Source organism: Parus major, chromosome 5 (genome assembly GCF_001522545.3).
Source record: "Parus major isolate Abel chromosome 5, Parus_major1.1, whole genome shotgun sequence".
Taxonomy (NCBI): Eukaryota; Metazoa; Chordata; class Aves; order Passeriformes; family Paridae; genus Parus; species Parus major.
The window spans coordinates 38,695,748-38,767,836 of record NC_031774.1 but is presented as its reverse complement, the minus strand read 5'-3'; the positions used below and the strand labels follow the sequence as shown (position 1 = coordinate 38,767,836).

At 43.2% G+C, this 72,089-nt stretch overlaps 2 protein-coding genes and 1 long non-coding RNA gene across 7 annotated transcripts in view; 1 reads left to right on the top strand and 2 right to left on the bottom strand.

Moving 5' to 3' along the window:
* Positions 1-4,709, bottom strand: part of VSX2 (visual system homeobox 2) — a 24,366-nt gene extending 19,657 nt beyond the window's left edge. Inside the window, exons 1-3 of the mRNA XM_015629636.1 lie at positions 4,271-4,709; positions 3,004-3,088; positions 78-201 (exon numbers count right to left, since the gene is read on the bottom strand). Coding sequence (XP_015485122.1) covers positions 78-201; positions 3,004-3,088; positions 4,271-4,709 — 648 coding nt within the window. The remainder of the gene's footprint in view (positions 1-77; positions 202-3,003; positions 3,089-4,270) is intronic.
* Positions 4,710-13,846: 9,137 nt separating this feature from the next.
* On the top strand, positions 13,847-19,580 carry LOC117244597. Its single transcript, XR_004498003.1, has 2 exons — positions 13,847-13,928; positions 16,170-19,580. It is a non-coding gene; the product is annotated as an uncharacterized LOC117244597 (long non-coding RNA).
* A 30,518-nt stretch (positions 19,581-50,098) lies between these two features.
* LIN52 (lin-52 DREAM MuvB core complex component) overlaps positions 50,099-72,089 on the bottom strand; it is a 40,457-nt gene continuing 18,466 nt past the window's right edge. For 3 of the 5 annotated variants that reach the window (XR_001522258.2, XR_001522260.3, XM_015631493.2), the window contains 2 exons: positions 52,323-52,414; positions 50,099-52,221 (listed from right to left, as the gene is read on the bottom strand). Coding sequence is in view for 2 of the 5 variants with exons in the window: in XM_015631493.2 (XP_015486979.1) it covers positions 52,359-52,414 (56 nt within the window). In the remaining 3 variants the exon portion in view is untranslated. Of the gene's footprint in view, positions 52,415-71,497 lie in introns of those variants that run through there. The other 2 variants (XM_015631492.2, XM_019007062.2) reach the window with 2 other exon arrangements.

Here is a 72,089-nt window from a genome sequence, read left to right as displayed (position 1 = left end):
TGCCACTACTTTTTCTTCACAGAGGGATGAACATGGCTGAGAGCAGCACAATAAGGGGGTCCAAGAGATATGGTTACCTGTATCCTGTCTTCTGGCAATTCTGTTTTCATGGCCAACATCTCTCTAGCATATACGTCAGGATAGTGGGCCTCATTGAAGGCCTTTTCCAGCTCCTCCAGTTGATAGGATGTGAAGATTGTCCTGAGGGGAGTAAAACTCTTTGATCAAAACACAAGAAGCAGCAAAGATGATGAAGAGTCAGAGAAATGGACACTGAAAACAGTGAAACCTGGATAACCGGCTAATACATAGCTTTTCCCCACCTCCTGTGTTTCCGTGCATAAAAGGTCAAGTGCCAGGGTGAAAGGAGAACCAGAAAATGCCAGAAGACAGCATTTTTAACAGTTACAAATCACCTTCCCTTTCAGGGACTTGCCTCTGGAGATAGTGCCTCCCCAGCAGCATGCACCCGCAGTGATGGCAGCTGATCTTGGACTCTGCTGCCCCTTGTGAGGATCATCACACTCAGATGAAGCAGATTCTCCTCAGCACCCCATCTGGAGAGGTGCTGAGCCCCTTCCCAGCTGCTAGTCCTTAGCCTTTTCAATCTCCATGATCAAATAATCCTTCACCTTGAGTCTCAGTCTTTGGATGAACTGTCCAAATGTTTTCTCCACCCTAACCCACCACTTTTCACCAGTTTTCATCTTCCCCATGAGAGTCAGGACCCGCTCCCTTCCTCTGCCTTTGCCCTGGCTGCTTCCACTCCCAATATCCCACTAGCTACTTCCTGCCAGTCTGCATTACCCCATCATCCTTTAGAAATCCTCCTGGACCACCCTGGGCAGGCAGCAGCCCAACCCACCTCCACACAGCCAGTTCTCAGTTTGGGACAACCAAATTGAAAAATCAGCAGCTGGAAAGCCGAGACAGATGAAAACCCTTCTCTAGCAGATGGATGAGAAGTCCCGGACCACTTCCACTCCCTGAGGGTTAAAACTCCCACCCCTCAACTCCTCCAGTACAGAAAGCACAATTTTTGATAAAAGCTAGCAATACTGCAGTGGCAAAAAAAAAAAAAAAAAACAAAAAAAGAAATCCCAACAAACAAACAAAATACCCCAAACAAACAAAAACCAAAACAAAAAAGCAAAAGCAAACAAAAAACCTCAACCAAAAAAATGAACCAAAATAAAACAACCCTCAACCCAACAACAAATTTCAGCCCTTGTGCAAAGTAAATGTATAAATTTACCATCAATCTAAGAAACACTTATTTCCCAGAGGGAAAGAGGAAATAGAGTCTTTTTCTAAAATACATCCAGCCCTTCTGTTCCAGAGAGCATAAACGGAAAATATCAGAAATATCCTCTGGTATACAGAATGAAAAGGATTCCATCAGATCAATAATATTACTAACAAAAGCTGCATGCAAATGCAAGGGACCTGCCTGCAATCAGACCCTTCTTTAAATTCACTCTTAAATCCATTCTCTTTTCAAACAGTTTTTCTTCAACTCTGACAAATGTGTGAACTCCAGGGACAGCAGAGGCACACTGAATCACATATTTTCTCTCTGGGACCACAGGAAAAATTACTCCAGTTTTGATCCAGTTTAGATTTCAAGCAGTCCCCTCCATCTTCCTCCGACAGGAGCACAGAAGCCTGTCCAGCCTCACCAGCGGGAGGGTTCTGCTGACATTCAGCTGAAGTTTTCCCTTTTTAGCTCATGCACGAGTAGTCCCTTTTGCAATTCACAATCCACTGCCCCTTTTGGTGCTTCTATCATTCAGCTATTTGCAGGCTACTGGCCAGTCATCTTCCAGCCCTTCCTTGGTACAATTAGAGGTCTTAACTGTTTAGTACAGAATATACAACTACAGCCAAATGCTGCAGGTCTGTTTCTGTCTAGAACTGAAAACAAAACAAATCTGAATTTCATTTCCTATCTTTCATCCAGATCAGGACCTGTACACCAGTCCCAGTTGTATTATCATCCAGCCCTGTCTGGGATGTAAAGAAAATTAGCTCGTACTTACTCCAGAGCACCCAAACTGGGAACATTTGCCTGGGAGGGGGCCCGGGTTTGAAAACGAGCTCTTCTCACCGAGCCTCCTGTTGCACACATAGCAGGATGTCTCCTGGGATAGTCGGTCTCCTTCCACCCGGCATCCTGCTAAGCTTTCACTGGAGCGTCTTTTAATCCACCTTTCCTGCATCGTGGCAGGATTGATTTAATTATTCCTAAATCACCCTCAGTGGATGGTGTTTGGCCTCCCTTTGTCCTGGCGCTCTGGACACAGCAATGCCAGAGCCCAGCACGGGATTTTTTCGTTTCTGTTTTTAATGCACAAACAAACCAACTCCATTTTAACTGTGGGAGAAGTCAGGTAAAGTCTATTATCCTGACCGTGCTTATAGGAAACCAAATCCCAAAGTGGATCTTCGTTTCCTTAAACAGTTTCCCAGCCTTCTTCAGCTTCTTTGCAGGCTGTCTCTGATTCCCAACTATTTAATCTATTGGCAAAATATTTATTTTTATGTAACAAAATATTTAAATTATTTATAGGAATTTTGTCTTGCCGACAGCAAGTATTAAGATTGCTGTATGTGGAGCTGGAAACGGCTTTTATTCTTTCTGACAATTGATAATTTTCCCTTCCAAACACTGATCCGCATTCCACCGCAGCTCATGGGCTGCTCAGGATTGCGACTCGGGATACCTAGATCCGCAGCCACAAAAAATTAAATAAAATTACATCAGTGGTCGAATTCCCCATTCCCTATAGGTACGTCCTCATATCCGATTTATTTTGGACGGGGAGAAAGAATAAAGGGAAGGACCCACTGGAGAAGCCGCATGGGCGCCGGGGCGCTCCGGAGACCGGTGCCGGGAAGAATATTTTGCTCCAGGCCGGAGCAGGTCGTCCCCGCCGGGGCTCGCCGGTGGCCGGTTCCCTGGGGACTGGGGCGAAGGGGCCGGGGTGGCCGCCGCAGTCTTACCTGTGCCGCCTCTTCTTTCGTTTCTTGCTCTGATTTAGGGAGGATTTGGACATTTTTCGGTCGCTGGAGGAGACATCCTCGGAATCTGCGGAAAGACAGGCAGCGGCTGTGGGCCGGGGCTCGCTCCCCGCCAGAGTCCTCCCGGGTAGGGCCCGAGCCGCCGGCTCCGCTCCCTCCGCAGCCTCCGGCCGAAGATTTCGTTGCGATCGCGCCGCGGACGGGGCCCGACGCCGGCCGCTCCCTCCAGCGCGGCCCCAGCGCCGCTCCCGATCCGGTGCGGGCAGCTCGGGGCGATACGCCCCAGCCAAGGAAGGCTCCGGGCCGGGACCGGGCTCTAGCTCTCGCCTCTCTCCACCGGAGTCGTTTGCTGAGGCTGTTGTTGACCCGCTGCTAAAACGCAGAGCCCGGCGAGCTCAACCGAACCGTAGGAAAACGGGAAAGCTGGAGCCCCCACTCCGCGGCCGGGGAACCGCCACCGCCTGCCCCAGCCCGGGGATCCCGGACTGCGCCGCAGAAACACCGGAGCGGGGAGGGAGAAATTGAGGTTTATGGAGCTACCAGCAAAAACATACCCCGGGAGGAGCTGGTGCCCATCCGCGGCCCCCGGCTGCCCAGGGATGCCACGGCCCGCTGGTGTTAAGGGCAGGACGCCGGCGCCTTTGCCCCGAAGGAGCAAGTGGGGGACGGAGCAGGGACCCTGTATTTCGATGCGAGCTCCGGTCCCACTTCTGCCCGCGGCGCCCCGCCACCTGCTCGGGCCCGGCCCCGTGCTGCTTGCCGGCCGTGCTGCGGGCGGGGGCCACGGGCACGGCCCGGGACGGGCGCCGCTGCCGGAGGGAGGCCGGGGATTGTCCCCGGAGCCAGGGTCCGGCGCTCTACTGCCTGCCGCTCTGGGGGACCCGAAGCGGCCGCGGAGCGGGGCCTGCAGGCAGAGTTGTTGGAGGCTGCTGCCGTCTAGGAAAAGGATGCCAAAGACCCCTAATTCTCCGGCAACGACACGGGGTCACGGGGGCCCCTCCGACGGGGCTCTGCGCATCCCTAGGCCGGGCGCCCAGGGCCACACAATCAGACCGCGGCCGCAGCCCCGGACGGGTGGAAAATATGGTCCCGCCCGCCCTTCTCCTCATTCTCGGGATCGAAACGAAATCTCCCTTCCGCCGCCGAGCAGGTGGCCTCCCGCCGGGACAGCGGCTGCGGGCGGCTGCTGGGTGCGGGCGGCGGCGCTGGTGGGGCGCGGCGGGTCCCCGGGGGCCGGGGACGTGCCTACCTGAGCTGGCCGTCTGGCTGCTGTCCAGCTGCCCGGGGGCCCGGGCCAGGGGCTGCAGGTGGACGCTCTGGGGGTCGGAAAGCACCTCTAGGAAGGTGGGCTGGGTGTAAAAGCCGGGGATGCCGCTGGCCCCCAGCAGCCCCATGCCCACGCCGCCCACCCCGGCGGGACTGAGTACGGAGCGGGCCGCCAGCAGGTGCCCGGCGGGCAGAGAGTCCAGGGCGGCCCGAGGGTGCGACGGCGGCTCCTTGTTCAAGCCCAGGATCTCCTGGATGCCGAAGCCGGTGCAGCGGGGAGGGGTGGGCCCGGAGTTGGACTTGACCCCAGCCGCGGGGGGCGGCGGAGGCAGTGGCGGGGCGGCGGGGGCGGCGGCCGCGCCGTCGGGCTTGGGCTTGCCGGGCAGGCTGGGGGCCAGCGCCGCGCCCGCTTTGCCCGTCATGCTGCGGCCAGCGGTCCCTGGTGCCCGCTCCGGGAATGCCTGGGAGCCCCCGGCTCAGGCCCCTTTTATCCGCCCAGCCGGGAGCCCGAGCGGGGTCAGAGCCGCGCAGCCAATCACAGGGGCCAGCCGCGATTAGGGATGCCAAAAAGCCGGCACCGGCGGCGGCGGGGCCGCTGCTCGGCGGGCTGGGGCCGGTGCCCGCCAGCGGACTGGGGCTGCCGCCCACCCCTGCGCAAAGAAGGGCAGGCCCGGCCCCGCAGGCCCCGGCCCCGCTTCGCCTCCAGCCGTGCTGGGGAGGTGGGGTTAGGAAGGGAGGGAGGGAGGGAGGGAGGGATGGAGGCATCCCTGCTTTCATAAACACGCACGGCGTGGGGCACCGGCCCTGGAGGAGAGATGCGCAAGGCTTACGTGTAGGGAAACCACGGGCTCTCTGGCTTTCTTGCTCATCTTGTATTCTGAGATAAATAAGAGGTCAGAAGATAAATTAGGGAACTTGGATGTAAGCTAAGAATTAAAACTGAGCAGCCTTCTTTAAAATACAGAGCTGGAAGCTTTGCACGTTGGAGAAGCATTCTGCTTTATGCCATCAGAGGAGGTGAAACGGTTGCTTGGACTCTTCAGACACCCATGCCCATAAGCACGGTTTCTGAACCACACAGTTGCTTGTTAACTTGCCTTTTATCATCTGTGGGCGAGATACCACACACTTCAACCCTGCCAGCATTATCCCAGCCAAAGACATTAAACTAAGAGAAAGCCTAAGACTTCCCCTGTTTCACTCAACCTGGGGCAAGAGCTCCACCAGAGCACGAACTGCGACAGCAGTCAGCAGTCCTCAGCGTGGCTCCTGCAGTCTGCTCATGGGGCCAGTTAATCAGCAAAACACCAAACTGGAGCTGGGACTGTAGTTCCAGATCAGTGAAAAGTCCATCCTCTGTCTCAGCTTTGAGGAGAAGCAGCTCCCTATTCCTCCTCTTGGTTTTACAGGCCTATGGGGAGGTTCATCAGGCTAAATGGCTCCAGTCTTCCCTTGAAGGAGAACCTGTCCCCAGGGGAAACCTATCCTCCTGGTCTCTGGAAAAGGCTCTCCAGTGCCAGGTGCATGGTGAAACAAGGGCAGGGGAATGCCTCTGAAATCTGTGGTATCTGTCCAGGATGGCCACAAATGTTTTGGACTGCCCTTTGTCCTGCATACTTTGGAAATCCTGGTTTAAGAGTCTTGGCCAGCTAAAGAATTGGGGCTGCTGCAGGTGCTGAAAATGATGCCTTCCCTGAGTAAACCAAGGGCACCTCCACAGTGATGGCAGGATTGCTGAGGCTGTCTCATGTTAGAGCAGCAAGGTAGTCAATATTCCCAGCCATTATTTTACAGAAACCCATGTCTCCACGGAGACCATTTCCATTCCAGAGATGGAAATGGTACCAAGAGGAGAAGGAAGACTGCCAGGGCACTGGGGTGGCCAGCTGCTTTCTGACAGACAGGACACTGGGAGACAATTGTGTTGAGAGTCACTGGAGCAGGCTTCCCCCAGCCCTGGCCCCATCTCACTGTACTTGAGCATAGCAAGCAGTGCAGTTGTGGGACGTAGCCAGACTCAGCCTTGAGTCCAGATCACCAGATCTGGTGATGGGGATGAGGCAGCTCCAAGTTCTGGCCACGAAGTCAAGTCCTCGAGTGGGGGTCCAAATCAGTAGGTGCATGGCCAAGTACAGGCATGTAGCTCAGACAGGAGCCAGGAATGAGACCCTCAGTTTAAAAGCAGCTGCCAAGCAGAGGAGGGAGGAGCCCCTGCTGAGGGTCCCTGCAGGTCTTTCCTAACAATTGCCTGTATCAGTGAGCTGACCTTGAGCAGCCAGCTTTGATCCTAGAGGGTGGGGAGGTTGCACTGTACACCTCGTCAGAGACTTATCAGACAATCCTACCACCTCAAACTTTGGTTGTGTATTGTCTGCATTAGCCAATTCTTGGTTTGACCTCTCTCCCACCCCACTGGGGCTCCCCAGGTATGGTGTGCGATTTCCTTCCCCAGCATTCAACCTGGAGTTACATAAGCTGTGCCTGGGTCTGTTAGGGTAAAAATTCAAGCTATCATCTTGCCAATAAATTATTCAGAACTTTATCATGTTTTCTCTAATTCTCAAGTTCTCTGTAAACTGATTCAGATTTCTCCAGAAACGGTTCCTCCCCAAACATCTCTGAGGCAGAATGACAATTTGTGGGCTATGTGCAAAGTCCCAAGCTGCAGTCTGCTGTAGAACTAAACCCACCAGGTCTAAAGCCCTCTGAAATGTTGTAACTACCTCTGTTGGTACCAGCATCAGTGTGAAGAGGTGCACATCATTGATCTGCCTAAAGAACTGCCCAGAGCTCACACAGGGTGTGGATATGCACAGGGGCTGCTTCTCAACTTGAGCCCATGTTTTGACAGCTTTTTGTGCACCGCAATTTCTTCCTTTTTCCTTCAGACCCAGCTCTGCATCTCTGCCCAAGGACAGGTACAGGGGTGAGGGTTATTTGGATGTTCTAGCTCAAGCTAGACAGAGCCCAATTTGACAAGCCTGTCAGAGTTAATCAGCATGAGATCTACTCTACAACATTTGTCACCTTTATCACTTTTAGCCTCCCTGACTGGGTGATAGAAGTAGTTCATACGAAGTTAATGCTCTGACCACTGTCAGGTTAGAAAGGTATAGACATAGGGGCTTTGCTGATAATACAGGAGTTTCTTATATATCAGTCCTTACTTGTATTTCAACCCCTCTCTAACTAATTCCTAGCAATATTTTCACCCTGTCTTGACCAAAAGAAATTCTGGCTTTATTTGAGCTTTCCTCAGCTACATGACTTGGTTTCCTGGGGAGAGAAACATTAGAAACCTTGACTTCTCATCCTTTTTCTTCTTCCACAGTTCATCTGCCTTGTCCTTGGGGCTGAACTTTACCACCTCTCCCATATGTTTGCAAATCTGTCCTTCATGTATTGGGCTGACTTGGTTCTTTCTTCAGTCTTAGCTTTACTTCAGCCTTCTCCTGTGTCCATGGAAAACTTGAATCCCAGTAGAAGCAATGTTTGTTGTTAACCCCTTAGTCTCTACAGAAGTGTTACTTACAGAACTGCTCTTTGTTGTCTCTGTCAGCACTGGGTTCAAAGCTGTCTTTGTCTAGACAGGCCTCAGTGGATAAAAGTGCCCCACAAAAAGATGGAGGGCAACTTTTTACATGGGTAGACAGGGAGAGGACAAGGGAAAATGGTTTTAAATTGAATGAGGAGAGATTTAGCTAGGAAGAAATTCTTTACTCAGGGGTTAGTGAGGCACTGAACAGGCCATACAGAGAAGTTGTGGATGTCCCATCCCTGGAAGTATCCATGGCCAGGCTGGATGGGGCTTGAAGTAACCTTATCTAGTGGGTGACATCCCTGCTCATGGCAGGGGGGTCGGAACTAAATGATCTTTAAGGTCCCTTTTGACCCAAAACATTCTATGATTCTCTGATGATTCAAACAGATAGGACAGACCTGACATCCCCGTGCTCTTCCATCTCCTCTACAGTGGCTTTTGGGTTCTTCCAGCACTGCATCAGTTATTTTGGTCTCCTCTGCAGTGGAAGTGCATGCAGCTCCTGCCTGTCTCCTTTCAAAACTTATATATGGAAAAATACTTTAAGTATCTCTTAGTATGCTCTTATTTTAGCTGTGTTCTTAAGCTTTGGAGAGCACTGGTGATCCACTGAAGTCACAGTCATTGGACATTTTTACATTATCCTTCCACCACATGTTGCACTGTAGATGGATATAAGACATGATAATATTAATATGACAAGAAAAGACACTTGCAGTATTAATCAAAACTGCTGAGGCAGGAAGACTGGCCAGAGCTACCTGCCTACACATGTTATAAATTCTGTCTATCATATAAAGTCTTCAAATCAAGGCTGAAAGTTTTTAAGAGGTGATCTATAAGTCGTCCAGAAGATACTGGTCTGATGCAGAAACTATTTGGTTTTGTAGCCTATTTTATCTCAAAATTCAGGCTAGAAGGTTGTAATGTTCCCTTCAGGCCCTAAAATCTTGAAGTCCATGGAGCTCATGGTGTCTGATAGGGATGTTCTATCTATATAAAAGCCTTCCTATATAAGAAGCTTCTGATGTCAAGTGTCCTATTGAACATATCTTTTTCTTTACACATCAGTCTATTGATCTCTAAATAATCAAAGATACAAAGGACATGATGACAGGAGATTTTGCACCTGTCATGCCCAGGGCCAAATGCTCCCAGCCAGCAGCTGCTGGCTGAGTTACTGCAGCCCTGAGCAGACCTCTCTGTTTCCACCTGCTCTGAATCATCCTGCTAGTTTTAAGCTGGACATCTTAACCCCTGGATAAAATCTTCATCCTACTGAAGACAGCAGGACCTTGGTCACTGACATTTAACAGACCTAAGACTTCACTTTTCTTAGCACTTCTGACATTTTCCTTTTTTTTCCATTATACCTCTCTTTCTCTCCTGACACAGATGCATCCATATGTCTCATATTTTCTCTCTGGCTGAGCACCTCCATTCATGCCACATCTAGCTGCTAGGACTCAACCATGCTGCACGGGCATTTCTTCCGTCCTGCAGTTTCCTGGGGCAAGGTCAGAGAAACTCAGGATACCTTTCCTCGGGCACCTCTCAACTTGAGGTGTTGGGTGGCTCTGCTCTGCTTAGGACAAGGCGTGAAACAAAACCTTTTGTGCATGGGGCTGCTGAGCAGTTAATGGCTCATCATTATCAAAGCTTTCTGTTAGCTGAATATATTAGTAACTTCTAGTTGCCTGGAAATCAAAGGAGAAAAATTTAACCCTTTGTGCCAGCCTGGAGTGGGTGCTGCATGTCAGTGTCCCATCACATCTGGTTCACTTTCTCTCCCTGGGCAGTGCTGGATGGGGCAACACCAGAGGTTTATTGCCACTCTTTTTCAACTCCTAAAACAGAAGAGAATATTATTCAGTAGATAAATGTTTATATCTCCTTTTTAAAGAAGCTTACTATAAATTATTTTTATAGCAAGCTAGACGCATATGTAGACATGCTTTTAACTCTCCTGGAGCAACTGAACTTATTTTTGTTCAACCAGTTTCAAGTGTTGATTCATTAGAAAGTAACAGAGCAGCAAGACATGGGCTTTACCATGTGGACTAAAGTCTGTTCAGCAGATATGATTTTAAAGTCAGCTAAAGTATGGCATAGGAAAGTAATGATATTTGACCTGGACATCTTAAAGGAAGCTGCCATAAATGTATACAAATATTTGCTTGATTCACCATGAATGTTGACCACTTTGTTAGCCATTTAATTATAATATTTAATTATAATATCATTTTTTTGCTGAGGATGTCCTGCTCACTTCTAAATACTGCTTTGGCACATGACTACTTCAGGTAAATTACACATTATATCAAAGGGTTTTGTCTGATTCACTTTCATTTAACTAAACTAGGTGTTCCCTTTTCTTGGTTTGTGAGAAAGAGGAAATTTGGGAATAAACTTGATGTTCTTTCCATCATCATATAATAAAATACGCTGCCTTTTTTTAAGAAAACTATGTGTTTGTGTCAGGTGGGAAATTCCAGGGAGATCTAGTTTTATTACAAGGCATGGAGTCTTGAAGGAAAATAAATATACAGGATAATATTAGTAGATTTGGCTTCTGCCCATAGGTGGGTACCTGTCCTGGGGACAATACAGAAGATAAAGTATCTAAAGTAGCTTTCTAGCCAGTCCATGGCCCAGGTTGCATTCTGCTCTGCCTGTTCTGTATCCTGAGCTTCAGGACAGATCTGGGCTGATTGGTGAGAGAGTGCAGAAAATAATGAGATATCTAGAAAGTATACATTTATTTGGTCTACAGAGAAGATGGCTGAAGTGAGATGCCAACAAGGCTTCAAATACATTTTTAAAAATGCAGCAGTGGTGGTCTTCCAAAATTGTCCACTGTATCTACTGGGCATAGCAGATAGACCAGAAACATTATGGCAGATGGCTTTGTCTGTAGCAAGGCAGTAAGGAAAAACTCTTTAACAGTCAGGGAAGTGTTAGGAGAGGATGCTGATCCTCTTGAGGGCAGGCCTTAGGATAGGATGCCTATCCTTCACTGGGTAGGTTTAAGGACAGCTTACACACATTCAACATGATTTGTCTGTGTATGGTGGATCCTACTTACAGCTGAGTCTAGAGGGCCTGCCAAGGTCCTTGTGAGCTGAAATTGCTGTCTGTACAAATGAGAAGCCAAGATGCCAAGAACATCACTGATTCCACTGCCATTCAGAGGACAGAAGTCTTCTACTAAAGGCAAAATCTAACAGTCAAATTTGGGAAGACAAGTAGCTTTTTCCCCAAAGGAAGCAATCTTGTTTTCCAGATCCTAATCATTAAGTAAGGAAAACATTATTTTGCCTATAAAATTGCACCAATAGTCTCAAAACTGCAAAGTTAACCAAAAATGATGCTAGGGAATCTAAGCAGCCCAAAGCTCTGATGCTATAAAGAACTGCTTTTACTCATGCCGCATATTGCTAGTGAGGACATTTCCAGTTTCATTGTTTCACTTTCTCTCTTTGGAACCATGTTTGCATTTCATGCTTGGAAGGAGAAGTCTGAGCAGGTAAAGGTGTGTTCCACTGATTTACCAGATGTCTTTCATGAAGCTGGCTGTGAGAGAACTCAGTGTCTTCCCAGTTTTGGCAAACGTGCTTGCCTATCACCCATTGCAATAGCACCTTGCCTGTCAGTGAGGCCTGGGCTGTATTTTGGAAGACGCATTCCATTGGGATTTTTCCTCCAGTGCGCCCACAGATTGGTTTGTGTTTCCAAAACTGGGACACACAGACAACCTCAAAGTGATTCAACCAGGTAGTGGAACCAGCTACGACCTTCTTCACTTCATCTGTGCCCACGGGGATGTGTGAGGAGGCAGGATGCTGCAGCAGCCCCCAGAACCCATCAGCAGCTGTGGTGCTGTCCATGCCATGGGGGCCTGACCCTCCTGCAGGTCCAGAACACAAGTTGTGCCTGGAAACTGCTTCCCATCTGCAGGAAGCTGTGGGAAGGCGCACTGTGGCTGGGGTGCTGGGTCTGTCCAGGCACAGGGCTTGTGAAGGGAGCAGTGCCAACAGGTTTTCTCTCTGCCTTGCCCCTCTCTCTCTGCTTTTAAGCTGCTCAGGTGGCAGGAAAGGAAACTCACAGCTCCCAGACTTCTGCACGAGGTCCTGTGCTCAAACACCACTCAGGTGCAGCTCCTCCTGGTGTGTAAGCAAGCTCATTTTATAGGTCCCAGAGGTGATTTTGCCCTAGCTGGGTGAGCTCCCTGGGGACTTTCATCCTCAGCAGAGTCTTCCCATGGACAGACATCACCCAGGTCCCAGGCTGGGCACCCTGTCCTGCCCAGCATGAACTTGGAGCCACTGGGAGCTGCCACAACGTGTTACAAACCCTGGAGCACAGGGAAATCCACAGAGACATCCTGGGATATGACATCAGCTGGAGAAGGAATGCTGGGGCCAGAAGCCATCGTTTGGAGGCTGTGGACTGGTGTAAGTTCTGCTACGTGCGGGTTTGGGGCCACTGCAGGATATGGTAAAAGCTACCTCAGAGAGATTGGGTCAGGAACAGAACTTCTTCCCCACAGATACTCAGCACCACATCCTGCCTTCCCCCGTGTCCTGAGAGGCTGCATCAACCCGTGCATTTCAAGAAGGGCCAAGACCATCCAGTGGCCTCCTTACTCAGAACCCTTTTAGGAGTGATTTTAATTCGTGTAAATGAGTATTTTTAATTTGTTATACTGGCCTTTATCTCTATTACCATCTCATTTGCTTTTAAACCTAGTTTTGCCATCCTGACTGAATTCCATTTGATGCATTAGGAGTAATTCTCTTCCCAAAGGGTTAGACATTTTCTCTCCACATAAAAGTCGCTTATTTTGGATAAAGAGACGATTAGATTTATCTTTAATATTTTAATGGCAGCCAGGATTATTGGGTGGGCAGCCCCGGTTTCAGTTGTTGTTGGGGGATTAGACTCTAATAAACTCTTCAGATTGGGATTTTTTTTCTGTTTTTCACAAAGTACTTGTATTTATTTAAAAAATTTGCTTCTTTTTGAGTCATAAATTCCATTTGCTGTTTCCTATTAGTATTAAATCAAGTTGATTAAATTCATAGTGACTATTTGCACATATATCTTTTTAATTTTAACATCCACAACATAAAATCTTTAATGGTGCAATTTGAAATACCTGCAATATACATTGCTGTTGCTGTTTAAACAGATGGAAATGAGGATCCAGAGGGAAGGGAGAGGGAGAGAAGAAGGGATGGAGAGATGGACAGACGGATGTTGAAAAGGGGTTGAGCTGACCATCCCCATGACATGTAATATGAAAGATGTGGGGTGTCGATAAGAATACAGAATTTGGAGAAAGCTCCCTCTCCCCAAAATCACCTGCATCCTCTTGGTGAGCAAAAAGAGAGCACAGCCTGCCTAGGGTAGCAAACTCAGTTCACCTCACAACCCTTCTAGCGCCAGGAGCCGGGCAGCCCCTCCCTGGAAGGTGGCATTTGCTCAGAGCAGACGCTTGCGGGGCTGGTGGGGTGCAAACCCAAGAAGAAGTGAGTGCCCTTCACCCCTCGGGGCTCCGCACCCTGCCTTGGCTGTCACGGATCCTAGTTTAGGCTAATCGTAAACTTGGTAATAGAATAAAATGTCAGCAAAGTAGAAATCAATAAGTGTTAATGCTCCAGGACTTTCACTGCTGGGCTCCCCTCTCGGGCTCCCCCCTCCCGCACCATCCTGTCCCTTTGATTTCAGTCCCTTCTCTAATCCCCACCTCATCAGCTCCGGGAAGGGCTGATCTGCAGCAGAAAATCCCTCATTCGGGGCAAAATCAGCTTAATTTGCAGCAATTTGTAGCAGGTCTTTGCTGGGATTTGAGTCTCAAAATTATTCCGCGGGTGGGGGCCGGAGCCCCTTGCAATATGGGCAGAGATTTCCCCGCTCCTCTGTTTGCAGAGATTTGTCTGGGCAGTAATTACAGGCGGGGGCGCAGCCCGGCCCCCGCCCGCCGCGGCGCTGCGCCCCTCCGCCCGCGGGGCCTGGCACCGGGCGAGCGGCCGAACACGCAGCCGCCCGGATTAGCAGCATTAGCAGCCAGCGCCGAGCAACAATTAATCATTTGCTGGTAAATACAAGCGGGAGCCTCCCCCGGCTGGCGGGGAGGGAAGGGGAGAAGGGGCTGGCCACCCTGGCCTGCAATAGAGCATTGAGGAAAGGAAAGGGAAGGAAAGGGAAGGGAAGAGCTGGGGAGGGATGGAGACTCCCCGGGACCTTGTGGCCTCGGGACGGGAGATCAGAGCAGGCAACTTTCCTTCCGCTAATGCCGCTAATTACAGGCGGCAGCTCCGCCGCCGGCCGCGGAGGGCTCCGAGGCACACGGGGACCCCCGGTTCCCTGGGGCCGCCCCGCGCTGCCGGGCTCTGAGCGCTCCGGGCGAGCGCCTGCCCGCGGCGCAGAGCCCGCCGGCGCCAGCCCCGGGGCGCCGCTTCGCACGGCGGGGGAAGGAGTGCCCAAATCCACGAGCCAGTAACCCCGGAGGATGGGTGCTCAATGGGGAACGTCATTTGCAGCGTGACGTGGTTTGCGGGAGAAGGAAAAATAGAGCGGTGTGGAGGCAGCCGCTGTCACAGTGCGTTTGGGCTCCGGGCTAGCACTTCACTTGGCACCCCGTCACTTCCTTGGTAAAAAATTAGCCTGAGGTGCAATCGGAATTACACGTGTTAAATGAATTAAAAGCTGACTAATTAGTGGTTCTGACAAATTCACTGGGGAATCATCCAGTGACAGAGAAATTTTGAAGATGTGCCGCCTAGAGATCAGTTCTTGGTCCGTACCGTGCAATAGCGTTGTGGTGACTCAGAAGAAAATACGAAATCAATGCCGGTAATGATTTCTACTCGACATAAAAATTGGTGGAGTGATAAATAATGATGGGAGTAGGTCAGTTATACTGAGCAATCTGGATCACTTGGCAGGCTCTGCTCATTTGAACAATATGTGATTTTAATATAGCCAAATGCAAAACTATATATCTCAGAAGAGAAAATGAAGGTCACAGGCTGCTGCCGTGGGAAGCAGTGGCTCTGAGGAGGATGGAGGAGATGTGACAGATAATAAAAACTAAGCATGGATTTTTGGTGTAATCTGCTCTATCAGAGCTATGCCATTTCTGGATCTATCAGCAAGAAAATGTTACCTAGCAGGATGAGGGTGGTCTTGGCATCTCAAGACCATAACAGATTCATACCGTGCCCACTTCTGCTGTCTACATTTTCAATAAAAAATACCAAAGAACTGGAAGTTACTCATACAAGAACTCATGAACAACCGATGAGTTAGGAGAGACACTTTCAGAGGACGGAAGGTTATTTAATTTATTAGCAAAGGGATAATTGAATTTAGCACTAGAAGGTCAAGCTAACTAATTAATAATTAATTTAATTAAATATAAGTATTAATATAAGGTCTGAATTTTTCACAGTGAGGATAATTAGTAGAGTAGGCAAGACATTTTTAAAGCATCTTCTTGTTGAAAGAGAACTTTGGATGGAAGTGTTAGGGCTTTTGACAGAAAAATATGTAGTTGCTTACAGAAATCCCTAGAGCACTATAATTTTGAAACAGTTTGTTTTACAAAATTGTTCTGCAATGTATTTTCTGATGTTAATTTATGCATTTTCATTTTACATTATTCTACAACTATCACATTATCGCATGAAAAATCGTTTAAATCTATTTTAATTTTAATTTTCAAACTGTTAAGTACCTTTGCTACATAATACTGAGTAAATACTAAATTAATTGAAAATCTTTTTGTTATAACAGAGCAGAGAATCTTCATGCTGCCAAAAGTGTGAAATATTTCATGTGCCATGAAGTTTCAGATGACCTTAATGATTTTAAAATATAAAATAAGAATGACTATCTCCATTGTCAATCACAGTGTCTGTATACTGCAGGCATTGTTTGTTGTCACCTGTTGCTGATAATCTGTAAGACTAGTTAAAAAAAAAGAATCAGTTGCAAAACCAGCATTTTAAAATAACAACTTTAATTCTCCATAGAAAGAAATACTTTAAAATGTTAGAATTTTCTGCAGTATGAGAGAACCTGATTTACAGCCATGTCTAATATTCCAGCATTAAAACTGTTTAACTGAGGAATGTTCCCACCTAAGTGGGAATTACCTTTCCCACTTAGACCTTCTAAAATACTTGCTCCAGCACAGACAAACCTTGCAGTCTTGGCTCAGGTCAGACTTGGTTACTAATGAGTCTGTCCACACTCATTGTGGTTTTTGGATCCAGGTGGCTCTCCAGATGCAAAGGTTCTGTCCGCCTCAGTTGCTGCTCTCTGTGTTGCACAGGGGTCACAGGAGGCTCAACCTGGTGTCCTGGCAGATGAAACAGGATTGGAAGACGATGTGGTTCGAGCCCCCGCTTCCAACACACTCCAGCTGCTAATGGGTCCTCGCTGCAGAGAAGAGCTAAGCCAAAGAAATTGCCCCAAACATCTACAGAGGAGGTGCCAAGTCTTCAGCACCAACTGGTTTTAGTGCCCTCCAGTGTGCCCTCACGAATTAATAACCTGCAGGGCAGTTAGAGCCATGAAATGTCTAAAAAAATCCATGGAGCCACCATTAAATGCAGTAATGGCAAATCAGGGTGAAGAGATGGAGTCAGAAGGTTCCGCTATCTGAGCAACCCTAGTGGGATCTAAACAGGTGACATTCCCAAGCCAGGAGTTGGACTGTGGTGATCCTTGCTGGTCCCTTCCAAGTCAGGGTATTCCATGGCTGTGTGGAGGCTCAGTGTGACCCACCATGACCCCATGCCACCCTTGCTCCCACTGCAAGGAGAAGGGCTGTGCTCTGGCTGCCCAGGCATCTGCCAGCAGGTGTCACCTACACCACTTCAATTTGAGCCACTGGAGTCCCATCATCCCTTTGCTTCCCCCTTGGTGAACCAAATGACAGAGGAGGCAAAATGAGCCCAGAGTGCCCTTTGTTTCCTTGGAGTCTGTGTTAGCAGCTGGGATATCTCAGGTGTATCCCAACTTTGGGTTGTTTGGGATAGTTCCATTGTTTATAAACACTCCTGGACCTCTTTCTCATCTTGCATCCTTGCGTATCTTCCAATGTGCACCCTGTTTTGTTGGAAGACTTGTCCTGTTCTGTTGCAAAATAACCTCTGCTTAGCAACACATCTCTACCTTCATCCTTCTGTGGAGCTGAGCAGCCCACCTACAGATCAGCGTGGATTCCTGAAAATGCCAGTCTCACTCCACAGACACTTTACAGTTCAACTTAGGTGACTTTAAAGAGCATTTTGACAGTCTGGGATGAGAGATGCCTCGCTCACTGCTGCTGCTTTTGTGTGGTATGACATGGGCAAAGCTGGCTCACAGCCACCTCCCAGGGGTTTGGTTTGTGTGGCAGAGGTGGAGCTCAGGGAAACGAGCCATGCATGTTTGTTAGATGGAAATAGGTTAAAGAGATAAGGAAGCACTTGGAACTGAACTAAGGTGTTTACAGGCCCTGGAAGGAAAGCAGTGCGTGCTGCCCAGGGATGAGGCTGGGCAAAGCCAATGGCACAGGGTGCCATGGCTCCTCATGGGTGACGTGCAGGAGCATCACCTGGTGAAGGTCCTTCACATGGGGTGGTCTGCAGAAATCACTTGGCTTTGGTGTGCTAAAACCCACTGTTATTGATGAAGTTATGGGAGAACTGGACTGCAATGCTCCTGGTCCCTCTGCTCATGCTATGGCACTGCCCTTTGTTTTCAGACTCCTAACAAAACCTGGGCTAAAAAATAAACATTGCAACTTGTTCTTAGATTTGTTGTAAATGCATGTAATTTTCTTGAAGATCGCCATAACAATCATCAAGAAAACCAACTTCAAACTAAGGCTGCTCTAGAGGATAATGAACACTAGAAAACTGATGCCAAAACCCTGATGGAAACAATGCAAAAAGAGGGGGAATAAAAAGATAACATGTGTTAAGGGTTTTGATCATGCTTCCAGTTGACACATCCTCTTAACATTAATCTAAACCTGGGAAAATTGCAATAAACATTTCAGTAATCCCTTTAACTTTGAATCTCTGCAACAGAAATACCAAAATGCAAAATATTTTCATGTGGGCTTTAGAGATGGATGTATAAAACAGAACAAAACACTTTTTTCAAACTGGAAGTCATTAATCTACCTTCAGTAACTATGGGTTGTCTTGCATTAACCTAGGGGACAGATTTTCTACTTCTCCTCACATTATCATATTGAATAATACTCATAGAAGCCAATTGAACTACTTGTGAGTAAAATGTTACTCAAAAAATAAGATTATCAAAGCCAAATCATATGTAAATAATATCTTTCAAAGTCTGCTGAACACGTCTTCTAGCCACAGAGCGACAACATTTTAATCACCTAAATATAAAAATGCTCACTGCAAAAGCCCAAGAGTCCAAAGTTTTTTAATTAAGTCCATAAAAAATAAATATATTAGGTTGAAAATTGTAGAAGGCTTTAAATAATGTATTAAACTTCTTTTTTTTTTTTTCTGCATTAAAATGGCTCCAGTTGGTGTTGTCAAACCTTTTGCACCAGCAGTGCTTTTTAATAAAAGCTGAAATTTTCTGATACTCTCTTGATTCTTAGAGGTCTTTGTGAAAAGCACAAATATAGTGAGATGCAAGGCAGCATTGTAACATTTAGCAACAACACAGAGTAACAGTTAATGAAGAATTTCAGTTGCAGTGACCTGTAAATGAGACGTTACCTTAACTAGCTCTTGATCATCTTCCTTTGGACTGGAGTTGCCAACTAAACAGGAATAAATACTGCATGCTTCCATCACTTACACAAACTAGCTTACCAGAATAAACCTTCAGAAATATTTTTGAAGGCCAGGGTGGTGTTTCCACTGAAAAAACAAGAAAATCATTTAACCAAACTGCATGCTACTGGAATGATAAAGTAAATCTTCACATTTTCATTTGTGTTAATGTAAGGGGTTGAATGACTGGGTATTCAAAACTTTACACATTTTGTAGTAATTAATTTCTACTGCTTTTGAAATGGTTGGGGTTTCTTGATGTTAACATTCTCAAAATTTGTTTTGGGAAACATTTGCAGGTTCTTGGTGAAACTGTAGCTTTAACTACATCCTTTACATCTACAAATATCTTTCTATTTTAAAGAAATAAAAGGTGCATTAAAGGGCAAAAATAACTACCAACTACCATCACAGTGTCATCACTGAGCTCATCAAAATGGTCTGTGTAGTATTACATCACAGTATTATTAATTATTACAGTAGGACATAATTGTAGCTTTGCTCTGTGGGCCTTAGACCTTTCAGTCTCTCTGATTTCTACTCCACTTTGGTAGAGCCAACCAAGTGCAGGTGGCTTAGTGCTTAGAAAAGGCAAAAAGTGCTGCTGTGAGCACTGTTCTTAAGGGTGATTCATGAAGGGAGAGCAGAGCTTTTAATTCAGAAAGACTGCATTCACATAGCAAGACATTGGAGGTTTTAAATATCTGGTATCTTAGTACAGGGAGGTGAGTCTATGACAGTGAAGATACATGTTTTCAGATTCATTTTTCTTGTAAGAGTTTGTCTGTAAGCAATATCTCTAATCATCACTGTGTCTGACTAGCCCCATGTTGAACTTGGGGGAAAATTTGTGGAGAAATTTTACTTTGGCTGCTACTGACTGATAGTTTCCAAACCATGTTATGAAATTGCCTGAAATAAATTGTCCACTAACATCAGCAAACGGTTTCTTTTTCTTGTTCTAATTTACAAGAGGAATAAAAATAGACTAATAATAGTTTTTAGTTATTTAGCTTCAAGCCACTGCAAATCACACTGAGTGGTGCAGATTTGCACCAGGAGTCCCAGCTGACATAGGTGGGTGGCAGCTAGGAGGGAGGGAGGGAGATCTGTTAGACAGGGTGGGGGATCCCCATGGAGCATTCAGATAAAAAGGTGCTGTATTTTTCTCTCAAATTTTTTTCTGCCTCCAATACTAAGTGTGGCACTATCTCAGCCTGGCTCTGGGGTATTTTGGCTGTATGCTTGGGAGAGGAGAAAATATCACTGAAAAAAAACATGGCAAGTTTCCTTGGGTGCTCTTTTTAAGAGGAGACACCACAGGGGCTCAGAGACTTGCTGCTGGTTCTTCCTAGTGCAAGAGGAGGAGCAGAGCCTCTGTGCTCTTTATGATTTTAAATCATCCAGGACAGTGCAGAAATTGCTCTGCATGACTCCAAAAGACAAGAAGAGGGAAACCTTTAAAGAGTCTGCCTTCTGAACCTAGGGAAAAGCAGTGATTCCAGAAATGTTTAACAGAAAAGTGAGAGTATAAAGGCACCATCATTAAGATGGCTTGAAAGACAGGATGTTAATGCAGCTGAAAGCTATTGCTGGTTGGATCTGCCAGGACATCCCCAGCTACCACGGGTGTATCAGCAGCCGGAGGGGCTTTGACTCTGTTGACGTAGGTAGTTATAATCAGGAGGAGAAAGTGGAGAGAAGGCACAGGAGGGATGGAGACCAAGAAACAAAAAAGAAAGAGAGGGGGGAGAGAGAGAGAGAGGAAAGAAAGGACAGAGAGAAAAGGGAAAAGGAGAAAGAGAGAAAATGTGGGGGGAGAAGAAGAGAAATGGGAAGGAGAGCAAGCGAGACTGTATTTCTATAATTACTGTGGATTGGCTCGGATTAAGGGCAACTAGCTATCTCTTGGTTTTTGCTTTTTATATAACAACTAATCTCCTTCTAATCAGTTATTATTAAATTATATTCCATTTTTAATTCATTCACAGATCATTGGTGGCACAATTCGGACATCTGGACAGATAATTGAATAGAGATAATTTATGTAAATGAGGAACAGTTGTGTACGAAGGTGGGGGAGGGGAGATTTCAGCTCCCAAGGCCAGTGACCTAATGAAGACTCTCCAAAAGCTGCCCTTGCTCCCTGGGAGGACTCAGGTGTGAGGGGGGATGCTAGGAATATTTGAGTATTGTGTGTTGGATATTAACATGCATACAAGGGGCCATCAAGCCTGACCTGAGCCTTTACCTGAGGGCCCAACCTGTACTGAACATCATTTCTCCGAAGGCTGAAAACAGTGGCCAAATCAGCACCTGGAGGTGCCCTTTGCCTCCCATGGAGGCAATCTGTTTCTAACCCAGATCTCTTCATGCTTTACAGTGTGATACCCCAGAGCTGCACTGACCTGACCATAGGGAGGAGGCAGCAGTGAAGGAGCTCCTCCAACTCAGAATACCAGCAAGGTGCCAAGCCTAGTACCTTGTGGAGGCCTGACTGGAACCCTGGAGGCTATTTCTTACTCCTCAAAAATGCCTCCCTGCTCTTTAATAGACGTGGTCTAATCTTTGGTTGCTTGTCCCAAACTCTGAATTTCAGAATCAGGAAAAACTTATGTAGGTAGATTTCAAAGAGAGATTCTATGATGAAAGGCAGTAACCAAGTACCACAGAGGAACTGGACTAAAGCATTGTGGTAGCAGCAATATGAAAGAACAGCCCCATGGTTCTGGTGTATTGTCATCTATATGGAAACTGTCAGAATGAGCAATTGCAGAAATGGAGTCAAATACTGTCCAGAGAGAGAACACAATGTGGCAGGGGGGTACGTCAGATCCAGCATGAATACCTACAGTGTGGGGAGTCTACTTTAGGCATATTCCCATTTTAGCCAGAGGACTCTGATCAATAGGCTCAGTAGAGCCTAGGATATGGTTTATTTCACCTTGATAAAAATAAACCGGATTAGGGGAATTGCATCTCCATTAACTTTATTGATGATACAGAGACTGACTAGAGAAGTAGCCCAGGACTAGCTCAGGTGTGGGCATCTAAAGTTAAGCAAGATGGAACCCACTATAAGGGAGGAGAGGCATTACTCTGCTTTTGCAGTAGTGGAACAGCACAACTGCATGTTCCTCTGCCTCAGAACAAGGGAAGATTAAAATGAAGTTCTTGTTCTGGGCTGTTATTATATTACTTTTCTACAACATTTGGATGCCACAGACCTAGGTGCTAAAGAAAGAAGCATGATAGATAAATTTATCTTCCAAAGTGGGAAAGAATGCTAAACTCAATTGCTATAGCAAAAATCTAATTTCCATCACTCTATCATAACAGGAGGAATTTTGCTGTGCATACTGAATTGTCCTAGGATTATGGAACTGTTGGAGGGAGGGAACACTGCAGATGCATTCAGTGTGTGGGAAGACTACTCACAAGATTTTTTTGTCAAAATAAATTCAGGTCGAATTGCCAAGAATACAATGCAAATGAAATTAAACTGGTTCAAGTGACCTTCTTGCCCAGTGTCAGAAATACACTAGGCTTGGTTCAGCTCTGCAAGCTTTTTTTGTTGGTTAAAAAATTCCCTTTTCATGTCAGTTCTTGAGGTTCTAATTAGCAAAATGTGAAATTGCCACTGGAAGAATTATTGTGAATTTTTCAGATAGGAGTTAGAAGTGATAATGAGAATACAGCCATATGAGTGACTGCAACCATAAGGTTGGGAGAACAGTTCTCGAAAAGGAGGGTTTAAATCAGCCCTTCTTCAAGACTTCATAACCAATTGAGAAAGGGGACCGAAGTGTGTATTAATGCCATTTGCAGGATACTGAGTTGAGAGGATTTATGTCCATGTGCAGAAGAAAACCAGAGTGCTGCAGCATGGAGAATATAGGTGGGAGTCAACTCAGCAAACTGTTAAAAGGGAAAAATCCCAGAGCCAAAAATGTGCCTCAGAGACAGACAGTAGGACAGTAAGAACAGCTGGGCATAATAGTTTGGTATGATCATAGTGTACATTTGCAATATGACAAAGCTCTAAAAAGGACTGAGAAACATGTCAGAAACATGACATTGTGGAGCAGCCTATTAATGTTGTAATGTTGTAATATTTCTCCAATGTTAAAACTCAAATTTTCTGTGCAGTTTTGTAGTTTTGGGGTTTTTTGTTTGTTTTTTTAAGGAAATATTGATAAATGGAACAGAGCATAGAAAAGAGGAAATAAAATGCCTGGGAAATTGTGGTTTTGGTCTGTGAGCCATGCAGAGATGTGTCTGACTTAAATGATAACTAAAGAGAGAGGAATAGGAATCCCTCAGCTACCAGAAAGGTACAGAATCTGATGCAGAAGACTAAGATTTGGGCTAGCACCAGGAAAAGGAGTATTAATCACTAAGTGAAAGGCAGATCACAGGTCACCTAGGCACAGGATAAAGGTGAGCATTGAGAGGGAATGGATGATGTTAAACTGTAAACATTTCCCCAGACTAACTTGTGGGACTGTGGGAGACCTGTCACGGGGAACATTTGATAAATTAGATGTTTTCACTCTCACATATTTGCCTTTTTACTGCTGGCAGCCACCACTGCCAGACACAAGAGCTGTGCAATGCTGCTGACTCCTTGCATCCTGCTTGCTTGGCTCATATAAATCCCTGTGAATGTTCCATGTCCCATCCCAAATTCTTTGACATATTGTCCTGCAATCTTCTGCATGCTCTGTGTCTTTTCTGTTGCTGCCTTCCCTAAAGCATATTGGGGGCTTCTACATGTCTTAGGGTTTCAAAGCAGTTTTCCTTATTGCTATTAAATTAGTTTGGTAATTGGTGATATAGTCTGTTAAGAAGGGACTATTGCATTTGTTTGTTTGTTTTAATAATATTTTATAATACTAAGCCCTCTTTTCTGTTATGGTGGAAAAGCTGCATAAGAAAGGGAGCACTGCTGTATGTCCTAAACTTATCCAGTCTGGGGTAGTGTATTTCCTTTGCAAACTTATTCAGTAGCCAAACCTCATTGACATTTATCTCCATTTCATCTCCAGTTTCCCCTCACTTCATCATGGACTTAGGCCACTGCGTTTTCCCAAAGGAGCAGGTGGGCTGTGATGAAAATGCAGACTCAGGCATAATTGACTCTGAGAGAGCTTTGAAGACCGGAGCTAATATCCTGGCTTGGCAGACAATGCAACGTGAGAATCAGTACGATGTCTAGAATACAACGGTGAGCTGCTTGTATTGACTCAAACATAGATCCTGAGAATGTGTCCACCTTTAATCCCAGATATAGTGGATATAAGTCCAAGGCCCATCTGGCCAAGGGACCATTATCCTCTCATGGTCTGTCCCTGATCTCAAATGAAAAGGTTGGTGGTCCTCAGACAGACAAGGGTGTGTGAAGCATCAAGTGTGATACAAGTGTAAGATACAAGCATTCTGGTGTGTATCAGATATAGTGTGTCCAGCAGACCAGGGCAGTAACTGTCCCCTGTTCTTGGCACTGGTGAGGCCACACCTCAGATCTTGTACTCAGTTCTGGGCCCCTCACTATAAGAAGGACACTGAGGTGCTGGAGCATATCCAGAGAAGAGCAATGGAGCTGGAGAAGGGTCTGGAGCACAAGTCCTGTGAGGAGCACCTGAGGGAACTGGGGGTGTTTAGCCCGGGGCAAAAGGGGCTCCAGAGGGAACTTATTTCTCTACAGGTACCTGAAAGAAGGTTGTAGCCAGGTGATGTTCAGTTTCTTCTCCCAAGTAACAAGGAACAGGACAAGGGGAAATGGTCCCAAGTTGTGCCAGAGGAGGTTTAGATTGGATATTAGAAAAAAATTCTTCATAGAAAGAGCTGCCAAGCACTGGTACAGGCTGCCTAGGCAAGTGGTTGAGTATACCCTTGGAGGTATTTATAAGACAGGTAGATGTAGGTTTTAGGGACATGGTTTAGTGCTGTGTAAATGGCTGGACTCAATGATATTAAATGTCTTTTCCAGCCTAAATGGTCCTATATTTATATTCTGTTATTAAGAATGCATGGGGCCAAGGAAAGAAGGTGATGAAAGACAATCATACAGACTGAAAATAGCTGGGAATAGAGAGGAAGGGTAAAGGAAAATTTTCCAGCCTTTACTTGAAATTCCATTACTTGTGGTAGATACTCATGCCAACCTCATACATTTACAACCTCCCTAGATTTCCCCAAGGAAATGCTGCAGAAATAGATATTTCTATTAAGGTATATAAACAGTTTATTTTAAGTCTTTAAGGCATCCCTTGATTTAGTTTTCCAAGCAGGGAAGAGCAGTCATGTTGGCTATCTGGTGGTGACAGCGAAGCAGATGCTCACACCACTCTTTTAAACTCTCACAGTGATGCTCAATCAATCGATCATGGGCTCACACAACAGTGATCTGGGTGGCACACCCCTGCCCTTTTCCTTTAGCCAAACCCAAATGGTAAGGGCCAGGATGGTCAGCTCTCGGGTTTCCATCACTTCCCAGGTCTCCATCCTGTTGTCATTCTTGGTTAGTAAGAATACAGTGCAGTTTAGGTGAGGAGAGCATTGATGTGTTCAGTGAACCAATGTCACTTCCTTATGCCTCATCTCTCTCTGTGTACTTGCATGTCAAACACTGCTGAAGGTTAAATGGTGGATGTCAAATGAGGAGATGGATTGCTAGAAAACTAGGATAGGACTAATGGGAACTCAGAGAAGATGTCTCTTTATCCTTCTGCCCTGTGCCATGACCAGTTATACCCATCTCATTCTTGACAGAGGGACAAGAATCTAAGTAATCTCTTCCAGTGTCTCCCTTGCAGTCTGTTTTACTCCCCCTTGCTCATTTTTCTTAATTTTGCTCCTAATGTCTAATATAGACCTTTCCTGCTACAATTTCCTGTGTCATGGGCACAGAGGAAAGCTTTTTCCCTTCTTCAGCTTTCATGCCTGAGGATAAAATTTTCTTTTATCCTCTCTCTGTCTTTCGTCTTCAAGTTACACAGCACCACTTCCTTCAGGTTTTCCTTGCAGAACATGTGTCAGATCTGTGATCATTCTCATTGCCCTCCATTAGGCACTCTCCAATGAGTCCACTTAGAAAGGCAATTCCAAAACTGGGCTAAATACACCAACTAAAGTCTCAGCAATGCTGAATACAAGGAAAGGTTATTTCCAGAGGTCTTGACAGTTGTAGTCTTATCCATTCTTTACAGTAGGAGGTTTGATTTATTTGCAACACTATAATATTTTTGACAGTGCCTGTAATCCCTTCTAACCCCTATTGCTTTTTTGGAAGAATTGCTGCATAACAAGTTGTTTTCCAACCCCTGTTTATGCATTTGATTCTTTCTGCATCACTGAGATTCTTTGCATGGTTTCTTACTGATTTGCATCTACGTTTTTTCAACCACTTTCCAAAATTGCCAAGATGATTTTGAATGCTAAGTCTGTCCTTCAGTGTACTTAAAGTGCCTTCCAGGTGTGTGTCTTCCTGATGTACCCTTTCCCTCTTTTGTCATCCACGTTGTTAATTCATCCAGTGAGCAGAACCAGATATTCATGGAGTTATTCTCAAGACATCCTTTATTTTGATAATAAACCACTGAGGGTTATTTGCTGAGCACAGTATTTCAACTAATTTTTCACCTATCTAACATTAGTTTCTGCTATTTTACATTGCCCTAGTTTACTCATAAAAACAGCTTTTGAAATGGAGCCTAAACAGCTTATGTAAGTAAAGATACTCAACCTCTTCTGCTCCTTCTTTACCTGCAAGACCTGTTGCCTTGCTACAGCAAGAAATTAGATTGACTGAAAGGGACTGATCCTTGACAAATTCACACTGAAAACAATTGATTGTCTCATTTTAGCCTTTGATATTTAGAGATAACTAGGTAATTTATTTCAGAACTTTAATGGGAAAGGGAATTAAGCTGACTGGTCTATAATTACCCATCACCCTTTCCGTCACTTCTGTAAGAGCAATGTCTGTGATTTTCTTGTACTCCACCACATCTCTACAAGTTCTGGGAGACAGCCACTACTGACTCCAAGACTGCTGTAGCCAAATTTCTAAGCACCTTCAATGAAGCTCGTTATGCCAAATAAATCTGAATGCATTTAACTCAATAACATTACCTCTCCCATACACTTTTCTTATTCGATGCCAAGATTTTACTTCTTCATCACTGTTATTAGTTTCTCTAATATTATCCTCTGTCAATAATTTTCACTCCCTGTTGAGCAGAAATCCAATATTTTTCTTAGTCTTCCTCTTGCTCCTAATGAATTTACAGAATGATTTCTTGTTCCCTTTGATTATCCTGCTACTTACAATCTTATTTTATGCTTGGCCTTTTTGATTATATTCCTGCTTGCCTCTGCTGTTCTTCTGTACTCACCTTTTGTGCACCAAGCTATTGCTTATCTTCTGCACCTTTCCTTCACAGGTGAGAGGGCAATGGCAAATTTGTGAACTAACCAGCTTGTTTTAATTTTTTTCCTATTTTATGATATAACAGCCCCTCTTGGAGCAGAGGAAGATGAGGGGCCCAGAAAAATATGGCTGGTGTATCATGAGTTTACTGCAGTTGAAGAAGAAGGTTAAGGGGCAGGTTGTAGGTTGACAATTGGATTAGGAGATGCCAGAGGCAGGGAAATGCAGGAGAGCCTTTTTCCCCCCAGCTGTATTTGTTGTAACAGCAATTATTTTGAGCGCTATTAAAGATCATAACCACAGCTCTGATGACATTTATGTGGAGGCAGTGAGGCTGATCCTTGAATTCTGCAGTGAGGTGTTAGCCTGCTTCTCCAGCCTGGTGGTCTGATCCTCAGCTCACTAATAGTGAGGACAGGTTGAGGAGGGGCAGGAGACAACAGTGCTGTGCTGCAAGGGGGCCCTCAAGGCAAGGAACCCAGCGACAATGCCACAGCCCGGGTGTGCCCCCACAGTGGGGCCTTGCCACCTCTCCCTATGCCACCACCAAGCCTGTACAACACCAAACCTTCCTCCTGCATCCCACCTTGACAAAGCCAGGGCTGAGTGCATGGGTAGAGGGCTTGGGGAATGCCAGGGTGAGGCCCTGTCACCTCACTTTGCTTATGCTGCCCCATGCCCATGTCTTCTCCAGAACCCCAGTGTCATAATCCTTGCCCCTTTATACTCCCCATTTTGCCTTGACAACAGGTGCTTCTCCTCTGCTGCTGCCCCGGGCTCTGTGCAGACAGCTCCCCTCCCTGTGCTCCTCATTAACACCCCTCCTAACCGGCAGGAGCAGACACCACCAGCAGCTCCTTTCCCCTCCAATCCCCTCCCCTTCCCTTCCATAATCTATCTAAATATTAAAATGAGTTTGTCCCTGATTTACATGCGTAAGAAGGGATGTAATAATGAGGACGTAGATTAGAAGATTTAGCACAATCGTTTGTGTAGATTGTGTCCCATCAAAGGGCAGCTCTGACAAGCCGAGATTAAGGAGCAAACAGCTGCCGCTGGAATTCAGTCCATTTGTTTGTTTGCTGTTTTCTCTCTTGACTCCAGCAAACAGTCTCATTAACATGCAAGTGATTTGCCCCTTAAGCCTTTTCCTGTTTATTATTGGGGGAGTTGCTGACAAGGGCTTTGTAGAGTCCCTGGCCCAGTTCTGAGAGATCGACATGCAAATCAAGATTAAAATGGGAAGTAATTAAAAACAAAGAAGGGGCCATGACACCTTGGTCCCCTCTTTCCTTTGAGGGATCTTTAAGTTAAGGCACTGGGAAGAGGTGTGCGGTGAGGGGAAATGGAGCACTGTCCACCAGGCCTGTGTGGCCCTGGCAGGCCTCTCTTAGCTGTGGTGTTGAGCTCTCCCTTTCTCCTGCTCTCCTCCACTCACTCTGCCTCCCCCTCCTCAAAATGTCTGTCTGCTAAACTCATTTGCAGCCTTTGCTTCAATAGCCTGGTTTGGCAGCACCTTCCATATGGTGCTTGCTGCCCACCACAGCCTCAGCATGCTGGGCAGCACATCCTGGACCCACTGCTGCCTTCATGTGTGCAGCCCCTGGCCTGGGGCCATCCGTGCCCTCTGCCCCCTTAGCAGTGGTGTCCCCATCCAGCATCATGAACCTACCAACAGAACTTGCAGCTTTTTCAGCACAAGTGGGTCCTTTCTTTCCACAGTGAGTGAGGGACTGGCACAGGCAGGGATTGTGTAGCAGCCATGCTCACAGGCACTGACAGTGATGCAAAGGGTCTCCTGAATACACACAAGGGTCTCCTGAAGTCATCTGGGTTGTGAAGGCTAGCTCAGGTCACTGGAGCAACACTGGGAACAAACCAGCACAGTCTTTCAGTAGGATCCAGATTCAGCTAGATCAAGCTTGGGGGCAGTGACAGTATGCACCTTGCCTACAGCTGTCTAGGGATGACAACTCTGAGGAACAGCACACAGGATTTCTTGGGCTGAGAGAGAGAGACTGTCACATAAATCTCCTGCAAAGCAAGTAGCCCTTTCTCTTCATTTATCAGAACGCTTGCTCTGTCCCTTGCAAGACAAGTGAAAATATAATGAAGCCTAGAAACTTGCTCTGGGAAGCAGCCACAGTTATTCAGTGTGTGTCTACACAGACAAGCAGGGACAGATGTGGCTAGCTCTGCCTGGCAGCTGACTCCTGCCTGGCAGCATGGAGCTGTGCCGGAGCATCTCCACACCCAGCCTCGTCTTAGTCAGCGTCAAGGCTCCTGGCTTGGGCACAGCTGCTCCTGGACCCTGGGATTCCTGCCCAGGTACATAGCATGCTTGCACCTTGTTAAGCAGACTTGCACGTGTTCGTGTGCGGATGCCCTCAGTGCCAGGATGAGGCTGTTCACCAGGTGTGACACTGAACAGTTCTGAAATGTGTGACTTTCTTTCATGCTTTTCTTAAATCCTGATGTTGACAAGCTGCTATGCACCTTCCCATGGGGTCCATGGCAAGCAGGAGCTGAGGAAAGGCAGCTTGCTCGAGGCTAGCCCAAAACTCTTGGGGACTGGCTGCCGTTTTCAGTGGTTACCCAGCTATTACTGAAGTTGGTTTCATGCATGGCCAGGAAGAGACTGCAACTAGTCTGCAGCTACAGATATATGGCTGCAGATCGTGTTGTAATAAACACATGGGTGAATCACAACGTTTAAAACACTTATGCACGCTGTAAGTACTTTCTATCCTGAGTCCTTTATTTTTACAATCATGAGTACAGCTGCACAGAGGGATTGGTCAGGAAGATCTCACTCTCCACCTTGCTCCACTTAGCTGTTAAGACCAAAGAAGCTCATGGCTTTTGTAGGAACAACTGTTTAGAGCTGCAGTGCCTTCCCCTCTAACTGCTGCTGCTTGCCAAGGCAGTGCAGTAAGGAATGACCAAACCAAAACATGGCCAGCCAATGTTACGGCATTGCACAAAGTAAATGAGATGGTGACCATGATCCTTGCAAACAGTATTGTGAACAGACAGAATGACAGGCGAGTGATTGTGAATTCCCTGCTGTTGTTTCCAACTCATTGGCCAAAATAATTAATGAAATAGTTATAGCTTTTGCTGTTTCAAACTCAGAGAATGGCACAGCTTCACTGCTTGCCCAGCATTTTTTTTGGTGTTTGTTGTGACAGTGCCAAGGCAGAGAAGAGCATTTTCCCTGCTGGGGCACTACCTGCAGGACAGCATAGTCTGGTACAGCTGGAGTGGTCAGTCAAGTTCAAACAATGTCAGAGATAGGAACAGATATATTTTGCCAACTTGAACTTGAAGAGCTGCTGGATTCCTCTGATCTGCTCTGACCCTGCCCCTCTACCCCTCCTCTTCCTCACCAAGAGGTAGCTCTGCAGCCAGCAGCCAGGCTCCAGGTGTGCTCCTGTAAGAGGTGGCCATGTGCAGTCCCAGTCAAGCCCCTGGCTTCCCCATGGGGCAGCAGTCAACTGTGCAGTGCCTTGCACACTCACTCACCATGCAGTCCCTTCAGCAAGCATGCTGCCCTCCAGGCAGCAGCAGCACCCCAGCAGCAGTAACACTGCCTCTCTCAGCACTATTTTTTTACCTGTAACAACTCAGCCCTTGTTGCAATTGATTTTCTATGGATCACTGAAAGTTGTTTCATCATTTTAGTCCTAACAGATTTCTACTGCCTGTTTCTCTGTTGTTTTAGTTTTTTTTTAATTTCCACAAATACAGAGTTTTTGGTTTATAATGGGATAAGGATTCTGTGGCTTGGGCTCATAAAATCATAAATCCCTGGGTCATTTTTGCTCAAACTCAGCACAGTCAAAGCAACCACTGCTTCCCCAGATAGAGATCAAATCTGGAGAACTTCACACTCCCCAAGCAAAAGAGTTACGAGTGATTAAGAAGGCCACTAATTCTAGAAATGGGTAGTCAGCCTTGATGTAAATCATTTGATTGCTCCAGCTCTAAATGGGAAAGAACAGGTGAAACCAGTGTGCACATGCAGCAAATAAGCAGGGAACTGCTGGAGAGTGCTGTTTGCCTGCAGCTCATGTCACCATCCATGACACCATCAGGCAGTGCACCCCTTCTAGCCTAGTCCTTGAGAATGTGCTAATGGACCCCAAAGAGTGGGATCGGTGCTTCAGTCAAAGAAAGACATGTGATGGAGAAAGGGGTCTGGAAAAAAAATACTCATAAATGAGGGAAAAGAGGATATTGGAGTGGTTCCAAAAAAAAAGAGGTTTTCCCCCAGAAGGATCTAGGGATCACCCTGAGATGGCAGGTGCTGGAGAAGCTCTGGAAAACAGTGGCTTTGACAAGGGGACAGAGGGGACACTGAGTCCCCCAGCACCTCATGGCTCTTGCATTATGTGTGCAGAGGGGTCCCTGCCCAAGCCTCCTGCTGCAGTAATAAGCACTTGACTGAGAACAGGGTAGGCAGGGAAAAAAAAAGGGCTTCGTGGGCCCGGCTGCAGCGTGTGCCACCATGTGAGCTGGGAAGGTGGGGGAGTCTCTAATCCCTCAGGGTCAGGCCAGCTGCCAGGATCCAGCTCATTCCCCAGCATGGCAACTCCACAGCCTCTCTCACACCGATGACACCCTTAGCAGGGCAGGGGCTGACTACCTGCAGCCTCTATTCCCAGGGCTTGTGTTCCAAACAGCTGTAGGCACAGGAATGCCAAGTTTTATGTACACCTTCTTTTGGGAGGTCCAAGAATCTGTTGTGACCTGCATAAATACTTAGCAGGGTCCAGGGGGAAGGTTTCATTGTATAACTTCTCCCTATAGCTGCTGGTGGTTTTATGCACCAACTTCGCCAGACCTGTGGTGGGCTGTTGTTTTTCCTCTGTCAGGAAAAAAAGTATAAAATTATACTTCTGAACATAATGAGGATTTTTAATCAAAGCCACTCCAATGCAGGGAGCTTCTCTCTTCAAAGCCAAGATATTCAACTTGCCCTCCACTGCATTTCTTTCACTTATGATTATTGTCTTACTATTGCTATTATGTCATAAACTGACGTCTTGTGTTCCTGTTTGTTATCTGGGGATTCTGCTCTAATCTTGACAATCGCTAATGCAGTGTAAATCCAGCACACTGGGTGATAATCTGGCTACATAAAAAAAAAAAAAAAAAGACTTTCTAGGCATAATCAAAACCTTTCACTTTAATATTGAGCACAATACTTTTACGATGAAATTGCATTTTCCCCAGCTCTTCTCTGCAGCTCAGAAGGAGGCCATGCTCTGTTTGCCTCTAGATAAAGCTCACTGGGATTTAGTGGGCAGGGTGTAGGATCCAGCCGCCGGCACAGTGGAGAGCAGTCCTGCTCTCCAGTGACATCCAAAAGTTGGCAGGAGCCCTGTTCCTTCCCTGGCCTCGGTGGGGAATGTCTCCCCTTCGCCAAACAGAGCTCTGGAGGATGGATGGGGACTTTTATGGATTGTATTACTGAAAAAATATATACTGTGTATATATATATATATATATATATATGAAAAATATATACTGAAAAAAGTAAGACACAAAAATTCAGTATGTCTCCTTTTTATAGGTAGTAATTAGTGCCTGATGAAACCATGTTTTCCACCCAGATGTACCTCCACGCCGTTAAGTTCGTGTGCTCAGAACTGAGGAGGGCCTGGGCCGGGGAACCGGGCGTGTGTTTCAGTCCCTTTTTCAGAGAGATCTGAGACGGGTACGAACGCAGAAAGCACGGCAAGCCAGGCAGAGAAAATGCGGAGGGCGAGATGGTGCATTAAGGCTTGGTGGTGCGGGTATTTCGCAAGAAGAAACGCCCCCGCTAAACCCAGGCCATGGCTGTTTGCAGGCCCGGGCCCCCAGGCAGCACCAGAGCCGCCCCCGGCTGGCGGGGCGGGAGCGCCGCTGCCCCTCGGCAGGGCCGGGGCCGGGGCCGGGGCGTCCGCGAGCGGGGCCGGGGCGCCCGGGTGTCGGTGGCGCGGCGTCCGGGAATGCGCCGCTGATCCTAAACAAGTTTGCCAGCCATGCTTTTCTCATGGCTCCCGCACAATGGCCCGTTTTCTGCCCACCTGCCGATTATGCTTAATTAGGCGAGGAGTTGATTAATTTGAGGTAATTGACAGCTAATTACAGGCCTGAGGGCTCATTAACTTGACGTCCTGTCTGAGGGAATCAGCTGGAGGGGGTCAGGTGATGTGCAGCCCCCTCCGGTGCCCGCTTGCCGCCCACTCACCTGGGCGGCCCAGGGTAGGGACAAGTGAGGCTGCCCTGTGGGAGATGGGGTGCTGGGGGCCATGGCCACAGGGCGTCGGGAGGACAAACATCCCCAGAGGGGATGCAGCAGGGCAGGAGGGCTCCCTGTGGTGATTTAGCAGGAGGAGAGGAGTTCGGAGGTTGGTGATGGGCTGGGAGCTCGAGGACAAGAAGCCAAGCGTGCAGGCAGAAGGGGAGAGAGACGTGCCTGGGATGAGGGCTCCCTAGGCTGCAGCTCCCTGTAGGATGGGCCGGCAGTCCCCCACCCATGCTCGCTGTACTGCAAGACATCATTAGTCACTTCACATTTACATCATACAACTCCTGATTGAAAAAAAGGGAATATTTTTTCAGTAAGACTTTTCTCAGTTGCGCTTTACTGCATGCAAATCACAGGACAGCAAGAGAGCTGTTTACCTAATATCCTATTGATCTCCATCCTATTCAAATGGAGATTTCAGGCATGTCCTCTGGATTTACAAATGTATCCATATTGTACCTTTCTAGAACTGGCGGAATCCTTGCACAGAGAGAGGCTAAATAACACAGCCAAGGTTACATTGAAAATCTAAGCTGGATCCAGCTTTTTGAGCCCTACACCCTAGGCCTTGACCATAAAACAGTCTTCACCATTTTTAACAAGCACAAAGCAGGTTACCTGAAGATGACTGCCAGAGGTCTGGCCTTATGGCTACTCTTCTGGGGGACTGGCAGCTCACAGATCTCCTGGCAATGCTGAGGAGAGGGGCAGAGGATGCCTTTTTAAAAGGCTGCTGTCTGATTTAGAGAGGATGTGGCCAGAGAACTTGAAAGTTCACAAAGGTTTGTGATGGCTTCTTGTTGCTGTGGGAGGGCTCACCACCCTTAAACTCCATCTCATCTTCAGGAAATCTTGCCCCAGGCATCATGGATGTAATACCTGCTTAGTAAGCTTGGATCAGGACTCAGTGGTAAGACAATAGAGAAAGGGGCTGAGAGAAGGAATGAGAAGTAAGCCATGCTGGTGAGCAGAATGACTACAGGGCACAGTAACAGCTGGACTGTCCAGGCAGACACAGGCTTAATTCGTACCAAGGCATATTGCACTGCTATGGGCAATGAAGGCTTGGATAACAGAAATTGAGGGAATGGGATCTTCTGGAAAAATGGCAGGCCACTCTTCTGTGAGCATATGGAAGTCTGGAGAAGAATCTAAAAAATCATCATAAATCACAGTTTGACCTAACCACTGTGCCTCTTCAGCCAGCAGAAGCTGCATTGCAACTGAAGCCTTCTCAGACACTTCACACATTGGCATCAATACTCTGCCTTATTTTTGCCTTATTTCTGCCTCTGGCTCCTCTGAAAGTGCTATGCCATTCTCACATTCTTGGTGTGATCAGAATGGATGAAAAATACAGGTGTCTCATCTGCATATTGCTGACAGTGGTTTTTAGAAACTTGACTAAACAACTTGCTTTGATACTCTGTTGTTACATTCCACAGCTAACTTTGTCCCTTTGAAATGTACTGATGTTTCATTTTCAAGCTCTCTTGTTTAAATTTCACGCAGTTGGGTAAAGCTGACTGGTCTCTATGGCAATCATTATTTAATACCCTTCTCCCATTTGTTGTTCCTTCTTTCTACCCTAAACACACCCAGACTGGGTGATGATTCATGGTATGGAGGCCAAATGGACCCATGTGACAAATAAATTTTGCTCACTTGCTTAGAACCTTTCCCATGTCTGTCTCTTTCAGGAGAAGGTGTCCATAATTTAAGTTGCATTTGAGAGGAGAACACCCCAACAACTTTTATACTGGCATTTATCATTTAGAACCTGAGAGAGGAGTTGTTCAGAGAAGCCCAGACAGGTAGTTTCCTCTTTCTCTCTAAATCCACTGTTGAAATTGGCTAAACCTTGGCCATTTCTCATCCTGACTATTACAAGGCTGTTGCCTTGTAGTGTAAATACAAAGACTATACATTGGTGCAATAATATTAAGCATTAGGCACAGCACTGGGTTACCTCCTCATGAATTCCTTCCTCTTTTCTGTGTTGACACAGATTTCATCAACAGTGATGAAAGAATCTCATAAACAGGGACACATCTAACCATATACATTTTCTATGAGCTCACATAATGTTATCAGCTTACAGATGGAGTGCTAGGACAGAGGTAGATGAAGTGGTTGCCCCCATTCAACAGGATATCTGAGGTAGATCCAGATAGGAAAAGTGCGTTCTGCATGTTTTAACTCACTAAATTTTAGAGCTCTCTCTTGCTGTAGAAAGCCTTACCCACTAAATGCTACACTGTCATGCTGAGTTCCTTTCAGAAGAAGGAACGTTTCATAGGGCCCATGACTCTTCTGAGGTCTAAGCTTTAAGAAAACTTCCTTTTTGATATTGAACATTTGCCTGAATTCCTAAGAAATATCTGGAAGCCAGAAGTCCCACTCACCATCCCTGGAAATGTTCCAAAAGCATGTAGATGTGGTGTTTGGGATATGGTGGTAGGCCTGTCAGAGCTACCTTAATGTTTGGATTCAATCTTAGAGGTCTTTTCCAATGTTCATGATTCTGTGGTGACTGAGTCAGGAGCTCCTTCTGCCTATAAGGAAATTTCTGAGTCCGGTCTAAGTGAGTTCGTTCTAGTAGCAGGAAATTTTACACAGCTCTAAAGCTGTGGGTAAGCAGCAACAGATATGATCTTTGAGGGAGTGCTAAGTAGCCTCACTAGGATTGTCATACTGATGTAAGAATCAGGATAGCATAGGATCATTTATTTGAGAGGTGTTTCCTCAGAGAAATCCATCCCACAACAGCATATTGTGATTTAGGCTGATGTAATTTCAGCCAGGGAGACTGGTTATTGGTATATAACAAGCTGTTGGTATTTAAATACAGGTCACTCGGACATTCAGAATTACATAAAATTTAGGTAAACTCCTTTCTGTACTAAGTCTGTGGATGCTGGAGGAAAAAAAAAAATTTTTGGAAAAGTGTGTAGTACCAGTAGTTTGTTTTACAGTACCAAAAGTGCAAGTAACCCCTACACAAACTAGACATAAGCTTTCAAGTAAGTTAGCAGAATGGAAACTTGTTGTGATCAATGACAGGGTAACCCATTTGCATTTAATTTACTTTTTATTTCAGAAGTTTTGGCTTTGGAATTGGTTCTTGGGAATCCATAAAAGAGGAGGTCTCAGCAAATTGTGTGTCCAAGGGAGGGAAGACTACCATTTTGGAAGGCACTATGGACTTGGAACAGGTTGGAGTGTTTTAGAAAGATGATTACCTGAGCAGTGGCAAGGATGCCATTGCTGACACCTGGGCCAGCACAAGATGCTGAAGCAGTCATTTGTGTCACTGGATGAGAACTGTGCTCAGATGGCGACACAACTTGCTCCTGTGATAGCCTTTCTGCTGCTTTCCTCTTTGGACTTAGCTCAGGCCATTTCAAGGAGGAAGAGCAGTAGATGTAAAACACTAAGATGTTCTTGACTACATCTGTTCTTCTCTGATCTGGCAGATATAAGCAGTTGTTCAGCACCAACATCCCTGCACCATGTGTCCAGCCACAAAGGCCTACCTCATAATTGCACTTGCAGCTGAAGCTGTGTCTGAATCTGTCCACACCACCATCTGTAATCAGTGACTTCTAAAAGAGTGACCTGCTGATTTGGGTACCTCTGCAGCATGAGATAATACAACAGGCTGAGAGGAGTGTTCTGACCCTGAGGAGCAAGAATGGCAGGAGGGAGAGCTGCTTAGCCCTGATTTTTCTGAAATATTTCCAGCTTTTTTTTGTACCTAAGAATTTCTTCTGCAACATATGGAGGGAGTGGCCACCAAAAATAAGTTCTTTCTATTGAGCCTGGCTCCAGAAACATTTTTTTCCAGATACCCAGAGCCTGTGTGAAGTAGCTGAAAATTATGATGCAAACAACAGAAGCTTGATGAAATGTTGCTTTAAAATCTATGTCATAACTGCTATGTATATGCCTGTGTTTGTACATCTGTATTGGCACCTACTCTGCAAGGCTGGATGACAGCTCTCCCAGAGCAATTAGCAGGCTGAATTTTAAGTCAAGATCTTGCTAAACAGCTTCAAAAACAAATATCCATAGCCCATGTTGACACCAAGCAGGTCAACCTCCAGTTCTGAAGACCAAAGAAGGTTATTTTTCTGGTGCTGCCTGTGTAAGTGACATAGCTCCTAATCACCAGAAAACCAGCTTGTATTTTAAGCTTAAATGACACCTCAGGATCAAAGTTCCAGAGGTACAACCCAAATGCAGTACATGATGCACAATTTTCTGATCCACATACTTAACTTCATGTGCCTGAGAAGCCAGTTAGCAAAAGACTGTACACAGATGCACGAAGTTTTTATATAATTTTAAACATCTTTCACCTTAAAGAACTGTTAAGTAACTACACTCTATCAGTTTCTGGGTTTCAGAAGAGAAGATGCCTGATTGATTGTCTTGCTCAGGGGTAAGAGGGTTACTGTAATTATCTTGTTTGCAAGAAAAATAAGAACATTTATCTCAGGTTAGCAGAAGGAACAGAAATTGTGAAATTTATCATTAGCCCAAATGTATTTTTATTTTGCTGATGAATAAATGTTGAATGCCTGATGTTTGTGCTAGCATTGTTCCTATTATTTCTGTGGGAATTTTAGATTAAATTTTCCGTTAAATGTTGGAATTTTTCAAAACAGCTTCTCAGAATTTATAGGGGCTGACTATTTAGGCATTATTTTGATGATAGTCTTCAATCCAGTGTTGAGACAAAATTAATTTACTGTTCTGATAATAACATATTCTTTTTGTTAGCTTCCCTCAATAATACTTATAGTTTACGCTTGTATACCAATATGGATGTAGCTTATTTGGATGCTATTTTTATTTCACCTTAGTTTAGGACTTTCATGAACATTATAAAAAAATCATGTACAAATGCCCTCCTGATATTTCTTCAGTAGGCAATAACAATTGACCAGAATGGATATTACCAGGCAAAAAGCCTGACTGGATTCAGTTAAGAAGACAATGATTTCCACACATTTGTTCCACTGACAGCACATTTGGCTCATCAGCTATAGAACACCTTGCCTGTACACTCAAGTTTTCAGGACAAAAGAGACATCTATCCACTTCTGCAAGGAAAATGACAAATGTTACTTTTTTGTTATGGATGATAATTTTGTTAAGTTACAAAAACTAGGAGGCTGCTCAGGGAAAAGGAATTGTGCTATTTATCATTAAAACAAAACAAAAATGAAGCAAATTTGGAGCTCCCAGGAATATCTATAGCCAGTAAAATAACAGCATTTTTTTAAAATGGGGAAAAAATTGCTAACCATCCAGAGATAAGAAAACAAACGTTTGTACTAGGGATTTCTAAAGAACAAATTGTGCTGGAGAAACCTGATTGCTTTTTAAAATAGAATTACAAAATTAGTGGATGATGGGAACACGATGGATTTGATACATTTGGATTTTAGTAAAGATTTGATACATAAATCCTACTCAAAATTAATGCAAATGGGTTTGGCTACACCACTAGATGGAATGAAAAATTGGCTGGAGACCCACAAATAAAGGATAATGATGCATTAAAAGGTATTGTGTTAGAGGGAGAGATCTCCCTCCCAGAGATCAGCAGTCAGCTCTGTCCTATTTAACACCTCTTGACATGACACCCTCTGCCTGAAAATCAGGAAATTTTGTAAAGAGAGTGAAATATGGATGGACACAAGGGATAGAGCAGCTGAAAATAAAATGGCAGGCCAGTAAAAATACAAATATTGTCCAAACCACAGTATACAGGCACGAGGAGGGGCCTAGAAAACACCAGCTGAGAATAACTGCAGCAAGAACCAATGGGATAGGAATTAGCTGTGTAGCACAACAGAAAAACAGCTAAAGTGTTTGAGTAATAGGACTGCAGTTCACCCCAGTATGGAAAGACCAGAAGATTTTCAGTATCTTTGTCCCACTTCTGCTTTCACTGAGGTCCCAGGCAGGTTTTGATGGTGTAGCTGGTAGGACAGCTCCTGGAATCTCCTTTGTTGCATGCTGGAGACAAAACTTCTGTAAGAGATTTTTCTCCCCAGAAACAACCCGTGTCGATACTGTGAAGTCAGCCTGATGTGGGAGGAGGGCTTTAAACAGTTCCTCGTTCATTTTTTAGAAACTGTAAAACCAGGAAAATAAATGGTAGTAAAGCAAATTAAATCCATTAACAGCAGGCATAAATCCCCATTTTCCTAATGTTTTCCCATTCTCTATCACTCACTCTGTCCATTTGCAATTTCAGCTATTAATCATCTAATCTTAGCATCTATCCATGTACAGGTGTACATGGGTGTCCCAATGACTTTTGAACCTGTAGGCTAATTTCAGACAACTTTCCAGGTAGGCAATGCATTTATGTATGTTTCTGTATATTTTATTACTTCAATTGGCTAAGAAAGAAATCTAGTGACTGCCCTCACTGAAGTGTGAGCATACATCCTGTAAGGCATCAGGGAATCCACACACGATACAGTCTTGGGAGACACATCCACAAGGAAAACCACACTTCTTTGGCTGGTGCGACTGTTCATTAAATTTCTGCTTTTCTCTGACCTCCTTCTTGCTGAAAACCACCACCTTTTCCTATTTTCTTCCCCTGTGTTTTGATTTTTTCATTGTTTTTCTTCTTATACTGCATTTATAACAGTCTGCCTCCTTCACTCCTTTGCATTTGCTCCATGTCCTGCTGTCTTTCAAATGTACTTTTTTACCTGTCTTGGTCTCCTGTCCTCTAAGTTCCTAATTCTTCTCACTTACCTGTATTTTTCTTTCATTCTTCCATATCACTTTATTTCCACAGTCCTCTGCCACCAAAAATACTTGCTAATAATATTTTGACACTTGCTAGTAAAATTCCTGTAAACCTTACCCAGATGCATACACAAATGGGGTACACTAATATCTATTCAGCAAATTCCTTCCTCTCCAAATTATTGAAGTGAATGAGAGAAATGATCTCTCTTTTGCTGGAGAAAATAGTTTTAAGCTCCCTAGAGAACTGCCGTGATCATTTTAATAATGTTCTGTGTGAAGGCAGGATCAGACCCACAGATCATCAGAGCAATAGCACAACATGGCAAAATTAGGAAAATTTTCCTGCCTTGGTTTGTTGGCAAATATTTGGACCTAGCAAGTGTAGAATTACCTGAAATCTGCAAAGTAGTGCTTACACACTCTGTGCCTGAGTGTAAGAGGCTCAGCAAGGTCAGAATAAGTGTTCTACATCAGTGAAGATGTTACAATTATTTGTAGGGTCTCTGTAATGCTCATAGCTTCCTCCTAAATATGTGTGTACACCATGCACACTGTGGCAGTTAACAGTGCTGTGAGAAAACTTCATTTTTAGAGTTTTGTTTTTAAATTCTCAAATCTTTAACACTGCATAAAGTCACTCAAAAATTAAATTCATAGAGTAGTTCTTACAGGTGTTGAAAAAAAGATTAAAATGTCTGGTATTGCACTGTAATTTACTGTTATTGAAATTTCTTATGCCTGATGGTTGCTTAGGCAGTTGGGGTTTTATTCATTTCTTTACTTTAAAACCTACATCTACTTAAGAAAACAATAGATGCCAGACAAACGAGCAGATGGGAAGCAGTGGAAGGGCCACTCAACTGTGGCTAAGAAGTTACAGGGTTTGAACTGTGCTGGATAACCTCTAACAAGACTCTTTCCATCTTGACATCTCCTTTTCTCCCATCCTTTTACTGTTTCATCTTCTTATAACCTCTTGAGGACAGCAACATTCACCCAATTATGTGTTTCCGTGATGCACAGCACAACAGAGTTTTGATACTTGCTGAGGTCACCATGAATTAAATGACTTTAGCAGTGCACTGGAGAACTCAAACTGCTGAAGAGACGTCCTCCAAACACCACTCCAGCCCACAGGCCAGGTACCCTACAACTAGTGAGTGCTGCATGAATGCCAGGAGGTCTTGTTGAAGGCCACAAGAAGCCATTGCACCCTTTACCCTCCGTCTGCATATTTTCACCTGTCTTCACAATGTTCTTGAGTACTGCTTATCTGTATGATGGATGTTCTTTATCAGAATGCCATCCTCACAAGGACACAAAACCAGCACTTGTTTTATGCTCGGTGGATCCTTATTTGCATTTGGAAGTCAGAAATTTGACATGATATTATCCATACAGCAAGATGGCAGGCCAGTCAAATCGAGGTGTTACAAGCAGGGACACCAGTACCTCCTTGAGCAAAGAAACACAGATAAATTGGCAAAACCAGCAGTAGAGTCTTTTCTTCTGATGTCTGCCATTAAAGCCCAATCTCTTGAGTTAGGTCTGACATGGGAACTGTCACAACCTTTACACAAGGAAAAACTCAACTGCTGAGCTTCCAGAGCACAAAAATGAAGATGGGTGTGATGGTCCTTAGTTTTCTGCCAGTGATTTGTGACTCTTCCTTAGACCAAGACTGAAGTGGCCACACAGTGTAACAGGCAGTTGTTTTTCCTTTTGAGAAACTGTTCTGCTGTGACACTGGAAAGCAGTGCAGATGTGGGTTTCACTGAGCATCCACGAGAGAGCCTCAGCTCAGGTAGAGTGCTTATACTCAGACCTTTGCCTCTTTCTATTTGTGAGGCAGCATAAAAGCTGCCAGTTCACTGGGGTAAGGCAGGAGCAATAAAGCTTTTCTCCTTCCTGGGTTTTAGTAAGAGGATTATACATCTCCTCCTTCTAGAATAAACCTCTTTGCAGAGAAGATACTTCTCAAGCCCTCTTTGGAGATCAGGCTCCTAAGATCAAGACTCCTAAGATTCAAGCCATCACAGCAGCCAGTAGGAAATGAAGCCCAGTTAAAAGGGAAAGGCTTTTACAGCTCTGCAGGACTGCAGAGCTTGGACACAAGGGTACGTGCTGCCATGGCAAAAGGATCCTTGTTTGGTTCACAGCTATTGGAGACAGAAAAAATAAGGAAGCACAAGCACAAGGCAGAGTTCAAGCTCCATCCAAGATGACAGGAGACTGTTGCTGGAGACTTAGAAGGACATAAACCCTCCTGCTGGAACAGCTTCACCACCAGGGAAAAATAACCCAAGAAACTAAAGAGGGAACCTCTTGCAACTTTAATGCTTGACAAAGGATGTCTGAAAACGGTAGCCAAGTACTGAGTGCATTTCTTAAAGAGATAAAGCAAATCAAAAGGTTTAAGACATGGTTATATGTTTTACTACATTTAGCCCAAAGATACAAAGGACCTCTAGAATGATCATAACATCCAGATCAGACTTAATCACTAATACATTCCCATAATTTTGGAAACATCAACCAGCAATTAACTTGTGCAAGTTACTGTTTACAAAACACCTATGTATTAAAATGAAAGCCTGTGTGACGAGTTAATAAAACTACTTACTTCCACTGAGCCTCCTCATCACACACTATTGTTCCCTTCTGCTGAGGCCTTCTCAGCTGCTGTGACACTACAGACCTGCTCTGGCTCCTGCTTTGTCTTCTCCCTCTGCAGTAGGTCATTATCTGCTGTCACTCTCTTTACTCTCACTGTAGTAGTTCCAGGCTAATGGCACAAAAACACACATTTTTGTTTTCGTATTTTCTGTGGCTCCTTTGGTCAGCATCTTCACCTGCATTAACTTTTGTACCTCATTTCAATGTTGCCTAATTGCCTTTTGGAGCAAAACAGTCATCCTGGTATGTACGTACATCTTGCTTTTCACCTCAGACCATAAGTATCCCATCTTCAACACAGAGAGGGATAGTCTGATTCACCTCCATGTCACTTCTCATCTTTCCAGCTTTCCCCTTCCTGGTCACACTGAGAGCTGTGATGAGCATAACAACTCACAGGAGATTTCTTTCTTGGTGGCACCTGGAGGTCCTGGTAATTCCTCTCCTTGCTACCCACTTTCCAGGGCCAGAAGCTGACACATTGTCCTCTGTGTGAAGGGTCACTGAGAAGGGACTGCTGGAGCTTGACCTGCTGCTACTGCAGCACTATGTCCTTTCCATCTCTCTGATAACCCTTTTACTGGTTCTGCACTTTTGGATGGCTGATGGATGCATCATACGTAACCCCCTTTCCACTTGTACACACAGTGTTTGCCTGGCTGGCCCAGCGAGATGGTTGGGTTTTGGAAGCACCAGGTGCAGCTGCTGGGACCGCTGGTTGGAGAAACATTTGCCTCCTGAGCCCGTTAATTAGCACAGTAACGGTAACTGTGCTCCATTAGCCAACCCATGTGGTCAAGTCCCCTCTCCGTCCACCAACCTTGCCCTTAATGAGAGCTGGAAGAGGGACACTCACAAAACACTGCCTCAGAATAATATTCGGCTTTGTCCACGCCGGTAACGAGAGCTGACAGGATCACTACGTCCATTTCTCTTCTAATTAGCACACTTCCAGCTCGGCCTGAGCCAGCAGCCAGAGAAAAGCGATCGGACAACCGTACCGAATCACAAACACAAAGAGGCCCATTCCCTGTAATTAGGTGAGACAATCCCTCAGTCTTTTCTCGGCTGGAGCTTGCCGGTAAGACTCTCGCTGTTTTGGTAAGTCCCAGCAACACAAGTTACACGTCTCCCCAGGACACTAATAAGCCCCTAATTGTCTTCCGCTTCACACGGCTTGTACCATAGGTCTGACTTGGGGGAATTCTTCTAACGAGCGGCAGCCAGCGCTCCCTGTGCCGCAGACGGACAGGGAGCCGCCTCTCGGGCACCGGCAGGAGAAGGGGGACAGGCAGGAACAGCCAGAAAAGCAATCCGGGCACTGGGGCCCAGCTACATGGCACAGGGCCAGTAGCTGGCATCAGCCATGTGCTGGGGACATGGGCCTTCTCCATCCTTTCTCCATCTCCACCATCCGTCCGCACGGTGGAAACCTGAATTCAGCTCTCTAGGCTGTCTTATCCTCTGTCATCTCCAGCAGTAGGTACATGGGTACTCGCGCTCCCACTCAGAAATGCGCCATCAAAACCAAATGTCTGACTGTAAAGATCTGCCTCGAGTCTCTGCTAAGGCTTGCTGCAAGCTGCCCTTAGAGAAATGCTGCACCTGGCATGGGCTCTTCTCCAGTGAGGCCTTGCCATGAGTCTGCCCCAGAGTTCAGGCTGGGAAGGAGCATGTGTGTAAACACGATCCTATCAGTTCTCATGTAAAGGAACATGTGCTGGGTCTCACAGGACAGGTTGCTAAAGATTCTCACAAAATTATTAAAAGTGTGAGTTGTGAGGTGGGTAGGAGATGCCAGCTCAAGTTCTCTTATTAACACAAGGCAAAGACAGACATGTACTCCCTCTAATTTTCAACGTGACACTTTCTTCAGAAACCATCATCAACCAAATATTTTTCAGCAAAATATTTTCCCTAATTTTTGATTACAAGCTCATATTGAGCAAAATAACACAGCTGATCCTGTTAAGGATACTGGTGGCCTGCAGATCCATTTGCCTCCTGTGCAGCTGATTACAAACTGATCCCTTCTGCAAATCCGGGCTCACCCTGATTCCTCCCACAACAGGCCTCAACAGAAGCAATTTGTCCCGTTTTCACATGTGCTATTTGGCTTCAGCGAGTAGAGCAGAGGGAAAAAAATAAGACAGGTGACAAGCTGATCCATGCAGAATACAAGAGAAAGACAGGTGCCACTGCTTTCTGTGAAAGGCAATTTGGGATAATCAGTACACATATATACATACATATACACACACATACATACACATACATACATATATATAAATTAGCTATAACTAAAAACTTACTTTAATACAGAGGGAGGAAAACAAACTGAAGGCCACAAAACCAGGCAGCCTGAGCATCTGTGCCCATCTGGGTTGCTCTGCTGGTCTCTTGTCCCTCATTCTCATGTAGCTGGTGAGCTCTCTTCCTACCTTTCCATACAGAGCCTGCTGCATTTTGGGCCATCTTAGTAAGTGGAAGTTGGCAAATGGAAAATTTCTGCTGCTTCAGATTTAGTTTAACATTCTGTGATTATGAAGAAAATGGCGCCTGCTATTTTTGAGTGGGAAATCCTCCCTCATGTAAGTGTCTGCAAGAACAAAATTTAATTACCCTATATTATTACGCCTACTCATCAGCTATGGGCCACAGAGCCAGCCTTTCAAGTGATACAGAACCAAGTCAAGTACTTTGTCCTCACAGAGATCTGGTCAATAAATAAGGTGCAAGGTCATTCTTATTACCCATTTTTTCTACTAGCAATTAAGTAAGGGCTTTCAAGCTCAGCCCTCTTCCTCTTTTCTGTTCCTTACTGAGGTGTCTATAACAGAGACAGGCAGGGAGCATTCTGGCTTCACTGGTCACTGATCTGTATTATAGGAATCAGCAGGCAGGGCAGAGGTCAACCACACAAACCCAACAAGAAAACGCCTATTCTGTACACTCATCAGCTGCCTGGAGTCAGTCATCCTCCTCAAAGAGACACGACCGAAAAGGTCAAGTCTAAAAACCAGCAGTTTCAGTGGATGATGAAGTCAAGATGTGAAGGGAGCCTGCCATGCTGAAAATCTAGCACAATCTAAATGAAACTGGCATTGTTGCACATAATCTATGCAGAATGTGGATTACACTTTATAACACCTGAATCAGTCTGGATCTCTGGCTACTTAACCCTTTAACTATCTTTATGTGGACTTTATGATTGGCCACAATGATTTGAGTTCAGAATATTGCATTTCACATCCTCCTGAAAGAAACTCAGAAGCACTTATAACATGTCTCTAGAATAGGTGTGATTCCAAGAAGCACAGCATTATGTAAAACCAAAAGGATACAGTTTTTTCATTTCCTTTTCCTCAATTTTGTTTCTCTTTTCTTGCCTTCTAAAAATACCAAAGTGTACCTCTCATCAGGGCAATATATATTTGGCATCACATATGCAGTACCTTTTGGACATATCCAGCGTCCTGGCTGATGTATGTGCTGGGATGTGCAAATAGCAGTGGGTGTGAGTTTTGGTATTTCTGTGGTGGGAAGGTTTTGCTATAGTGATAACAGAAATGTGTCTACAACATTTCTAATTGTTCTTCCAATCATTTTTATCCAGCTCAGAGTTGTTGCTGTATGCAAAGTTTCTGTCCAACTGTAATTTTCCTGGGGCAAAGATACAGACACAACCTTCTAGAAAATTGTCTTTCAATGAATTATCATCTTATAGTAAAGATTATTTAATGACTTCTTCAAAAGTGTCAGTACAGACTGGCATATGAAGATGGGGGTACAACATCAAGTTTGTATACCATGTTCAGATAGTTCATTCAAAGATGTGACACATTTTCCCACTACAAGCACCCTTGTTGCCTGAGAAGTGTGAGGATGCTTGAAGTGCTACACCAGAGATTGTATCTCTGGTGTTTCTGAATGACCACTGGTTCTAGGGGAGTGTATTCATCAATGTGGACTTTCTGCAATGGTAATCTGCAAGTTGTGTTTTTCTTTTGATTATATCTAAAAATTTATATTTGTTTAGAAGTACTATAGAAACATTCAGCAACATGAGAAGTTGCTGAACTTGTGGGAGGCCAGGAGGCCAGGATTTCAGACCATGTGACAAAGATGAAATTTACCTTTTTCACATACTGCATAGGCTGACGGTGGAATTGCCAGGTGTCAATCCATCAGCACGGAATGGTTGGCATCACTGTCATTGTGATTTGGAAAAATCGCTGTTTGCCCAGCACTAGTTACTGTAGGTGGAGTGGATGAGATCAGCTGCAAATCTAGCTGATGATCCTGTTCTTAGAGATACTCAAAACAGGATTGAGGCCCCGATGCTGTGAAACAAAACAGCAGAGTAACAAAATACAAGCTGCAATTAGGACATACACGCTTCACAGTATGCTTGCACTAACAGAACTCTACAATTTTGATTATGCCAGCTCAGGCTGTAATAGAAGACAGACCACTGAACAGCGTGAACACTAAAAAGGTGAACATAACCACAGAAAAAACCACAGTAGAACCTGAAAAACCATGAGTAGTGCACAGACAGCAAAGAAGAAAAAAAATCCAAACAACTGTTTCTGACAATAGAAGAAATTAAAGGTTCAAAACAGAATAATCAGGTAAACAGATTTTAAACAACTTCACCCCCCAGCTTTTTTTTTTTTTTTAACCTTTCTTTGTATAACTGAGTTATGGAATTCACTATCCTGGGATATTTTTCAGGTCAGAAGTACAGACAAATTAAGACTAATATAAATTTATGGAGGGTAGGGTCAACTGTGGACCAGATTCAACTAAAACAGATTGCTGGATGCTGTGTAAGTTACCCTAATGCAAAATCACTGTGTAAGCCTTTTGTTTATATCCTTCCCTATCCTTCTACAACTGTTTATAAGCAAAGAGAAGATTACAGATAAGACTGGCTTGTGATTTGACTTGTAATAGCACCTTACATTTTTACATAACATAAAAATCTCTAAAATCAGAATAAGCTTAGAACATTACCTCCAAGACGGATCAGTCAATTTTCACTAGTTTGTCATTTCTAGGTGTCTTTTTGAAGGAAATATTAATTAAAGTTGAGAACTGTGAGTTACAGGACTGTTACAAAATTGTTGATTTTGTAATGGCAAAACACTGAGTTAAATGGAATATCACATTATTCAATTGCCAGTGCACATAGACTTTTATTTTGATAATGATTAACATAACAAACAAGAACTTCTTCTCAGTTGGATTAGATAGCAAAGCATTTGATAGTCCAAGACTGAAGTGAATAGCCCTTATAACTGAATGTAGCTTTAATAATACTGGCATTTAAAAGGAACCAAATAAATACTGAGTTTACTTCCAAGAAACTCACAGCAACATCTAATATAGCAATATATGAAAACACTTTATAAAACAATATGTCAGCTTGATTAATATTACCAAATCCTGATTTTCTTACACTCTTGTGGTGGTTTTAAAGCACTAGCTAAAAATCACCAGAAAACTTACTAATTTCTTGCTGTGAGATATGGATTAGGAGAAGGGAAAAACAGGCTCAAAACTTAAAAGGAATAAAGAAAGTTTATTAACAGAACTACAAAAATAAGAAACAACAATAAAACCTGCAGAAACTCTTCCTCCCCACCATCCAACCTTTCCCTTGTCCAACTGACAACAGAGAGACAAAACCTGGTGGTTAAAGCAGTCACAACTATACAATAGTCTTTTCATCAGTCTCTGTAGAGAGAGGAGTTCTCTCTTGTCATTCCATAGAGAGTTCTCCACAAGAAAACAGTTTTCTCATGGCTTTTCACTCCCATGATGGCAGCTGCCCAGAAAAAAACTCTGCCATCAGGCCCTCCTCCCATTTTCACACCACTCAGAAGTGTGTTCAAGGGCCATGAACTCAAGGGGTATTATTTTAAAGATGAGTTATTCAAAGGCAAAGGTTCTCTTCATCTGTCTCTGTGATCATCTCTGGGAACAGAGGTTTTCTCTTTTTCTCCCTGGGGGCCAAGGGTCTTCATCAACTCTCGCTTTTCTTTCTGTTTCAGCATCTCATGGGATCACAACTGCTCCGTCATCTGCTCAGTTTCATCAATGGACACCTTTGCTCAGATCTAAACTTTGAAATACTTCATTCCCCCCAAATACTCTTTCATGAACTAAAGGAGTTTTTCAGAACATTATTGTCCATCTCCAAGGCCTTATCAAAAGACTATTGCAGCTCATTAAAGCATCTCCTCATTCTCCTTCCATCTGAGGCTTGATTCTTTCCTTTACTACTTTGATGGTTTATGTTGTCTCTTTACATGTTGATCATCCTCACTTTCCTCTCTCTGGAAAGGGATTAAATCTGCAGGTCTCATCTGGGTAGTGAAAGGGTTAAAATCTGGCCCAAGGCGCAGCAGGTATTCATGGTGTCAGATTTCAGGTATCTCTCTCTCTCAGCCCAGCAGCCCCAGGGAAGGAGCAGACAGTCCTCAGAGCCTTCTGTGTGGGTCATGGGGGGGTTGGCGAGTGTCAACAGCTGTCCGGGGTCCCCCTGGGAAGGCCTTTGGCCACCCCGCAGGAATGGGACTTCCCAGAGGCTTCCCGGGAGAAGCCAGCACCGCAGCACAGCCTGGCCCAGCCTGGGGCCGATTCCCCGCAGCCTCCATCCCCTCCCAGGAGCCGCTGGAGTCCGGCTCAGCCCCCTCCCCAGGCTGGACGGGCCCCAAGGGGTGGGCAGCTGCACCACAGTTCTGTTACCTTTCAAGGCCGAAACAAAGAGAGCCTGAAGCTTCAAAGGTGGTATTCACAAAGGTGATCCAACTTTTTCAGTGGTCAAAAATACTGTCAATTCTCAGAAATGGCCAGCTTTTGGCCAGGTCTGAGGCAGAGAAGGAACTCCCAGCAGCCTCTCTCAGAGCCATCACATCTGTGGGTGTTTTTCCTAAATGCCAATCCATCACAACTCTTCATTCCCATCAGCAACAAAAAGTCACTTGGATTTTCTTGTATAGATAGATAACTGCATGGATGTCAGGAAAGATAGCACTGAATGAAAAAACAGGGTTCAAAGGGGTATGAAAACCCTTAGTAGCATTTGGATATTGATAGATATTTATTTACTGATGGGAATGGAACATCCACAGGCCAAACCCTGAGGTGGTGTCATGCAGGTAAGTAAAGAAGAGCCTGAGGAATAATATTGCCTAAGTGGCCAAGCAAAAGCTTTTGCATCTCAGAGGGCTATTTTGGAAACCCAGACAAAGCTCTGAGGTTTGCAATTGCATATTATTAAACCAAAAAGCAAAAAAATTTCTCTAACACACAAAAATACATATAAATATTGCCAATAAAAAAATAACATAATTGACTCATCTCTACAGATGATAAGTACAAAACCAAAAAATATTACAATTCTAAAGCATATGTTAATGGCTGCCCTATAGAAGATGATTACTGTGTATAATAAAAGGATTTTTTTTTTTAACATATGTATGTTACTAAAAACTACCTAGAGTTTGAAATTTCCTACTGCACATATCAGAAAAGACACATATACTTCCAGGACAAGCTTTCATATATTTTGCTCTATCCTCCTTTTAGATCTCAATTCCTTAATGTGCTGGACCAAGAAACCTCTATAAAATGCACAAAATAATACTGGTGATACAGATGAAGTATCCCATTATGTCATATATGTTACATATATAATATACAAACTTAAATTTGCATTTCAAATCTGTAATTCAATGCTTAAAGCTACATCAACATCAGTTTGCAGCACTGAGTTTTTTTGTTCCTGAACTACCACTTTCAGCTTCTCTTCTCTTTCATCTGTCTTAATTCTCATGTTCTCAAGGGACAGAGTTCCTGTTAAGCTCAGTCCTGCATAAACTGTGAAGGACAGAAATAACTCTGTTAAGTCTTAAATCAGGCTCCTGATATTTCTAAATTTGTGCAGGGTCTTTCCAGGATGTGGGATTTAACTATTTAGTTAACTGGAGCTGTCCCAAACAAGCCTAGTTCTGACTGGCAATAACCAAAACCACAGACTGCAATCACCATCAATTCAGTAAAACTCAGAAGTCTATTTGATAAAAAAAACAAACCTTCCCCTCTTTATTGCACATGCACCCAAAAAGAGCCTCCTCTCCCTGCAAAGCCAGAAAATGCACTGCTGTAAGGACAGCCTGTTACATGTACTATTTCCGAATAATTTCTTCTCTCATATGTCACTATAGCCTGAGAAATGACACGTTTTGAAAAGCCTGCATGGTAAAAATAACATCATGTTATGTTTCAACATATTTATTGTATTTATGTTGCATCCTAAAAAAGAACATATTTACTAATGTTTAAACTGTTGTTTTCTAGGAAAAGGAAAGAGGATGGAATGAAAAAAATTATTCTCTTAAATAAAACAAAAAGTGTGAACATGCTCTGTACCTCTTCCAAGGGGGGAAATGTGTAAGAGTGCATGAACAGAAGAAAAAGGCATTAAACTGTAATCACAGTGCTCTGAAAGGGAGCAGATCAGAGAAGTTTCTATCTTAAAAATTCTGGTTTTGTAGGAGAAGAAGATTTTGAGGTGCTGGTTTATAAGCAATTAAAAATACCACAAAACATTATTTTCATAGATGCTGAGACCGTGTACAGCCATCATCACGATGTGGCTAACAGTACTGTTGCCACTTGTTGGAGTGATAACTGAAAACATTACCATCTTTACACTTTATAACTCTTTCCAGTTTCTGCCCTGCAAGAAGCAAAGAATTGCAGAGGACTGACAAAGCTGTTTCCTTGTGTACTGGCCAAAGCTTCTGTGAGGGTATCTTCCCTGAGACACACTTCTTACTCCCTGTGGTCTGTTAGTTTCAATTTCACTTAGAGAATCATTTAGCGGTGAAATTAAGCTCCTGGCACACCAAAGGTCTGGAGGTCTTCCTCGGAGCACCAGATGTGCTTCTCTAAAGGCAGTGAGCAACTGGAACCTAATGCAGAGACTGCACTCAGCTGCTACACTAAAAGCATATGCTCCTGCTGAGCCAGTGCTCTTGGTCAATCCACACCTCGAATCCTTCGGCACTGATGTCACACACAGGAAATCAATGCATCGAAGACAAAAGACACACAAAAGGGCCTCATGATGGACACTGGGCCAGTGTCAGATCTGCTGTGTACTTCAAACAGGCTGCCTCCTGAGAGCAGCTGAGTAAGGACACTGGCTGTTCACTTTGAGCTGCTGATTGAAACAGGTAACTGTGTCACAGCATGTCAGGGCCAAGTCCTCCTGTTGGACATCCTATGGTCAGATGAAGTCTGAATTCCAGTGCAACCAACTGCAATCCTTGAGAACTGTGCTTATGGTACATTTCCTCCGTAAAGAGATGAGCTGTGGAAGCAAAAAGAGATGTTTGCTTCTGAAGGTCTAGAGCAAGAGCTTTGTTCTTAGACTTTCTGGGCTTCATCTGGTTCCACAGTACATAAAATTACCTAGTTGGGGTATTTTCATCCAAATGCTAGATGCAGCTACTTCTTGGGTTTCTCAAGGATGTTCAGGAATTTCCCTCGAGTCATTTCTCTAGCTGAAATCATAAGAGAGGAAAATGAAATCAATATTTTTTATAAAAGCCAAGAAACTCTAACAATTGTATAATTTGTATAATTGTATAACATATTCTAACCATCAATAAGAAATTAATTTAGATTTGTGCTGTACCAAAACTAAGAATTATTTTATTTATCTATTAAAGTGGTAAATAAATAAAACTGCACTTCAGCTTGAATTCCTGACATGCTACAAATGCAGGCAGGGTCTGGAATCTTCTAAACTCAGCAATAATTCCTACAGGCTGTCTCATTACATACAATCTATGCTTTCTATTCCTACTGCATTATGCTCTTGCAGCACCTCCTTTTCTCTGTACTATCCATCTCTGAATGGTGAAATCCAAATCTCCATCACTCCATCTTGGCACAATTGTTCCTGTATGTTATAATCTGTCAGAGATTATGGAACTCTCTCTGTTTCAGGATTATTGGTCCCTGGATGATGTGGTCTTCAACAGAAATTAGGCAGCATTTTCTCTCTCTCAGCAGTGTCAATCCCTGGATGCTGTAATATAATGGGGTTTATATTCTTCAATGCAGTTCATCTATGGATAGGGTAATAAAGTAAAGTTTATAGAGCTTTGGTCTTCTCTTTCTGCGTTGTCAGTCCTTCAATGTTTAATACAGCACGGCAAGGCTTATATGTCTCTCTCTCACTCAGTACCATCAATCTCTGGTAGCTGTACTGCAGCAGGGTTTACACAGCCACTTTTCTGCATAAGACATTTCTGACTTGAGAACCCATAAGCTCACAAGCTGACAGCGCAGCCCTCATACTACCCTTGTCTTGCAATAACAATACAATGCATCAAAGACAACACCATTAGCAATTGAGGCCTGGAGAAAGACAATTTTCCCACTGGCGCCCCTCCATTTCTTTTCAATAAAGGTGCAAGCTTTGTGCTGGACTGGAAGGCATGTGGAGGGTTTTATTATTTTATGTTGAAAGCATGCATGTTTCCCACACCTAGCCTCAAAGACAGTCTAGAAGGAGACAGGAATAAATTTTCTGTTTTATCCATTCAATTCCTGACTTCTCTACTGAGACAAACATCAGAAATTAAAATTAGCATAAAAACTGGAGGTGAGTTTGTTGATGTTGGGTTTTCTTTTGACATTATTGATTATCTGTCAGAACAGAGCTAAAATGTAATAAAAATGTTCAGCTTACAAATTCAGTATGCACTCAGATAAAGATATTTTGTTATTTGTTTACATGAAAGTTACAATTCGTGTCTTAAAGCCTCTTCTTTGAATTATTACAATCTAATTTGTTTACACAAAATTTTATAATGTGGTGGTTTCGTCAGCAAAATCCCTGTAATACAATTAATTGTATGTAAGAGTATATGACCTGTCTGTTACATACTGATACTTGTAGGCTGCAAAGTCCACTGTCCTGAGTGGAACATGCTTCAGACTGGCTGCAGGTTCAAGGAGATCACTTGCCTCATGCCTCCAGCTGTGAGTTATATCTCCTGGATTTCTGCTTCTGAGTCACAGCATGAACTACCACAAAAGTACTCATTTGTACCTCTACCTCCCCAGCCCCAAGATAACCTGTATGTTTTAAGTGCTACTGAAGTGACACAGGGATAGGAGGTGCTGCAGAACAGAGTGGATTGGTATTTTGTCAGGAACTAAGTTTTTATGCACAAAGAACATGATTAAATAAAACGGAAAGATTTTTAAAATTTCAGCTTGGAAGAGATTCTTAGTACTTAGTTCTTTGACACCTCCCTGCCTTTCTCCAACAATAGTGTATGGTTTTAAAACACTCTTAAAAGTGTTTTAAAGGAAAAGCACATAAGCTGAACTGTAGCTGATAAAGTGGAAAGTTTTCCAGAGTGAAAGTCCCATACAGGAGATATACGAATGCCTGACAATTCTGTTCCCCAAAGAGGGCTGCACCCTATAAATCAGGCAGAGCATAGACTCCTTCTGTGCGCTGAGTGAAATTACTGTGGGTTGGAGGTTGCTCCAAGAGCACGTGCCTGCCTGTTCACTTGTCATCGGAGATGTTAACATTTCTGATTAATTCACAGACCTCTCATTTTATTCTTCATTCCTTTATCCTTGCTATCCTGTTCTGCTGCAGCTTAAAGATTCTTACCGACCTGCTACAATAATCACCACCCGCTTCCCCCCCCAACCTGGTGAAATTGTTTAGTGATGCCAACCGCGCTTTTAATTTGCAAGACATCAGACACAGAGGTAATTTATACCAACATCTGTTCATTTCTGACTTCTGAAACAAACTCGCACATGCTGCTACAAAATCCCATTAGGAGCAGGAGACAGCCTTCTGCTATTCTGTATTCCTTGTCTCCTCACAGACTCAGGCTTGCAGCAGGGCTTTATTTTTAAAGATATGATGCCAAAGTGAGAAAGAAAAAAGGACCTTTTATCTTTTTATATGTATAAAAATGGCCAGGAAGTAACATCATCATTTGACAGAAAAAACACAGCCAAACTAAGGGCAAGTTTCCACAAGCATTAACAGTCTTCCCTGCTTCAGCTGCTTCCCTTATCTGCCCAAGAACCACAGTTCAATGTATTCCTGGTAAACACAGGCCAAATTTTTATTACATGGTACTGCATTCAAACATCTTGGCTATTCCTTCACCTTTGTTTCTTTTTCATCTGTGCTGGAGTATGATTTGATGGATTTTGCACAGTAAAAGGCTCTAATATTAAACTGACTTCTCTGCTCAGTATTGCTTCTGAGAAATGAATTCTTAATAATAGGAATATAATTTCCATTGGGGTCTTATGGAGCTTGCTGGAGTGAGGGAAGAGCTTGTGAATGAAGAAACCATCACCCACATTCCAAATACGATTGCAGGCTAAGAGAGATGGTAAAACCAGCTTTAAGCAACTACCCAAGGGACCAGCAGAAGCCATTTGAATAGTAGATAGAGGTGGATTTTTTAATTAAAAGGTTGGACAAAACTATATCGAAAACCTCAGGGATTTTTTCTTCACAATAGTAGTTTAAACCATGGACTTCAAGGGAAGAGAGGGTTTGAGCACAGGTTTCATTGTACCAGCAGACACACACTACAGAGGCTTCACAGCACAAAACAGAAGCATGAATCTGCATGACAAGTCACGATTTACAACCTTGCCTACGCTGTGCATCTACTACAATAGAAAAATCAACAATGGATACCTTTGCAATAGCTTGGATACAAATTAACCTCACCTACTAAGGAGAAGGAAGACACTGAACTCCGCAGAAAAAAAAAACAGTTTAAATTGATATCAGCACTGGTTGCTCTGGAAGTAGTGCTTAAATACATACCTTCAGATAAACTTACTGAAAAACAGTATCAGGCTATTATAATTAATAGAGAATGCTGTACTGTAGGAATTAAGTTTGCTCCCTGGCAAGATCTGCCAAGCAGATCTCAAGAACAGGTACTGGGTAGGAAAGGCTGGGGCTGTAAGGAGGAGGAGACATTTCTACTTGATAGGGGAGCAGAATAAGGTTTAATATAATCTCCTCTTTAGAACTTCAATCCCTCAATCCCACATTTAGCCTTGTTGCCTCAGGCTCCGTTTTTACTACAATTGTCCCCAAGCTGCCTCTCCACAGTAAATTTTGTAGTTGCTGGTTGAAAAGATTCAGTAGTACAGATTGATTTCCTACAAGTGAGGAGATGAGGGATTACCAAAAGCAGTCCTGGTTAACAAGATTGGGTGCAGAATCTCCTGCTAGAGCAGCCCACTCTGCCAGTGCTTTGCATCCTTTCACTATGACATATGGGTTTCATTACACAAAGATTTTCCTGATTTTAACTTGGAGGCGATTACATTGGAAACTCAGAGCTATCTTTACATCTGTAGCAATTTAAAGGTTAAGTAACTTTTAATCAAATGACAAAGACTCATAATGTTTTTTCCTCGATTGAAAATGAAAACTGCTGCTCCGGATATTCCTTCCACTGACAATTTAATTAGAAAAAAACCACTGCACTGGAGATTGGGGTCCAGCCTGATTGCTCCCCATAAAAAGCCTTCTCACACATACGACAGCACAGGACATACTGTGTCATAAGGTCTGGATAGCCAGGAAATAATGGAAGGATTTACTGCTTTAAAATCAGCAAGGAAAACAGTGATTTATACTTACATAAGCAACTTTCATCCAGGAGAATCCCTAAGCAACACACATACATGCACACATTTTAAACATAATATACTCCTAAATATATCCAGAACACACTTGGGGATAAAGTCTATGTAAAAGATCTACGTGACAAACTGTATTTATCACACATTCATTATGAACATTATACCTTCACTGATTACTACTTCTGGGCTTATCTAAAAATCTCAAAACAAAGCTTGCATGTATCTTCAAATTATAGATACTGTAATACGAAGTCACTTGTTAAAGAAGCACTTCTTAGCTTCTCTCCCAGGTGTACAACTTATGGAACAAATTTTACTGTGCTCCTTCTCTGACCTGAAAATATACCCTTGCTGAAATCTAAAGGTTTTGCTAGTAATAAAACCCAGAAATACAATTAATTTCAGCTCTGAAATGTCTTGCAGTGTCACATTTTGAATGCTATATTCTTGCCTACAAAAGGGCTATTTTAGGCACTGTTATACTTTGTTAGCTTATCAGTTATTCCTCCCATTCAGTTGCATTTATGGTAACCAAAGAACTTGTTTTTCAGCATGGAAGGATTCCTTTAAAGTAGTAATCGTGCACTTGCAAAATACTGCTGTGCCCTTGGACTACATAGAAAACAAAACTAGAAAGGTTTAGTTCTGAAGCACTGTCAATGCAAATTACCATTTTATGGCAAAGAATATGAATTGCAGAAAGACAGCAGAACAATTCTCTCTGGTTTTTAACCTTCTTTCACAAGAGTCTATTGCATCAGAAATTATGTGCTGAGATACAATGTAAGGATAAGAAGACACGACGATTCTTTTTCTTAGTTGTCAGGGCATAAAAAAGGCCTAGAGGAATCTGCCTGTGAGCAACTGTGGGAGTTTTGCTTGACTGAACTTGAGAAAGCCAATTGCAAAGTCACACCTTTTAGCTGGGCTCAACTAATATTGCATGTGGAAGGAAAATAAAAAAAAAATAAGTCAGGGGATGAGAGTTGAAGGAAAAAATATAATTTAAAATCAGCAAAAATATTTAAGGTTGACTTTACTACTGAACACTCCTCAAAGAAAAAAGAGGTATATGACAGACAAGACCAAGAGAATATTATTACCCAGACATCATAATCAGAACTTCTGTCAGAGAGATAGAAGCTGTTCCCTGCAGATCTATCTCAAATCAGACCCCCAAAATCTTATCACCACCTGGCACCAGTTCACACCTCTTTCTTCACACGAAGAGCTTCAATTACTCTGCTGTCTGTTGTCTACTTCCTAATATGAAATGCCAAATGAGCTGCTAGTTGAAGACTGTTGACCTTTGAGAAATACTTACCAGTGAATGCTACCCCCAAGCCCAATTTCAGAGTGAGTTGAACTGCCATCTCAGGAAAGCAGTGGTTAGTGAAAACAAGGTCAGTCACCTACCCTGAAGGCACAACTGGCATATACAGACACTCCAAGCTAGGCTTCAGGAACTGTTACACTGACACTGAAGACCACGGCAGTCACCTAACTCTCCTGAAACACATTCCTCAGGTAAGACAGCAGAATCAGCGTAAGCCTCCAGGTGGAATAAGTTTGCATTACCACGGCATCTCTCAGTAACCGGTATCAAAACACTTGCAAATTTTATCAAGTCTTACAATATTCTTGAAACATACAGTGATTTAATTCCCACCTTACAGATGGGGTCACAGCCTCAGTACAGACTGTTGTGCTTTCACCCCAGCCAGCGACCAAGCCCCATGCAACCATTTATTCATTCTCATCAGCATAATCAGGGAGAGGATCAGAAGGGTAAAAGCTGGGAAATTTGTGGGTTAGGCTAAAGACAGTTTAACAGAGAAAGCAAAGCAAAACAAGGATTTGATTCACTGCTTCCCGTGGCAGGCAGGTGTTCAGCCAACTCCAGGAGAGCAGGACCCCATCATAATGGTGATTTGGGAATACAAGCAGCACCACTCTGAATATCCCTCCCCTCCTCCTTTTTCCCCCCCACTTTATATACTGAGTACAATGCCATGTGATCTGGAATATCCCTTTGGTCAGTTCAGATCACCTGTCCCAGCTGTGTCTCCTCCCAACCTGCATGTATCTCAAGCCTCTCCGGCAGCGTGGCAGTGCACAAGGCAAAAAAGGCCTGGGGTTTGCTCACCAATAACAAAACCATCTCTCTATTTTCAACCTGTGCTCAGCACAAGTCCAAAACACAGCCCCATACCAGCCACTGTGAAGAAATGTAACTCTACCCCAGCCAAAACCAGCGCAAGATTTATGCGAAAGGATTCAGCAACTGCTACAATTCAGGCTCTGAAAGATCAGCTGTCAAGTCTTGCTGCAGCATTTTTAAATAATAACATGCCCTTGGTACAAAACATCAGCGTCCTTCCCTTGGTGAATGAGACAGCAGAATGTGCCCTTATGTCAGCTGTGCTTCACAGTCTGGCATGACTTGTTTTGAAATGCCGAAGAAGGTGAGAGCTTGCACAAAGCCAGGCTGTGAATTGGAGCAGGTAAGCACATGGACTGCTCCTCCCAGTGTGCTGTGACAACAGTCCTCTCTGACAGAGAAGTGGTAAATAGCTAAGACTGATAAAGTTTAAAATCACTGAAGCAGTTAGTGAGTGTTAGCTAGGGCCTTAAGAATTGTAATCAAATACCTAATGCTTTCCTGAATTATGAAATCCTCATGTGACCTCTTTCCACCTTGTTTTTCTCCACACCCGGTACTCATGTTTTATTTTATACCTGATAAGAGATCTGAGAGATCATTCAGAATTATCCAGTGATAACAGATCTGCTGCAGATTAATAAATCCTCAAAAATGTTATTGTTGCTATCAATAAATACTAAAATTATATCTGCTCTAAGAAAAATTAGATTCCTTCCCTGCAGAATAATTTACCTTGTTCTCCTAACCAGATTTACCTACCTTGCAAGGAGGTTACCATTCTGTTTGCAAACTGTGATGTTCGCAGAGCTTCAAATGCTGAAACTACAAATGGTATTCATTCACATACAGATGGGCAAAGCCAGTCAATGAAAATGCTCAAAGCAAGGGGCAAAGACAGCCCTGCCAATGACCAAGGAGCTACTGAACTTATGTTCCAGGTCACAGATACTGGCATGTGCAGGTGTTTTATCCTGAGTGACCCTGATATTACAGTAAACTCTTACAGTACCTCCCAATTCTAGAAGCTGCCTGTAGCTGGTATCTTATAGGCCAAAGATCTGATCCTTTTGACCCCCAAAGCAGGGAAAGAGTTACATCTTCTCTCTGCAAAGCCAATAAAAATCTCTTGATTATAATTTAGATAAGAGCCACTGGATTGAATAATAATGTCTGAAACTCCCCTGGCTGTTTCACCTTGAGACGTCCATCACTGGGTTAAACATGATGCTAATTGCATTTGGATTGATTAATTTCTCTCACTCCTGTCTATTCGAATAATGCTTAACAAAATAATCACAGCACCCAGAGCCAAATCTTCTCCGTCAAAGGAATGAAGCCATCAGAACCAGCAGAGATGAAAGAAATGAAGATGACCCGTAATTACTGCTACGGTGATATCATTACCATATTACAGAAAATGAGTGTATGTGGGGGGAGCAGGGGCTGTGATTATTATTTATTTTTTAATGGAACCTCACATCCTAAGAATACAGATCCAACACGGTGAGTGGAGCATACAGAAATACAGAACTAAAAAATTATTGTGCATTAAATTGCAAAATACAATGAACACTAGACTCCTGATACATCAAGCATCCTGTACTGTGAGCTGCTGTTCATTCACTTCACTATTTTTTCATTGCAATAATATTTTGTGTATGACTAGCATAGAGATTTAAGATGCCTCTCTTCCCAAAAAGATCCTCAAGGGCCTGCAACAGAACTCACCCATAACCTTGATGCTAAAGTCATTCTTTTTAAATATTATTACAAGTCATCTTATTTTCAGTGCTGGCATTCAGATTTTTAAACCACAAGACCTAATCCAATGCTCAAAGAAAAGCTATTATGCAAGAAATTTTTTTTCTTCAATGCCGATTCCTTTCTGAAGGCAGTTATAAACTGCATCCTCAGCCACAGTAGATCACTTTCAGCCATTCAATATGTTGGTTCTGTAAAGATATCAAATGTATCAAGTCTGGAAGAATTTAAAGTAGGTTTTGAAAAAAAAGAAAACCAAAAAAAACCCAAACAACCAAACCCACAAGCCTAACATGCAAATGGAAGGCCTTCTGCTCCCTTTATTCTCCAAAATACATTCCCAAAGCCCCTATCATTTGAGAAACAAATAGCTTGGCAATTGTGCAAGATCTACAGACACCTGTGCACTGCAATTCTAATTGTGGTTTATACACTTCACTTCTCTCAGTGCTCCTTATGTCTGCCCCCTAGTCTCAGACCAAAGACAAAAATAAACCTACGCACAACTAGCAGCTTAAAATATTTATTCTGGAATAAAGCCAAGGTCAAATACACAAGAAAATTTTGCATGCCAAAAATGTCAAGACCTAAGGCCAGGCACTGACTCATGGAGCTAATTAAACACAGAAAAATTATTTTCAAGTATTTTGCAAGGCTGAAAGAAAAAAAAATAATTACACTTCTAATATTAAAAGCAGTAAGAAAAGCAATTCTGCATCAAAGTTGAGGATATTTTCAAATATACCTGAAAGGTACTTTACTAGTGTAAGTTATCACTGGAAGAGCTACAACTTGGGAGAACTCTGACCATGAAATCCCACAGATATTTCAACTAAACAGCAGAAGAGGGCCATGTTTTTACATGAAGCACTCTAAAAAGGGCCTTTTTCTATTAGCTTGTGCCAAAAGGAAAATAATCTCTTCCTGGCTTCCAACACCTGCAGTGGATCAAGAGTTCTTGATAATTTAGATTTGTTCACTACAGGATCTCATGGAAGAGTCTTCTTTCTCAGACAACATGCAGAAATGAGATCAAAACTGCTGAAGAACTCTCATGCATAAAACACACAAAGAAGCTCGGCAGAGGTCTGTGTTGAACATACACACAGAGGCAGATAGGAAAGGTTTCTGGAGGTGAATGGACCCTTCTCAGAAGGAATGAAGGCAGAAGTGCTGCCCACGCTCCCACAACACAGTGCACCACAATGTAGTTGTGCCTGTGCTGGGGAACACGTATTTACTGCTGGGAGCAAAGCAGGTGAACCCTGAGAGTAACAATTTTTTCAAGTTTTATCAGTGGCCAGGGCATGGAGGCCATGGCCAAATCTGAGCCCAGGAGCCAATAGAAACAAAGGGATTAAGAGTTATTAGGAGCAGAGAGAATTACATATTTACAGTACAGTTACTGAAAAATAATCGTGTAATGATTATGTAAGTCCCTATATTCCTTTTGGCTAATAACACTGGGATACAAGCTGTATGGTTATGCAAGCCAGGGCACACAAATCCAATCAGAAGATATCAAGGCTTGTTTACAGGGAGGCTTGCAGCACTGCATCAAGAATGGTACAGCTTCCTTGACCTCCAAAAGGTAGAAACTAGCCCTTATCAATAGGTTAGCTAATGTCCTGAACTGTGAAGAAGAACTGAATTTTTAAATTTAACTTCCATCAACAAACTTATTGCAAAGAGATATCTAGATTAAAGAAGCTTATAATATGGGAGTCTGTATTTATTTGTCCAGAAGTACTCTAAGAGCAGAGTAAATCTTTAAAATGTTTTCTAATGCCAAGATTCCTTATTGAAACATTTTCCTATTTAGATGACTGCAGCCCTTGACACAACAATGCATTATCAGTATTGAAGGTCTCCATGAAAAGAAGATTTATGGGTTTTGACTGGAAAATACTATTTGATTTACACATGATAAACCAAGATTCCTTATGCAATTAGTATTACATTACACAGAAGACTTACAAACTTTCCAAAAATCCAAGGAAAAAGTCTGTATGGCCAAATATATGCAAATGACTGAAATCTCAGTGTTCCAAGATCAAAGTCTCAGGCTTTGTTAAGACAGAATTATGGAAGAATAGCAATACACAATTTGTGGGCTGTAGAAGAAAACCTTCACAACTGCCCCCCTAATTTTATTTTTTCCTTCATGTGAATCAAAGCTACTTCATGTAATAAGTCCTTTTATCCCTATCCTCATCCTTCCCAGTATATTCACTGCTTGCTTAATTCCAGCATTTTAAGTTGTAGTTATATTAACTTGGTAAGTTTCATGTGTTCTGCCCACTACAATACTCTTCTGGCAGTAGTACCCTGAGCTGAGGGGGAACTGAGAGACCAGAAGAGGATTCAGTAAATTCAAATCCTTACCAACTCCAAGTTGGTCACAAGACATCTGAGGAAACACACTGATTTAGAAATGTTACAGTTTTAAAATTTAAAAAAAATGGTTTAATTTTTTAAATACTAGTAAAGTTTGAATGAATAGGGAAAAGATGTTATTACTCAGAGGATCTATGACTAGTGTTAACCTGACCTACTTGATAACAAAATTGTAATACCATTGAAGGTTATTTGGAATGGGTATTAAAATATAAAGAATGTGGGTTCTGCTACAATTATTATGATTTAGCTGCTAACAAGCTTAAAGACAACTAGGCAAGGCTCAACTGTAAAAGCAGATGTAAAAGATATACCCAAAAATACACCCTCCCAGACCCACAAGGAAATGGGAATACATTTTTCATAAACATCCTCACACTTCTAGTATCGATGAGTTTTGAAGAAAATATTAAGAATCCAAGAAATATGGAGGGTATTGGAGTCTAAAAATATCTCCCGAGAGTAGAGGCCAGAAGAAACTCCAGTTTTTTGAAATAAAAGCCAAAACAAACAAAAAATCATTATTTTTTGCTCCAGGAAGTCTAATGAGAGTAGTCCAGTAAGCTTTGGTACTCATCTGCTTCCAAAAATCCCTTCATGTTTATTTACAGTCCATGCATACCACTGGTCTGAGGCCGTGCCTACCATTAGGTACTTCTCTTATGAAAGCTGAATGCAGCCACACTGCTATCTTTTAATGAGCACAGAAGTGGTTTTCATCCATTACTAGAAGAAAGAACAGAGGCAGTGAAGCAAAACAGACAGCAAACCTTCTACAAAACTGCTCAGAAAGGAAAGCAGTGCCTCTGCTTTGCCATGAAGATGGCCGTGAAGATGGCCATAAATCTCCATAGATTTGGTGACTGGGAACACTGCTCTGAGGGTTGAGGGGCATTGAAAAAACTTTGGAAGTCAGGAGAAATCTGAATACTCCATGGTCCAGTGACGATGGAACTATCAGACGTACTTAGAGTTAAAAAAGTACAGCAGAGTAGAAGAGGTATAATAAAACCAGGATACAAGGAAAAAGTGCTTAGTGAAGAAAATTTAATCTACCAGAAAAGATCAAATAAGGTATACAGTACAATATCATATGAGGAAAATTGTACAGAATCAGAGATTCATTTTGATATGATAGAACCTTGGCAGGTCTGCAGTTAGTGTTCTGTTCAGAACAGACAGACTGCTCAAGCCTTTATCCAGTCAAGCCATAAAAACATCCATCAATGGAGACTGCAAAACCTCTCTTGACAATCCTTCCAACACTTGACTGTTCCATGCTGGAAAAGTTTTCTCTTGATTCCAGTCAGAAACATTCTTGCTTCAATTTACAATTATTCTCTTGTCCTCCCACAGCCCAACTCCATCTTCTCAAATAAGCTCCCTGCATGTTCCAGCAGGCAGCTATCAGGTCCCTGTGAGGCCACCTCTTCTTGCTGAATGAGCCCCACTCCCCTGGCCTCTGTTCACACGGCAAGTGCTCCAGCCCCTGGTCATCTTGGTGGCCCTCCACTGAATTCACTCCAGTTTACCAATGTCTTCTTCACACTGGGGCACTGGACGTAGCATTGCAGACGCATCACTTCCCTGGATCTCCACACTGTGTTTCAATCAACAGATGTATATGCAATTCCACATTCCTTTCCCACATACTACTTACTTGCTGTATTCCTTTTCAACACCGTTTCCTTGCCTTTAACCTTCTACCTACCCACTGCTTTGCTTAACGTTCCAGGGAACCCAAGCACCATAGGCAAGAGTGAGGGCATTTTATGCCCTGAGACACAGAAGGAGCTGCTTGCTCCTTCCAGTCTTATATGCATACATTAATAAATGTAAATTTTTAGCGCTTTTTTTTTTTTTTTTTTTTTTTTAAATTAATGTGCTCTTTATTTTCAAGTAAGCCAGGTACTAGACATGAAAATCTTGGGGCAACCCAGAGAACTATCTGTTGAAAACCAAATGAGAGCTTGGCCTGCTACCCAGAAATATCCATCACCCAGCCCTTTTCTGCTGGGATTTGTGTTGAATGACGTCCTCTGCAGTTTAACAATTAGTTTTTAGCATAAGAGTCCTGTGTCATCGTCATCATCTCCCCAGGAGACTAAAACAGGCTGAATGATTTTTAGATTATATGGTCTGATAAGACACAGGCTCCTGACTCTCTGTGTGCGTGTGCCATGCAGGCCACCTGCTCTACGGAGCTGCCACCAGGGACACCTTCAAAAAGGTTTAATAATGATGTTCTCTCCAGAGATATAACTCAGAGCATGCTCAGAATTTACATTCTATACCACTGACTAAAATGCTGTATATAAAGTCCTATATATAAATAGGATCTATGACTAGTTGCTAAAAGAGATTGTAGAAATGTTATTTCCTATTGAACAAGAATCTGTGCACTCTGTAGTCATAAAAACTGTAAATGAGCACAGGAATTGATAGAGCAGGGTAGATCAGTAATCTACCCAGTCAGATATCCTGTCTAACTGCACCCAACATCAGAAGCATCACAAGAAAATATAAATTAGGGAGCCACATTACGAAGACATATGGAATAATTATACTGAAAGATTCCTCCTCTTCTTAAGTGCTTATTTTAGATCCTGAAGGAGCTGATATTTCCTACTTCATTTTAGATTTTTCCTGCTCTAACTAAGAACGCTTTCATCGTCCATTTAATTGCCAGATTCCTTTCCAACTGCTGCTAAGTATGTGGTCTAAAATGAAAATAAAAAAATCCCAGTGTGGCAGAAAGTCCCACATCAAAACATTCATTATGTAAAAAACATTTATTTTTGCTAATTTTAATCTGACTAGCTTCCATTACTTGTTTTCTGCTTTTCTCCCCTCTCATTCTTTTCAGAGTTGGGAATCAATAGGAATTTTCAATTTATCTTCTCAGTTGAAAAGATGTAAAATAACAACTGCACTACCTTTCAAAATCAAAGAGATCCCCTTCCTCCCCCCCCTCCATTCTCATAAAGAAAACTCTTGATTTATAAGCAACTCCCTAGAAGTGAATAGTTATACCACACTATCTCAGAATTATTCCTACCAAAATACTGCCTGAAGTGACAGAATATCCAAAGTTACAAAATAGAGAATGAGACTTATTTCCTTCCTGGGAAAAGATTATTAGATCTTATGCAGAAATATAGGGTGTAAAGCATAAACAATTATTAAATTCAAACAGAAGAGGTGGGAGATAGCATAATAATTTGCTGTGACTAGGAGATTCACTCAAGCCTGAAGACATACAGGAGAAGAACAATCTGCTCAGCTTCACCATGCTGGGGACCTGGCTATTCTGGACCTGGCTGTTTTGGATGATCCCAGGAGCTCAGGAGGTTTGAGGGGCACATGCAAAACATGATTAAATCATGTAAACATTCATCTACTGTGCACAAAGCCCAATTACTTTGAGTAAATTCTCCAGTAACTTCAGACAGATTTGTCAAGACAATTCTGCCCAACAGCAGGTTTTTCATCCAGAAACACAAAAATCATGTAAAAACCCACAACATACAGAACATCAGAACAACAAAGAAAAAAATATGATGAGAAAGAGAAATGGGGAAATGGTCTGATGCAATAGTGAAGTATGTGTAGAAATGTATGGATATCTTGATCATAGTCAAAATATGGAGCTCATCTTTGTAGTGGAACAAGATTTGATAAGATCAAAGATTCTGAGAAAGGTATAATATTATAAAAACTTGGATAAGTACTGTGTGGATATACAGGAAAGGTTTTATTCCATAGCAAGGTGTTATATCAAAAAATGGAAGAAGATTTAGATTATGGCTTGGGTGCTTGGAGTTACTGGGGAGCCAAACATTATACTTGGTCACAAGATTAAATGAGCAACAGAACAGCAGCCACTGAAAGAGGGATCACAGACAATTAGTTTGGCACTGGATGAGGAGTAAAAAGCTCCATTTTCAACAAGTATTAAGGTCCCTCAGATATGAGGGAAATGAAGGGGCTGCTAGGAAGCATTTTTAATCCCATAAGTTCTAGGAAGGTAGTAATGTTCATTAGCTCCTGCTGTGCTCTAAATACTCTGAAATATGGATGTTGCTAACTTACAGTCACAATATAGAACAAAATACAATACGAGACAAAAAAAGCCATGCTAACTCTACAAGATAGCTGTGTTTCATGTACATAAATTTTATAATTTTTTTCAAATTATCTGGCTCCTTAGGAGTAATAAAACACTACCTTGCATGAGCACGATAGTGTTTGCACAGTAATTATATTATCAGAATTATTTACTGAAAAGAGAATAAAGGTAAGAGTACTGAAAAGACAGGAAACAAAGATAAAGTGCTACAGAACTGATATTCTCTTCATCCATAGTACGGATTTTTCCCTTCTCACTTTCACTGCCATAACTACATACAATTTGAATCATTACAATACATCTACATCCCACTTTCCTCATAATTTAATTGGAAACTAGGTGATACCCACTATAAAAATCATCAACATTCACCATTTCTCCTCTTACTGACACACATGCAAAGAGCCTATAAACTCCTATTGTCACCAGCCTAAGACATGGCCTTCCACTGGAAGATGTTTGCATGGGCTTGAAGAACTCGTGCCCTCTCTAGGAATCCAGCAGCAGTTCTTTTGTTTTATCCAGCAGGCAGGGGTTACTCAAAATCCTCATTAAGATGTGATCTGCAACTATGCACCAAAAGGAAGAGTCTAGCTTGTAGGATTTTGGATTTCATTTAAGGCAGTTCTTAGCACGAAGAAAGACCAGCAGGTACATTTTCAATGCCATCTGCTGGATAAGACAGACAACTCTAATAAAGACAAACACCCGCTGTTTTCCACCTATCACCACCAACTCATACCAACAGCTCCCTCCTCTTTGTACCTCACCTAAATGAAGATAAATTTGAAATCAACTTAATAAGCACATCTTATTCCTCACTCTGTTAATGCATCCAAAAAAAGCAAGCCAGTATTTATGAACATGTTTGAATGTATAAAAATGACTGCATTTTACTCCAGCTGAGAATTCAGGGGGTTCTCACAAAGAAAAACATCTTAAAATAGATTTGATGAGAAAAGCCTGATGCCTGTGCTGTAAAACATATTCCTGCAGTGCACTAATCTCATCTCCCATTCTAGAAGAGCTAATACTTCTTTCTGAGGAGAGCAATGAAAACGTCACAACACAAGAAGGTTTTCTCCTCTTGCCTGAAGAGTATTTTTCCCATTGGAAAGACCAACAATGGAAAGCATTCACTCAGCTAAATGACTAGAAACAGACTTGTATTTCTCAATAAAATGGAACAGACAACTGCTCTAAAGAGATGGGTAAATTCTATTCCTAGAGTAGTCCAACACCAGATTTCCTAGGATTTGAGAACAGGTATTTATTAATTGAGAGTGAATAAAATGTTGGCTCAATCTTGAGCAATCTCCTGACTTTTGTGAATTATGACATATTATCGTAAATAAAATTGCAAACCTTCACTAAATGTCTCACCTGTTCACAGAAATCACCAACAATATGGGTATCTGCAATTTCTCTTCAATAAAGGACAATAATATCAATATCAATAAATATCTCTTCAATAAAGGACATCTGAACACATTCCCCTTGTGATAGTGTAACCAAACAACTTCTGAAGACTCTGGCAGAATGACCCTCTTGCTCTCTTATGCCATTTAGACAGCCTATTGGATCACCTGAATTGAGTAAAAAAAGAAGGACTGGCATGAAATGAGGTCTGGCATGAGGGTGATATAACTCATGTAAGAGATGAAGGAACAGATTGCACTCCTAGGTCCTCAAATACAAAAATCGTACTTGCTGACGTGAAAAAACAACAATTGTTAATAAACAGATATTCTACTCCTCAACACTCCATATGGCAGTCTGATGGATTAAACACCAGCAGAGTGTTGATCACTCTAAAAGCTCATATTGAGATGATCTGGAAAATCTGTCTATCTACAATTTACGAATTCTGGTTAATTTAATTAAAATGTTGCATCACTAAGTGCCTTAATATGGAAAGCTGTAAGCTTGTGAGGTTCCTGGCACATGCCTGCCTTCAGAAGAAGCAACAGAACAAATTAGCAAGAGTCTCCTTTTAAATCTGGGACATTACAAAGGAAGGAAGACTCCTGAGCTGGAAAATTTGTCTAAGTGTAGAAGCAGGAATAAGAGGGCAGAAAAATCTCCAGAATAGACAGAAGAATAGGTGACACAATAAGGCTAAGGAATGCCTGTAGCATAAGAATAAAAAGGGACATAGGCTGTCAAGGTACAGGTGACTTTGGAAGGGGCCAGCTAAGGTTAAAGGAAATTAGATGTGTTATAAATAGCAGACTGAGAACTGGAGAGAGAGGAGTGGGGTTCAGGAAAGGAACTGTCCCCTTGCAAGGAGAACAAAGGCCAGGAAGTCCCAAAAATAAAGCAGCCCATGATGGATATGCTTGGTCAAAGGTAAACCCAGTGCTGTAATCTCCCCTTACCAAGGGAGGCTTGAGGCCTGGCTTCTTCAGTTGAGACAGGCTCCAGCACATACACAATCAATTACTGCAATTTAGCTAAGGAGTGGTACCTGTTCATTTCCAATTTGGTGCCAACACCATGAAAGAGAACCTTTGACGCTAAGCCAGCTTACAAAGTTTTTTGTAAAAAAACAGCATCAAGTGTTTTCCAGGCACAACTGCTAATATTTGAGAGAAGTCTGAAAAAAGGGAGGTGGTGTTATCAAGGAGATGATTGTGGAAGTACAAAGAGAAGTCCCCACATTACTATTGTCTCAGTCCACTGTAATTCAATATCTTGGGGTTTCTTCCTAACTTGTCTTAAACTGAAACATTCAACAAAGCATAAAATCATTCTTTTCTCTTTCCATTTTCAAAACTATCTAGACTAAAGAAAAAAAAATTCTAGATGGAAGGAACAGCAGTTATCTCGAGGAAAACATTGGTTTAGGCTCATTTCTTGATCCAAATCATTAAACAGAAACAATTTTGGATTTTGTTCTGTAGAATGATCATCTTACTTGGAAAAAGTAGGAGGAGTAGTCTCTCCAGTATGGCAATTTGTCCTCTACTAAGCAGATGAGGTTTTGCCTGCAAAACCCAAGAAGATCTGTTGACCTTCTGCAACAGACAAGAGGGTACATGAGATTGTGAAGAAGGCCTGGTTGTGTTCTATGTCTAGCACAGTATTATAAAGAAAAACTGTCATCCCTTGAACGCCACTTCCAGCTGTGTTTCTACAATTCACTGTGTGAGAAAAAAGAATATTGACCTTTTACAATGCACAACCCTATACTAATCTTTCCCATAAGAGTAGAATTCAGAAAAATTAATCTGGAGTAAATAAAAAACAAAGCCATATGCTTAGAAAATAAAAACCATTTATAAAAAGTTTGATCACATTTACATCTCCAAGCTTCCTATGGACTATTTCCAACTACTTTTCAGAACATGTGACTGTGTCAGAGCCAAAGTTAATTATTTCCATATTCAAATACAAGGGTACTGATCTTTGATACTATTCTAAGCATAAGAGCCAATAAAAAGTGCCAAAGACAGAAAGCAAGGTGGGAAAATAACCTTCTTTCCTCTAAGTCATCTCTGCTTCAGAGAGACCAAGCAGGCTGGTTTCAAAACAAGAGCAAGTGATATAACCAAACAAAAGCAGATCTGAAAGGTGAGCAAACCCCACAAGCCACAGAGTCATTATTACTGTGTCGACAGCACACTTGTTAAAAATGTATATTTTAATTTTCTGTATTGCTTAAAGGTCCCAATTTGCCCAGGGATCTAGCTAAGCTGCCATTTTCTACCACAACACAGTCTAATCTTTATTTAATGGATTTAGCATCTATCTTCACTAGAGTGGTCTCTAAGGGGAAGGGGAGGGGAGTATGAAGGGGCATGAAGAGATGATCAGGGCCCCCCTCTCCTTCATCCATCCGGCGCTCATGTTTGTGTTCAAAATTCAATTACCTCCTTATTGATACTTCACAGAGATATTTAAGCTGCAAACATGAAGCCCTGATTTCCCAGGGGGCCATGCCCCTCTCTATTTCACTGCTCTGCTTCCCCCAGGGTGAATTCCTGAGGCGTCCATATTAATAGGTAATCAGTCACAATTCATTTATTAAACAGCTAGCAAGGTTTATCAGCCTGCCCTGATTAGCCGGAAGAAGCCACTGAATTCCTAATTTATTTATGGAAATATAAGTGTCTTTTTGAATTCCATTCATGAAAGACAAGGGTGCCGTGGGTCTGGCACACTGAATTCTAACAGGGAAGCACCAGGCAACCTGGACACTGAGGACTTTGCAACCTGGTAAATGCACTGTGCTGACCCCAGAGGTCTGGTTTAGACCAGAACCTCAGATAGGGATTCACAAGCCAGCTCTTCAGAGATTAGGCATTGCCACCCATTGCAACTAGAGAATTACTATCCACTGATGGCTCGGATGGTGTGGAATGGCTGGAAAAAGTTCACTAAACAGAGCCATCCATGCAACAAAACTAGGTCAAAATAATAAAGAAAAAAAGATGCATTTTCGAAAGTTTGAATGAAACATTCATTGTGCTGAAAACAACTGCCAGGTAACATTAATACATGCATTTACACATGAAGTTCAGCTTTTTGAAAACTGCATACTGCTACAACCTTTACATTATTTTTGCTATACTCATTTCAACTAAACAGTTTTTTAAATGGAATGCCACTACTTGAGTACATTTGCATGTACATTCAAACTCAGACACAGAAAGTCAGTGATGCTGCTGATTACCAAAAAGTGAAAATGGCTAAAAACAGTTTAAAAAGTAATTTCTCTGTTTTTTAGAAAGAGATATGCAGTACTCAGTAAAAAGCAGACCTTGAAGTGAAAAGACTTATATATGCACTAGATACACCTTAAGGCAGCTAGACTACAGCTTCATATAGCATAAAGGTTATAAACACAGGCCTCTGAAGGTTCAAGGCCACCACTGGTGAAAAACTCTTTTTATCCCTGTCAGCTGTGTAGTGATCTCCAAGACTCACATGCACCTGAATTTTACCCACCACAGCTCCTTAATCAGAAAACAACTAGGAATGGAAGACTATAGAAAATGTTTATTTCCTTTTGCTTCTCAATACAAATTTGTGTTATATGAAATATAGATAGAGGCATGTT